Source organism: Populus trichocarpa, chromosome 19, assembly GCF_000002775.5.
Source record: "Populus trichocarpa isolate Nisqually-1 chromosome 19, P.trichocarpa_v4.1, whole genome shotgun sequence".
Classification (NCBI taxonomy): domain Eukaryota; kingdom Viridiplantae; phylum Streptophyta; class Magnoliopsida; order Malpighiales; family Salicaceae; genus Populus; species Populus trichocarpa.
The window spans coordinates 9,455,659-9,527,148 of NC_037303.2; the positions used below are offsets into that span (position 1 = coordinate 9,455,659).

General features: G+C 33.0%; 6 protein-coding genes across 14 annotated transcripts; 1 reads left to right on the forward strand and 5 right to left on the reverse strand.

Moving 5' to 3' along the window:
• Positions 1–15,898: 15,898 nt before the first annotated feature.
• On the reverse strand, positions 15,899–18,583 carry LOC7455220 (uncharacterized). The gene is made up of 4 exons (XM_002325878.4): positions 18,085–18,583; positions 17,622–17,763; positions 16,653–16,716; positions 15,899–16,397 (listed from the first exon to the last, which is right to left on the reverse strand). The coding sequence occupies exons 1-4, from the start codon at positions 18,329–18,331 to the stop codon at positions 16,251–16,253; spliced, it is 600 nt and encodes a 199-aa protein (XP_002325914.4). The 5' UTR covers positions 18,332–18,583; the 3' UTR covers positions 15,899–16,250.
• Positions 18,584–28,043: 9,460 nt separating this feature from the next.
• LOC127904754 (uncharacterized) lies at positions 28,044–28,783 on the forward strand. The gene is made up of 2 exons (XM_052449389.1): positions 28,044–28,340; positions 28,427–28,783. Exons 1-2 carry the CDS (start codon positions 28,044–28,046, stop codon positions 28,781–28,783), a joined length of 654 nt encoding a protein of 217 aa, XP_052305349.1.
• Positions 28,784–31,494: 2,711 nt separating this feature from the next.
• On the reverse strand, positions 31,495–36,598 carry LOC7455226 (mini-chromosome maintenance complex-binding protein). Of its 3 annotated transcripts, XM_024591636.2 has the most exons (15): positions 36,243–36,598; positions 36,009–36,122; positions 35,795–35,905; positions 35,472–35,603; positions 35,064–35,108; positions 34,303–34,413; positions 34,053–34,211; positions 33,658–33,732; positions 33,386–33,499; positions 33,034–33,236; positions 32,783–32,918; positions 32,324–32,551; positions 32,116–32,183; positions 31,876–32,021; positions 31,495–31,770 (listed from the first exon to the last, which is right to left on the reverse strand). In XM_024591636.2, exons 1-14 carry the CDS (start codon positions 36,408–36,410, stop codon positions 31,907–31,909), a joined length of 1,779 nt encoding a protein of 592 aa, XP_024447404.2. In that variant the 5' UTR covers positions 36,411–36,598; the 3' UTR covers positions 31,495–31,770; positions 31,876–31,906. The 3 variants fall into 3 exon arrangements, with proteins under 3 accessions (XP_024447404.2, XP_002325919.4, XP_024447405.2); XM_002325883.4 differs by having other exon boundaries at positions 31,495–32,021; XM_024591637.2 differs by having other exon boundaries at positions 31,495–32,021; positions 35,795–35,933; positions 36,243–36,391.
• A 2,496-nt stretch (positions 36,599–39,094) lies between these two features.
• Positions 39,095–45,162, reverse strand: LOC7455223 (putative tRNA (cytidine(32)/guanosine(34)-2'-O)-methyltransferase). Its single transcript, XM_002325880.4, has 11 exons — positions 44,915–45,162; positions 44,725–44,818; positions 44,590–44,639; positions 44,320–44,369; positions 43,496–43,604; positions 42,854–42,914; positions 42,679–42,731; positions 41,489–41,581; positions 40,935–40,998; positions 40,371–40,478; positions 39,095–39,779 (listed from the first exon to the last, which is right to left on the reverse strand). Exons 1-11 carry the CDS (start codon positions 44,939–44,941, stop codon positions 39,538–39,540), a joined length of 951 nt encoding a protein of 316 aa, XP_002325916.2. The 5' UTR covers positions 44,942–45,162; the 3' UTR covers positions 39,095–39,537.
• An 8,078-nt stretch (positions 45,163–53,240) lies between these two features.
• LOC7455224 (uncharacterized) lies at positions 53,241–54,525 on the reverse strand. Its single transcript, XM_024591638.2, has 3 exons — positions 54,191–54,525; positions 53,975–54,038; positions 53,241–53,508 (listed from the first exon to the last, which is right to left on the reverse strand). Exons 1-3 carry the CDS (start codon positions 54,476–54,478, stop codon positions 53,339–53,341), a joined length of 522 nt encoding a protein of 173 aa, XP_024447406.2. The 5' UTR covers positions 54,479–54,525; the 3' UTR covers positions 53,241–53,338.
• Positions 54,526–63,522: 8,997 nt separating this feature from the next.
• LOC7455225 (potassium transporter 2) lies at positions 63,523–70,709 on the reverse strand. Of its 7 annotated transcripts, XM_024591632.2 has the most exons (11): positions 70,354–70,709; positions 69,334–69,534; positions 68,687–68,788; positions 68,253–68,487; positions 67,913–68,158; positions 67,769–67,822; positions 66,209–66,469; positions 65,928–65,980; positions 65,714–65,831; positions 65,187–65,441; positions 63,523–64,859 (listed from the first exon to the last, which is right to left on the reverse strand). In XM_024591632.2, the coding sequence occupies exons 3-11, from the start codon at positions 68,723–68,725 to the stop codon at positions 63,739–63,741; spliced, it is 2,382 nt and encodes a 793-aa protein (XP_024447400.1). In that variant the 5' UTR covers positions 68,726–68,788; positions 69,334–69,534; positions 70,354–70,709; the 3' UTR covers positions 63,523–63,738. The 7 variants fall into 7 exon arrangements, with proteins under 7 accessions (XP_024447400.1, XP_024447399.1, XP_024447402.1 ...); XM_024591631.2 differs by lacking the exon at positions 69,334–69,534; XM_024591634.2 differs by lacking the exons at positions 69,334–69,534; positions 70,354–70,709 and adding an exon at positions 69,878–70,065.
• Between the last annotated feature and the right edge of the window lie 781 nt (positions 70,710–71,490).

The following is a 71,490-nucleotide window of genomic DNA, read 5'->3' on the forward strand; positions in this document are numbered from 1 at the left end:
CAGGACTCACATATTTGACAGGTTTGGAATCCCTAAAGCTATCATTAGTGATCGTGGCACTCATTTTTGCAATCGTTCAATAGAAGCATTACTCCGTAAATACCATGTGACTCATCAGACTTCCACAACCTACCACCCTCAAATGAATGGCCAAGCTAAAATTTCAAATCAATAAATCAAGTCCATTTTGGAGAAGACAGTACAACCTAACTGGCGAGATTGGAGTCTATGACTTGGTGATGCACTTTGGGCTTATCGGACTGCTTACAAATCACCTATAGGATTGTCACCTTATAGGATGATTTATGAAAAAACATGTCATCTACCGGTGGAGCTTAAACATAAAGTTTTTTGGGCCATTAAACAATGTAACATGGAGTATGATGTTGTTGGGATTGCAAGGAAGTAGCAATTATAAGAGTTGAAAGAGATACAGAATGATGCCAATGAGAATGCAAGGATTTACAAAGAAAAGACCAAGAGTCTTCATGATCGAATGATTACAAGAAAGGAGTTTCATATTGGAGACAAAGTCCTTTATCATTCGCGTTTGAAACTTTTTCATGGAAAGTTGAGCTCTTATTGGATTGGACCCTTTGTTGTTTCTAATGTTTTTCCTTATGGTGCAGTTGAAATTACAAGTTTAGAAACAAACAAAGTGCTCAAGGTCAATGGGCATCGCTTGAAACCTTTCTATGAAGGTTGGACAGCAGAACTCACCGCTTCTGTGGAATTAGTTGAACCAATCTATAAAGCATGAGCATGCGATGTGTAGAGCTAGTGACATAAAACAAAAGCGCTTACTGGGAGGTAACCCAGCACAAAAAGAAAAAATATCAGATTTGCTTTCTTTTTCCCTTATCTTTTATTTTTCGCATTTTATTTTATTTTTGTCATTCTCTTATATTTCTTTTCTTTTATTTCAACATTGAGGAAAATGTCATGTTTAAAGTGTGGGGGTATTGAGAGAATTTTGGTTTTCTTTGTTGTTTTTCAAAAAAAAATGTCTAAGTTTTATCTTTTGAACTCCCATTGGTTTATGAGAATATGAATATTGTGTATGAGAATTAGTTGAGATAAATGAAAATATAAATCGAATGAATGAATCTGCATACAAGTTTTAAAGTTTAATTAATCTAGGAATTGACTTTGGAAATATGTCATGTTGACTTTATAGTGTTATACCAATGCAAGCTTTTGAGCCTTCAATATTATATTCTTTGATTGTGCATTATTTCAATGATATGTATCTCTAGAACTTGCTTCATATCTTGTTGAGATTACATTCACATTACATGCATACATGAAGATGATAAAGGCAGTAGGAATTTTAACCACTTGAGCCAAAAAGCCAACCTAAACATATTATCCTTAGTAAGCCATTTTGAGCTTGTTTATCTTTTTTTTTGCTTTACCTATGTGTAAGCCTTAACTTTTTATATGTTTTCCTTTTCCCTTGGCCAAGGATTAGTATAGCATATAGTTCTTGATATCTCATGGATTATGGTTGGAAATTATGTGAGAAGAAAAAAAAAGTGATGCTTGATGAAAAGATGGGCAAAGTTGCCAAAGGTGAAAGAAAAAAAAAACAAAAGAAAAAAAAGAAGAAAAGTGTTCCTTTGTGTTCTTAAAATTTTATGTTGATGGAGCTTGAAATCAAATGAAGTTAAGTATTGGTGCTTAAAAATAAAAAATTTATGTGTTTTGATGGGATATCTTATTTCAAAAATCAATTTTTTTAGAATGCTCTACTTCCTTTGGTTTTAGCCTTTTCTTTTCCTTTCTTTTACCTCACCTTAGCCTTAGCCTTAGCCCCATTACAACAAAAAAAAGTAATACATTTTAATTCATGCATTGCTTGTAATATTTTAGTAATGGAGATGAGATTGAAGAGCAAGCTTATGGTAGAACATATTCATTGATTGAATTTGAGAGATTTAAATACATAAGTGTTGGAGTGTATATCAATGAGAGGACCTATCACTTTAGCATGGCATAGATTTCATTTAAATCCCAATGATTAATTGAGTTTTGAAGTTCGCATGTAAATAAATTCATGAAAATTTATGTTCTTTATCCTTTTTGATTGTATTCTTGTTTACAATGCTTGTACTCTTGGACATTGATGAGAGATTAAGAAATTAGTCATAGTTATTTTACTTATTTAATTTAAGTTTAATTTCATCTCTCATTTCTCGAGGACGAGCAACAGTTAAGTGTGGAGGTATTTGATGCAACCATATTATTTGATAGTTTTACCCACATTTACCTAGTAGTTTGCCTATGTTTTATATATAAAATGTCTTGGTATTCTTTGTTTTATGTTTTGAAGGCACTTTTGGATGTAAGATTCAAAAAGAAGTAAATTGAAAATAATTGACAGATTTGACCTCCGATCGATGTTTTGTGCAGAACTTAAGATCTAGAGGTCGAAACGAAGTGATTCTATTGAAATTAGAAAGCTAACATCCATACCTTTCTGTACATATATGGCAAGAAAAATAAAAAGAGAAAGAGCATGGAGATCGCAGCCTTCAAAGACAAATCTTGCATTCTGCCAGTGTTGACCTCTGACCATTCCGACTTGAATATCTTGAGCTATAGAAGTCCATTTGATGCAAACGTAATTTTATTGGATTCCTGACTTGAAGACCTATCAGAGCACCAAATGTCAGCAGAAAAGGAGCTAATATTAGAGATATATGATTTTTCTAAGATGACATATGAATTCTACCAGCAGACAGGTTTTGTGAAGAAACAAGTCCAAATTACGTCCCAAAACATCCAAACCGACATCCAAGTCTTTATTTTGGCAATTTAGCTCCTCTAAGTCAAAAGTCAAAGCTTGAAGATTTTATGCAAGGCTATATCACCTTTTTTAAGAAAATTATTATTGAACCACTTAAATGTAAATTGTCTACTTAGAAAAGGACTATTTTTGTAGAAAAGGGATTAGGGTTTCCTATGATATAAAAAGAAATAAAGAAAGGAAAAGGGCAACAGCCAACCAAAAGAGAAAAAACACCATTTTCCTCCACAAACCCGAATTCATGCATTCTTCTTTCTTTTTGATTAGTTGTTCAACAGACATTCAAGGCTAAATTTTTTTCTTAGTTGCAAGGACACGAAAACCTTTGGATTTCAAGAATTGTGAGATTTATTTTACCTCTTCTTTTCAGTTTATATAATGAATGAATATGTTTGTTTTTATATGCTTATTTCTTAGGATTTTTTATTTTAATTGCTAGAGCGAACGTTAAGCTATTATTATAAACAATCTATTGTTAAGTTTGCTATCGAAACCAGAGTTGTGATATATAAACTTGTAAAGCAACTAAGTTTAATAATTGTGACGGATCTACGTTATTAATCTTAGGCAGAACATTCGATCAAATCAAACATGGATTGCGGACAGTTATGTTTTCTTTATTAATCAACTTATCTAGTTCTTAAGGCTGCCATTGAATTAAATTACTAGTGCATACACTGTGGTTGTTTGATGGTTGGGATTAGTTATACAGCGGATCTATTAACTAATAAACGTAAGAAAAGATAAATATTCAGAGTATAAATTGACGTTTCGTTTCCATGATCAGTTCTGATTTTTGTAACTGGACATTTACTTGTGATCAAGGTTTGTTTTCTTGATAAATTTCGGTTTTCTTTGATTTAGCATTGATTGTTTCTTTCTGTTTATTATAATCATAGATAACTTCACAATCCCCCCTCCAATTGCACATCGTATAGCATAAAAATATGAACTAAAACTTCCTCGTGGGATCGACCCTTTGCTTGCTCTATACTATCTTGTTTATTTAAGTTAGGGTAATTAATTTGTGCGACTGCGATATCGCAACAACTTTCTTTTTTGTAATCAATTTAAACTAAATTAACTTAGTTTTTTTTAATTTTATTATTATAGATTATCTCAATTTTATATTTTATATCACATGTTAGTTAAATATTTATCATAGTATCACTATTAAATGTGAGCCGATAGTTGTTACATCGTAGAAACTTTTGGCGTATGGGGTCGACACGTGGAAACTTTGATAGAGATGTCATTTCACATCAAAGGACGCAAGACCAAGGTGTAACTAACGATTCAATATGTTCTGAAAATGAAGCTTGAGAACACCAATAACAATGGACTGACAGTATTTTCTAGGTGTAGAAAAATAGAAGCCAACAAAACCCTGAAATGAGGAAAAAGAAATTAAAACATCAAAACAACTATATAAGACTCATATATTATATAGTATCAAACTTAGAATTACAAGGAAAATAAATATAATTAGTCATAAAAACCATGATCACCTATGATTAATTATAATACAAGATTACAATATTAAATATAAAAATAGTTACCCATAATGATACGAGATTATAATAAAAATATAAAAACTAAATATAATCTAATATAATGAGAATATTTTATTAAAATATCTTTATCTTTATATATTCTCATGTTATCATGAGTAGAAGTTGTGACTGCACCTTTCTTTAACATCAACCCACTAAAAAATGACACCCAGCCAATCAAAATTAAAAAGATGTTTTAAATTGTAGAAGAAAGATACAAATCATCACAAAGTTTTTTTTTTTATTTTATTTTCAATTTAATCATTCTATATTAAGTTAATTTAAAATTAGATTTGATATTTTATTTTGGTTAGTATTATATGGGACTCTCGTAATGTTAAAAATAATTTTTGATATTGAGTTGATAGTAGATTTGACAAAATACAATTTAATTATATTAATTCAAACTAATAATTAAAACTACTGAGACAAATACTCTACTGTTTTTTCTTCTTCTGAAAAATAGCATGTTTATTTTAATTTCCTACTTAATCATTAATTTGAACGAACAAATTTATTATTATTTATTATTACATATAATTCTATATTTATTTTACTAAACTAAGGTATAAACTTTTCAGCCTACTGTTAAATTGTTTTTCTTTAATGGTAAAATAAAGTTAACAACACACCCACGAGAAAAAAAAATGCTTCATCCCAATCATAGCATGAAAGAATCAAACAAGTATAATAAACACCTAATAGGTTTGTCCAATTGTGCTATGCTCTTCATGAACTGAAAGAACAAACACTAATGCGCCATTTTGCAGGGAAACTACTCTTCAAGATAATCAAGAGCAGTGGTCCATTCCTTTATGCTGTCCAATCTTTATTACAAATAATGATGGTCTTTTGGAAAATTTTAATGCCGCCAATGATACATCATGCTAACGATTTTGATTAAAAACCTTAACCTTATTATCAAGAACAGCAATTTGAATGTGAAATAGGATTTGGAGTAGCACGTAATTGAGGGCAAACGGCATCAGCCAAAGAACGAGCCCCAGAACCTAGCCTAGCCGTAGGTATGCTGGGGTGCCCTCTTCATCGTGCCACAAAAGAAAGGGACTGAAAACAATGAAGGTGTCTAATTTGCCATGCGAGTGTGAGACAAGCTTTTTGACAGTAATCATCGAAAGCCCCACCAGCAGAGGTTGCGGTAAGGCTTTCTGTCAAGTCGGTGTCCAATGAGCGTCGGATTATCATTAAGAGAGCTTATTGGTTGCTAGCGATTGGCTTCACAAATTCTTGCAAGTAGGCTACTGCTTAGTTGTCTTGCTCGCTCCTGTATTGTTGAATTCGAAATCTTGGCTAGTACATCCAGAAAGGGATCGCCATGGCCTGAAGTTCATCTTTCATATGTGTAGACCCTACAAAAACTATGGCTGAGAACATAGCTCAAAACTCATGAAAAATTAACTACGGCTCTTCTTTGAGCCCACAATTTGATGCGTGGTTGACTGAACTTTCTCATGCGACATGGATCACGTCGTTCCTTTTACGACAAGAACGGTGAGAAAGGCCAGATGTTTCCTCGAGTTGATGATTCTTCAAGGAAAGAGGACACTTACGCTTTGATTTTCCCTAGAATTTTGTTCTTATCAAAAACAAATATGTATCTTGCTTGTTAAAGAACGAGTTCATTGGACGTCATGGTTAATTTGGATGAGAACCCATCTGGTATTTACCTTCTATCTATGGAAATCTCATGAGTGTAACTAGTTCTTTGACTTCATGCTATCAAATTATCTTACATTAGAGACCTTATCAAATTATCAAATTACATGCAGAGCCATATGAAGATTTGTGAAAATCTAAGATAGGATTTGTCTCTTCTGGTAAAGAAAGTTAATGTCATTGGCCACTCATTAAGTGGATGGCTGCAAAATCTATACACATAGTGGGAATTGATTTTAGAAGGGTTCTCAAATCATAGGATAGTTACATTCCAAGCTCTATATATGTCATGGCAGTTATGATGAAGGGACCGAATAGCATGGTAAACCATATTTGGGAAAGGTTGTAGGGAATCTTGATTGATTTTTCCTAGACAATTTGAATACCATTGATGTGCTTATTTTTATATGATTTTTATCTATAATAACTTTTGATTTTATGATAGTTTATCTTTGTTATCTCCATTTTATTAGTATTTGTTTTTATTTATATGTAGAAAGAAATAAATTCATGAAATCATGAGCTTTAAAGTGAAATTAAAGCATTCATTCCTAGAATTCTACTTATACAATATCCCTAATTGGATTGAGACTTAAGGTATTGAAAAAACCCATTTAAAAGTTAATTAAATGAGAAAATCTATTTGAAGATATCTGGTTGACTTGTGTACATGTTTTGGAAAAGAAAATTTGGATGATTTTTTCTCATTGGCCATCGATCTGGAGGTGAAACACAATGCTCATATCTAACCTTGACCCTAGAGCATGTTGTATGTTCGGCCAAAGGCAAGAGGTGAACCTAGGATCCCGATTCGAGACAATTGATACCAGAATTCTATGGAGCCATCCCACCTCATTTATGTAAATCCTGGCAAGTTTATTTACCAAGTCTGTCATCTTTATCGGTAGAAATAGGGCGAACTTTGTTAAGCGATCTACAATGACTCATATTGCATCAATACCTTTCTTTCCCCTAGGTAGCCCCGACGCAAAATTCATGGTGATCATTCCCACTACCATTCAGGGATTTGTAGTGGTTGCAATGGTCCCGTTGGTCTTTGGTGCTCTTCTTTAACTTGTTAACAGATGTCGCACTTGGACACATAATCATCAATCTCTCTTTTCATGTTGGGCCACCAGTAGTGTTGTTTTAGCAAATTTGGATTCATATGCTTCTTGCAAAACCTTTTGCTTGACCATCTTGTTGTTGGGAACATACAAACGTTGTCCCATCATTAATATCCCATCATTTGTTACTCGGAATAGGGTTTCGATCCCGGCATCCATTTTACTTCTTATCTAAGACCCCTCAATATTACCGAGTTAGGCTTATAATATCTGTTCTTGATATGTTGGTCGTACTATTAACTGAGCCATTAACACCCATCTAGAATCGATGCCCAATCGGGTCCCCGTTTCCCCCCAGCTCTGTTAGTGGTCATTCCTCCATATAGATGGCTTATTTAGGGTTGCTTTATTTTTACGACTAAGGGCATCCGCTATAACGTTTGCCGTTTCGAGATGGGGGTACTCTATGGTGCAATCATAGTCTTTGATGAGTTTTATCCATCTTCTTTGTTGCATATTTAACTCTTTTTGTGACATCAAATATTTCAGACTTTTATCATCGGTGAATATTTGAACTTGGGACCTGTACAGGTAATGTCTCTATATTCTCCAAGCATATACCAGATCGGCCAACTCTAGGTCGTGTACTGGATAATTCTCCTTATATGTCTTCAACTGTCTTGATGCATAGGCGATTACCTTCCCATGTTGCATTAAGACACACCCAAGCCCTTTTCTTGAGGCATCACTATAAACCACAAAGCCTTCGGTTCCTAAGGGGAGTGTTAGAAAGTAGTGATGATTAATAGGTTGTCCTTAATAATATTGATGAATGCAAGATATCGTCATTGAATAAGAACATTACATGTCACCTTTACTTCGTAAACTTTGGATGTGATTTGGTTGTTGTCTATATCCAAACTAGGTTGAAGTATGTTTGTAGACGGAAAAGCTTGGCATAGACCTTATGCGTAACCTAGGGAAAAGTAGTGTCAGAAATGACTTAGTTTTCGTTGATGATTTTCAGCGCTTGAAATGACTTAGTTTTTGTTGATAATATTCAGCGTTAGAAATGACTTAGTTTTCGTTGATGATTTTTAGTGTCAGAAATGACTTGTTTTAGTTGATGATTTTCAGTGTCAGACTGACTTAGTCCCATCGATGACTTTTAGAGTCAAACGATAAAAATTTTATGGATAGCCTTCATTAAATTTTAAGATAAATGTCTTGTTATGATATTATCATTATACAATTATACAAATATAAGAGATGTTTGAATGTATACATGTGTGTTTTAGAATACGTGTGGAAATAGTCTTTGAAATTATATGAATGCAAGTGTATTGAATAATGATCACTTGATGTATCAGGAGGTACAACCGGGATTGAATCTTTGACCGGACGAGGACACCCTACAGGAGGAGCAGATAGATGGTTTCCACCTTTATCTATTTTATATTAAATCTCTATAGTAGTTTTATATAATGTTGCCACTCGGTTATGATTGATTAAAGTTACTCATGGAACAAGTTGATTGAATGATGTGATTAGCTTCGGCTAATGGTATCCATATCGGATAATCAGGATTGAATGATGTGATTAGCATTGGCTAATAGTATCCACATCGGATGACCAGGTTTGAATTGCATGATTAAATTCAATTTGTAGTATCTTAGGTTGATAACCCGAAAGAGACCAGGGAGCTAGTCTCGGTCTTTAAGATCCGAGTTGGGTGATCAGGATGAATGAATAAGATTAACATTGGTCGACAAGATCAATGATAATTGTGCTTGTATAAAGTAAATGATATGCCAAGTAAAACTAGTAACGTATCAGTTAAACCTATGATTAAATCATGAGAACCATAGGTTTGATGTATATGGTTTGAATGGCATAATCACTCGTGGAAGAATACTTAACGTACTAAGAACTTTTAAATAGTAATGTATGATAATAACAGGTACATTTATGGCCCCATGAATAATACAATGTAGAATCGTAAGATGATGTGAGGTGAAATCTTGAAATTTATAAATAGGAATACAATGACAAGAATTTATCTACTTAAGTTGATAGTGTAATTTCAAACATATATTTATGTTGCTCAATTATTTTATGAGATTGTTTTTTTTTATGCTTACATTGAACTTGATTTGTAAAAAGGACATCACATAGCCATGGCGCTTAGAAACTTCATCCTACATGTTTTGGGATAAATTATGTAATAGCATGATTAGGCGTTATGCATTTTATATAACTATGGCTATGAACTGTCGATCGATACTTTTGTAAAAACTTATAATGATGACTTTTAGAAAACAGGAATGTGGATTTTGTATGCATGAAGACATAATGCTATAAATGTAATGACTATGTATTATCTCTCATGATGCTATCGGGTATTATGATTATATGAGCGATGTGCTACACCAACTAGTGATGCCTATTTGCTTAATTTTATAAACAATGGTGTGCAATGCATCGATGGGATGTGACGATACTATATATATATATATATATATATATATATATATATATATATATATATATATATATAACCCCATTTTCTATTCGTTATGAATAAACACCATGTCATGAATTGATAAGAAATGCGAGTTTTTACAATTCTAGCCTTAGTTACCAGCATGGGTGGCCATATTTTTCCCCTTCGATCACTGTGTTTTATACCTAATTTAAGAGAACACTCACACCATTTTGCACCCTAACACTTTCCCTCTCTTAACAAGCCAAAAACAAACATTAATCATCCTTGAAATTGCTGCAAAACAAATCTAAAAACCATTGTCCTAGTTGGCCAAAATTACAAATAATTAGGACACTACCCTCAGCCAACTTGCAAGCCAAGCAAAAGAGGAGCATAAGATGCAAAGAATGATTGTGATTGTTCCCTAAAAATCAAGGGTATCCATCTTGCCAGCTCAAATGCCTAAAAACTCCCGTCTTTTCCTATAAATAAAACCCAAAACTCACCTAAAGGGCTATGAGGGGAAGAGGAAGAAAGAATAGATATAGATAAAGGGGGGGGAAGGCAACAAGAGCAAGAAAAAAAAGAGGAGGAAAAAAGACTCGATATAGACAAAGGGAAAAAAAGGCATCAAGAACAAGAAAAAAAAAGGAAGAGGAGGAAAAACACAGTGTGGAAGAACAACATCGCAATGGAAAATAAATATAAAGAAGAGAGAAGAGAAGATAAATATATTGAGGGGGGGAATACAGTGTGGTTTAGGTAGAAACAAAAGGAAAAGGAGAGAAGAGGAAAAAAACGAGAGGGGGAAAAAAAAGTGAGTGTGTGTGTAAGTTTAAATCTGGTCCTCTTCATGTTATTATATGTTTTTATAGCTCGTGTTAACATGTAGTGAATGAATGGGGTTTAAAAGAAATCATAAGTTATAGTCATACAAAACTTAGTAAATGGAACTCTACTTGAGTGGGGTGAATTTGATGATAGTGAACATGATTTTTCTACTTTGTATTTATATATTCATAAGGCAGGAGGAGCATGTTAGTATGTTTTTCCTTTTTATTGGCACCATGTGCTTGCTTTTTTTAGTATGTAAGTCTGTTTTAGGAATTCCTCGGGGATCTGTAATTGAAAAAAAAAAAAAGGCTTTCCTTTTCCTTTAGTTATATTTGAAACCCATTGCATAAGGTGTGCACATAAGAGTAGGGTTTTAGGAATATTTCTTTTCTTTAAAACATTGTCATTGCAATTAAAGTTAAGAGTTTTTGAAATGTCTTGAGACAATGTATAGGTGTATTTTTAGGTCAATTGTGGACTAGCTTTTTCATGAGATAAGTTATGTTTTGTGATGGAGAGAAAAGGAAAGTATTTATTGGTTTTGTTTTGGATTGCACGTTAATAACACCTTCACTTCCTTGTTTTGAAATATGTCTCCACTTTAAAAAAGAAAAATTATTCTGACATTCATTAATGGAACCTGAGTGTCAATCTGGAGTATTAATTTCCCTTTCATCTAATATTCATCGATGACACATAGTGTCAATCATGAGTATTAAGTCTTCATTCTACCTAATAACAACCACCCAATTATTCTCTCATGTGACTTGATAAACTATTAATAGTCACAAATCATGATTTGGAGTAAATGGGCATAGACACGCCAATTCACTAAACAAATTGGTAGTGGCAAAAAAACAGGATTTTGGAATGGATAGGCATAAAACCTACCTCGAGTTTAACTCATCGCAGTGCACCCATATAGATAGACCATCGGTAGATTAGGCACAATAGACTATTTAGAATAGAATACAAGAGTAGCAATGTAGCTTACCTCAGGTAGGTTGTTTTAGGGTGATAATATCTTCCCTTTAGAATAATCAGACCCTTACATTAAATCTTTGAAGATCAATTAGGGTTCCTAGTAACTATAATACTATATGATGACTCTTTTTTTTTCATTTTTACCCTATTATACCCATACATAATGCTCTCTTTTTTTAGATTTGATATGATTTTGGATGTGACAATTAGTGAATAGCATTATGAGCCTATATGGGGTCATAATGACACAACTCTAAATTTAAAGATAATAAGAATGTTAGAACAATGACCTATGATGGTTAATTTACCTAATGAGAATTCACTCGTAAACTTTTGTTGAATGATTTTTGTACCTCCATCCCCTATGTCCAAGTAGGAACTACTAAGGATTCATCTACTCGAGGGCTGGATCTAGAGATGCCTAAAATGACATAAGTTGTTCCACTAGGCATGCCAATATTGATCGATTAAATGTTAAGTTGTTGATTGATCATTGACTTCTCTATCCATATATTATTTGTTATTTATTTCATCCTTCTAATGAGGACAAACTATAATTAGAAATTAAAAAATTTCAAGCAAAGGTAAATAGTAGTCTAACAAATCAAATAGAGTGTAGAAGTTTGCTTGTAAGCCTCAATAGGATAAAAAACAATGGGTAACATGAAAAATAAAATGAATGTGAAAAAATGAATGAAGTACTAAAAGGTGAAGAGAAACTGTAAAGAGCAGTAATAAAGGATAAAGATAAATTATAGAAAATCTTATTAATAAAATTGCATGTATAGAATTAGCCATCATTTCTATTAAAAAGATTATCTTTTTATATTTTTATAAAAATTGAGTTTGATATAAACTTCTAATACTAATCCTATATATATTGTTTACAACAAATAAAGAGTTTGCATTATGAATTCTAATACAATTTAAACTCTAATCTATGAGGCATGTCCTTCTTGGTAGTCATATATATATGAACCCTAACTATTGTGTAATAATTGCTAATTTAATCTATTGAGAACTCTTGTTCATAATAGGACTTTATGTTCTAGTTAATCACACAAACTTGTATCTCTGTGATTGATTGTATTTTCTTGATCGATCATGACTTCTAACTATCCTAATCGATCATAACTTCTAATTTCTTTGATTGACCACTTCCTATCTTTCTTGGTCAATTTGAAACTTTCCTAAATTTAGTTAATTTTATCCCTTTCCTATTTGGTAATTACAACTATTATTCTTATTTACTTCAGCGACAATGTTTGTTTTTAGTGTAAACAAGATCAAATTATTAAAACTAATCTACAAATTTGTACGAATAATGTACATTGAAGATATGAACTCAATTTTTCAAAAGTTTATGAACTCAATTATTCAAGGTTTGCTTCATTTGAAATGCTAATTAATCCTTGAAAGCAACTCTAATGTCTTTTAAGGAATAGCAGTATAGCTTTGGAAAACCATACATTTCCCATCTTACTTGATCAAATTTAAAAAAAAAAATTACATGTATGAATTAGTTGGCAATTAATAGTACTAGTGACATGCATATAGCCAAACGTTAATATCACTCTGATTTTGATGACTTAGAAAGATCAAGGTAATTAAAGGTTCCATAAGAGGTGTCCACCTTTGTCCCTTTCAAAGTGACATTTTAATTAAGATTCAGCCCATCATTAACTCGAAAAACAATTACAATGGGGTTGGGGTTGGGGTTGGTTTAGTAACATGTCTTGAGAATGTTTAAACTTAATAAGAAACAGTAAGTGTGATATTAAGTTGCTTTATCAAAAAAGCTAATTAAAGAGGGAAAAACATTATTCATCCTCTCACTATTTATTGAAACAGTGTAATTATTATTTTACCATTCTAAAAAAAATGAACTAGTTATTAGAGGTAATATGGTCTTTTCTTAATGCTCATTAGTCATTATCATATTGAACCTGGTCGACTGGATCTTTTCACATTTTCAAAACAATGAAATGAATAAATTACTCTTAAAAGTAAAAACTTATTTAACTGGTGTCTATGAGATTTTTTGTATTTTCATCCTGATTTTTTTAGTTATAATCAAGTTGACTTAGGAATAATTTGGTGTTTTAATAAATATAAAATATTATAGTTTAAAAACCAAAGTTAGTTGGCGCGTGCAACGCACGCACCACTATGTGGGAGGCATCGATGGTCTTCTAGCGGCGTGTGCGACTTCTTTCAGCATCCAAACGACAACTTCCATAATGGCTTTAGAAGCGTCAAGGCATCTCCTTTTACATGGGGTGGTGCATGTCGTCGTTTATACGATGGTGTGTTAACAACAACCTATTCTTTCTTTTTTTTCTCTTCTCTCTCTCTCCTCCCCTCAAAGCCCACACTAGCCATTCAAAATTTCAGAGTTGCCCTGTCATTAACAATATTTCAACTATGGTCCTTATTTTTTAATTTCTAATATTTGTTCTTAGCCCTATTGTTAAATTTCAATTTATTTTCAATTTCATCCTTGAATCCATAATCGTGATTTGTTATTTTTTTAAATATGGTCCTCATTCTTTTGAATTTTATTTTTTTGTTTTGGATCCTTTTGTCAATTTGATTCTTTTTTTCAAGTCCCCCCTTTAATTCAAAATACTATGTCTTCTCATTTATTTTTATTTTAAAGTTGGTCTCCATTCTTTTAATTGCTATTTTTTTATTTTGGATTTTTTTGTATAATTGATTTTTTTCTCAATTTCACTCTTCGACATTTGATTTGTTAGGAAATAAGCTTCGTGGTTTTTCTAAATGGGGTGCTTCCAATTTAGTGACTCAGGTCATGGGTTTGAAAAGTTAACATAGATTGACATCGTTTTTATCTCATTTATTTTATTTTATCATTCAACGTTGTTTATTTTGAAAAATGAGCTTCATGATTTTCTTTAATTTTCTTTTAATCGTGTTATCTCGATCTCATTACTTGGACAACAGGTTTGGCTAGTTAATTCGGGTATTTTTTGGGGTTGCTTTTTTTATTTCCTTTTTAGGTTGTCTTTTCCTTTTTTTTTTCCATTTTTCCTTCTATTATGTTATCTCTTTTTTCCTTCTATTATGTTATCTCTTTAACATGATCTAGCTTGTGAGATTTGGTGGTCTTATCTGGGTTTGCAAGTATTTTATTTTTTTGGAATTCTTTTTGTTGACTGATTTTTTTTAGATTTCATCCTTCTACACTTAGATTGTTGGGATTGGCATTTGTTATTTAAAAAAAAAAATGTTTCCTATGAGGTTTTCCCAGCCTCACAACCTTGGTTGGGAGTTTGTCATGCTAGCTCAGGTTGACTCGAGATGCTTTATTTTTTTTTCTTCCAATAACGTCCTTTACACTGAGTTATCTTGGAATTCAGCTTTCTAATTTTTTCCTTTTTGACTGGCGTTCTTTTTCTTCTAAAAAAAAATTGATCCATTTACTATCATTATTTTTTCTATTTTATAATTAAACAAAATCATCTTATTGGATCCATTAAGTCTATGACTCAAGTCATTGATCTTTTTTCCCTTCTTTAAAACACGTTAGTAACACTTGAATATTTTTTTTTTTACACTACAAAAAATCAGTCCGGGCAAAGTAAATCACGTTCAAGTAGATACTAATTGAATAAATAAATATCCATTAAGTCTATGACTCGAGTCGTTGATCTTTTTTCCCTTCTTTAAAACACGTTAATAACACTTAAATATATTTTTTTTTACATTATAAAAAATCAGTCCGGGCAAAGTAAATCACGTTCAAGTTGATACTGATTGAATAAATAAATAAAATATTTTCTTTAATCTTAATTGTAGCTTGGATTATGGGCACATGATTGTTATGACAAATATAAGATAAACACATGTTATATAGTTTTCTCTTTTCTTTTCTTTTGTCTCTCCCATATATTAAAATTATTGAGCTATATATACCTATACTTGACTCAACAGCTGCTTAGTTCATCATCAGTGTGTGTAAGATAGAACGAACAAATTAATGAAATGTTATGGCTCCTTGCAAGTTTCTCATAAGTAGCTTGTGTTCTCTTGTACCTGATTGCAGGCTATCACCAAATTACTACTCAACAACGTGCCAAAAGCGTTACCTATAGCTGAGCAAGGGGTTTCTGAAGCTATAAAATCCATATGTTGGCAATAGAATGACTTGTATCGAGCGTCTAAGACCATTAGCATGCTTTGATAAGAAACACCAGTCAACCTATTCCAGTATCAAAATTCATATGCAGGAAGCTGTCCATCTTTAGGCTTAACAGGAATGGCTGTCAGCAGTAAATATGCCATAGCAGCTCTCGTTTCTTTTGAAGGAACTGAAGTAGCAGAGAAAAATCATTACCATCCCATGACATAGATGGAGAAAGGAAAAGGAGCAAGGGAATTGTGAAAGCTTTCAAGATGTTTTGCCAGTCTCAGAAGCTGGAGCTGCAACATAGTTCCACTAGAAATTTGAGTGTAGGAACAAAGAATAAGAAACTCAAATGACCAGCAAAATGAAATACATCTGAATCTTTACACATCTTGTAAGCAGAAAAATCACGCCCATCAATTCAACTCACTGCAAAGTAGAGCATGGGAAATTGCAGAAAAATCAATCCAATTTCGTTTCCTCAAACATTTCCCTGTGCAAAGGATAAAGACACTCTATTGCCTAAGAAATCTCCCCTTTGTACAACCCGACATTGTCAAGCATTTATCAGTAGAGGCATTTACAACAGAGCACGTGAATTAACTATTATTCTATCTGCACATATAAAATCCTTGGTAAGCTGTGACTTGATTGCTCATCCTATACTCTAGTATATACTTCCCCTGAGATCCAATCAGTCCAACTCATTGCTTGAATCAACCTCCACCTCTGACAGTTCAAATGCATCGATCTCAGCAAAGTAAGCTCTCTGCTGCTCAATAAAATCTTGTGGCAGCGCATGTTTCTTCTCATCTTCATCAGACAGTTTCCTACGTTGTTTCTGTGATAACATCGCCAGGAGTAAAGAGTTGAGCCAAATTTTTCAGCTTGAAATCAATTGGAAACAGTAGTAATGACAAAATAAATCATTCTTCATATTTTCATATAAGAACGTAAATCAAAAAGGTCCATCAACCATGAGATGAAAGCCTTCTTACAAGATTTCAGGTTGCAGAACTAACGATGATTTACTTAAGAATGGTGAAAACAATGCCTAAGCCAATGAGAAGAAGTACAGACTACAATGATTCCCAACCTTTTTGTGATGAAATGTACACGACTTGGATGGATGAGTAACTCCACCTTCATTCATTTTATCCCTACAATGAAGGCTTTTGTTAATGAAGATTTCAAACAAGGTTAAGAAAGGATGAAGTTATAACAGAGCATTTGGTTCTCATCAATCTGAAAGATCTCTAATATGCATAGGTGTACATACGAAAAATCACAATAGAGGAATACCACAAGCAAATAAACTAACTAGCAATATTTTTATGCAACAACGAAAAGATTTTCTTAGTTTAAGCAGCAATTGCTATTACATTTGCTAAGATTTTAGTTCATGGGAAGCCATGAATTCTGACTTCAAGGCTTGCCACACTGTAGCCGACCAATATCAAAGTCAAAGGAAAACAGAGCTAAGTTATACCATGTATTAGCATATGTTGTTTACTACACCTTCAACATCTGCCTGAATACAAGTAGGAGAGAGGAATTCCTCTCTCATCATCAACCCGTGTTAAAAAAAAAAAACATTTTCAGCCTTTTTGACCCATTTTACCCCTCCACTTTTTTCAGTGTTTCAAATTACTGGAAACCATATTGCCAGAAGACCACATAGCTCTAGGAAACAAGCAGCTAGCCAGTTTAAAAGATGTCAGTTCACATTAAATACTAAATCCCACGAAGCCACCACCCATCAACATTCTCAGAAGTGAATCAGTAGTAACAATTCCATCACTCATTTCATTTGAGAGGGGAGTAGTTGCGTTTCCTAATAATGAAAGTCTGGTTAGACGCTGCCAAACAAATACTACACTTTGCCAGCTCTTCTAAATACAAGCCTCGCTAAATTGCTGACTCGTTCGTCATAGGAATGGTGTAATTAGCTGGTTGTTAGTATCCCTAACATAACAATCTCTTTCTGTGTCTTCATCATTGTTATTCTACTTCATGTTAACGACTCAGTCTTGAAGGGGTAAAAAAAATAGTGAAAGAAATTTACCAGGCGAATTCAGTGTTAGGTGCAGGAGCGAAACTTATAGGCACAGCAATTGCCTTCCCTTTACTCTTGTTCCTTTTATCTGTTGCAGATTGTCTCCGAGTGTAAACTGAATGCGGCTCAAAAATCCCATCACCACCAACACCTAATTATCTCGGATCACAAAAACATAGGTTCATTACCTCTCAGGGTCCAATAAATAAATAAATAAATCCAAAAAAACCCATCAAATTTAGCAAACGAAACATGCTCCACTATGTTACTGCATCCAGAAAATGACAGAGAGAAGTGGCAAAAACCCAGGCAAACTAGAATTCAATATAAAAAAAAAAAAAACTAGAAGTAATTCCAACAAAATAGCAACTAAAATGACAAAACTAATAGAGACTTGTCATTATTTATAGACCTAGGTAATTAATTTAGAAAGAATTGGAAAACCCAGATTCCCAAATGAAAGAAGAATTACCAGGAAGAGAAGACGATTGAGGTGGGGTAGTGGAAGAGAAAGGGAGCAGAAGGGCTGTGGATTTTGAAGCAGCGGCGTTGTGGGTGGACCCAGCATTGCTTTTGCGAAGGGAAGAGGAGAGAATGGGTGTTTTCTTAGAAGAAGAAATGTTGCTATTAGTAGATGAAGTTTGTGAAAGGTTTGTGCAATCTGCAAGTGGCTTTCTGCCTCTTTTACCATTATTATTACTCATAACTGCTGCTTCCATTGTTTTCGAAGGTTAGCTTGCTGCTGCTTCTAGTAGTATCAGCGGAGGAGCATGTTGACTGTTGAGAATAGAGATGGCTAATTAATATTTAAAAATAATACAACTGCCAGGGCTATTTATGCAAATTGGAGGAGAATGGAGATGTGTAGACTCAAGCTCCACGATCGATGGATGGAACCAGAACCACAGTCCATATGAGTGGGTTGGCTCAGATCCTACAATACTCGGGCTGGCCTACTCATTTTCACAGAGATGGCAAGGCGACTTTAATAACAACCGTCTGCATAATATTTGTGAAAGTGCAAATTATTTCAGTGAAAGAAAAAATCATATATAAACTCATAAATCTTTAAGGATAAACATATTTTATTCTCTACATGTTTGAGAAATGTTATGATTTTCTCTTATGATTTATTTTTTTTGTTTTTTCTTTTTTTTACCAGATTCGTGAAAAAGAAAGGAAGAAACGCTGGAAGGGAAATTATGTAACAAAATATAAAATATTATACATTGTAAAAATATAATGATAAAATTGTGCTTTATTCATAAGATTTTTAAAATAGGTATTTTTAAAATATAATGATACAATTATCTCTTATAAATTATGAACTGTTAAATTAGTTATTTTAATTTTTTTCAAAATAAAATTATTATTTTAACCTTGAAATAAATAAAAAAATGTGTTGATCTTTGTTTTTTTAATAATTATTTTTTTATTTGAGATTATTTTTTAAAATGGTTTTCTTATAATTTTATCCTCCTTAAGTTTATTTTTCCTATCAAAATTGATTTCTATTGTTTTAATTGTTATTTTTTACTTTGAATTTTTTTTTTCAATTTCATTTCTCTTTCATTATTTTACCTTTCAAATTTTATTCTCATTCTTTTGATTGCTATTTTTTTTATTTGGGATCATTTTTAAAAACATTTCTTACAATTCCATCCTCCTTAAATTTATTTTTCCTATTAAATTTGATCCTCAGTTTTTTATTATTTTTTTTTTTACTTTGACAAAAATTTTAAATTGATATTTTTTTTTTTTGATTCCATCTTTTAACATTAAATTAGATAGGAATTAATTTTCTTGAAAATGACAGGTCTAGGATTGCATGAGTTGCAAGTTTTAGAGATTAGGCTATATTTAGGAGGTTTGCCCTAGTTTGCTCGGTTTTTATTTCTTTCTTTAAGTTCATGTTTTTTCAATTTTATCATTAGCATTTATTCAATTGGAGACTAGGCTCCGTCATTTTTATTTTTTTGTTTTCTAAAGAATTTTCATTAATTTTTTTAATGATCGAGTTATTTCAAATCCTTTTATTTATCATTTTTAAAAACATTCTTTGGCTAATTTTTTAAATTGATGTTTTTTTTTTCGATTTCATCCTTCAACATTTGGAATGATTTTTTTTTAATAATTTATAAAATTAAATTGTTTTCTTAATTTCATCCTCCTTAAATTTTCTAATCTTTCAAGTTTGGTCCTTATTCTTTTGAATGCTATTTATTTTTTTAAAATAAATTTTTAAATTGATTTTTTTTATAATTTCATCCTCCTTAACTTCTTTTTTCTATCAAACTTGATTCTCATTCTTTTGATTACTACTTCTTACTTTGAAAAAAAAATATAAACTATTATTGTTTTTTTCTGATTTCATCATTTCAACATTAAATTGGTTAATAATTGAGCTTTTCTTTTGAGCACGGGTCTAGAATTTCAAGATTTGCAAGTTTTAGAGGTTAACCCAAGTTTACGGGGTTCACCTAGGTTTACTTGATATTTTTTTTTTTCCTTTTTTTAAGTTTATATTTTTTCAGTTTTATCTTTCAATATTTATTCAATTAGAGACGGGGCACTATTATTTTTTTCTTTCTTTCAATTGAGTTTTTCATTGATTGTAAGAATGACCTAGGTTATTTTTTGTCTTTTAATTTGTCTTTTTTGTTAAACTTTCTTTGGCTAGTTGTCTAAATTGATTTTTTTTTATTCCATTCTTCAATATTAAACTTGATGGAAATTGAGCTTTTTTAATCAACTCATGTCTAAAATTGCATGGGTTGCGAGTTTGAGACATTAGCCTAGGTTTAGGAGGTTTACCTGAGTTTGCTTATTTTTTACACTAGTTTTCAAAGCTTGTACTTTTTTTAGTTTCATCTTTTAGCATTTATGTTATTAGCAATTAGGCTTTGTTCTTTTTTATCTGCTTTCTATAGGTTTTTTTGTGAATTTTCAAATTAACTCGTGTTATCTCAAGTCTTTTTATTTGTGGTTTTTTTTTAGTTTACTTTGGAAAAAAATTTAAATTGATATGTTTTTTTTCAATTTCTTCCTCCAATATTATATTGATAGTGAATTAATATATTTTTTTTAGTTTCATCATTCAAAGTTGAGGTTTTTTATATTGGGTTTTTTTATTTATTTTTTATATTTTCTTTGTATTTGTTTATCTTGATCATATCATTTAGACCATGAGTATGGTGGATTGGCTCAGGTTTTTTTACAGTCATTTAAAAAAAATATTTTTTACATTTCTTACTTTGACATCAGGTTATTTTAAAATTGAGTTTCATAATGTTTCTTGTTTTTCTCTCTATTTGGATTGTCTCATTCACATGATCCGGGTCGTGAAGTTTGGTTAGCTTCTTATGTTTGTTTTGTATTTTTTTTGTTCCTTTTTTATAAACCTTCTTTTAAATTTAATCCTTTTATGCTGGATTTGTTTGAAATTAGACTTTGTATTTTTTTTTTTTGTGTTTATTTTTTATTGGATTATCTTAGTCTCATGATGACTTAGTTTTTATATTTGGCATGCTTGCTCAAGTTGACTCAAGTCGGGTTTTTCTTCTTTATGTTCTTCCATGCTTATTGGTTGGAATTTTAGCTCCATCATCTTTTTCATTTCTTTAACCATTCTTTTTTTTACAGGTTTCATGATTCTTTTTTATTTGAGTTCATTTACTGTCATTGTTTGTTTTTTTATTATATAATTAATTATACCAGTATATATTTTTCTTTTTAGTTTAACGTGGGTGTCCGGGCCAGTTGCGCGCACCTCGACTAATCCCACGGGCCCTGAAGTTAACGACCATGTAAGCCTCCAGTGGCCATCATATGAGCAACCACAGGGCTCGAACCTGAGACCACAGAGGGAGCAAACCTCTTGGTCCCAAGCTCTTACCACTGGGCCACCACCTAGATGGTTTATACCAGTATATTTTTGCTCAGTTGTGTTTATGCCCTAAGTCCCTTTTTTTTTTCCTTTTTTAAAACATGTTTGCATCACTCTAACGCCTTTTATTACTGATAAAAAAAAATCTTTTTGGCGCGCACTCCACAAATTTAGTATTCTATTATAAAATTAAAATCACAAACAAAGGGGTTACAATCAAACATATAATCACTATAGATATTAGGGTTTAAAGAAGTTTATATATTGGAAGATATCAAAGCCCTTTCCTTCAAAGTGCGTGCTACATAAGTGTGAGCATGTTTTTTTATAATATTTAATATATATTAATTATAATAATATCCATATGTAACTTTTAAATTTATAATAAAACCAATAAAAAAAATAAATAAAAAAACAACCTTGTGAAAAAGTTATGTTGATTTTTCTTTTAAAAACAACAAAGTAATTATATTATTTAAAAAAAAATAGAAAGACCAGAAGGTTGATAAGTAGTAGACATTATATTTTTTATAGGGTTAAATTGGTAATGTTACTATGTAATAAAAAACAAAATGATTAATCTAATCCCATACAAAAAGTCTAGTCTAAAAGTTTTTTAGGTCAAGGGTAATTTCATTAAATAACCATTCCAATCAAACAGTGATATTTTACTAGAGCTACAGTAATTTTCTTTTATCTTTAGGTTTTTGTTAATAAATAAAAAAATAAAAAACAATAACTAGAGGCAATATTTGTGACAACTTAATGAACTAAAGTGGAAGAAAAAACTTCCCACGTTGACATGAACTATCACTTGTAAGCATAGTTTTTAAACTTGGCCCGGTCCAAAGCCTCGGTTCAGGGTTTTGACCGGGTTATCGGGTCGCCCGAGTCAATTCTAATTTTTTTAAAATATCAAAACGACATCGTTTTAGTAAAAAAAATCAACGGGTTACAACCGGGTCGCCGGGTCACCCCGGGTTTTGACTTTTTCTATTTGTTCTTAAACCCGACTCGGTTCCAACCCCGGATCAGCCGGGTCTCAGGCTGAGTTTTAAAACTATGCTTGTAAGAGAGCACGCAATAGATGAATAGTAAATGCAAGTTTTCTAACTATGATTCTAAGTTACGGAAATTTGATTGGGATATTTAGTGTAATAGTTGTTTTTTAAAGTGTTTTTTACTTTGAAATATATTGAAATAATATTTTATTTATTTATTTATTAAAATTTACTTTTATATTAGTCTATCAAAATGATTTAATAACACTAAAAAAATTAATTTAAAATAATTTTTTTAAAAAAAAACATGATATGACAGGAAAGACAAACAAGATTTTAATGTAATTTGATAGGCCACCACATAACACCCCTTTAATCACTTGCTTTCTTTTTAGTCAAAATAAATAAAAATAGAAAAACAATGATCAAAGGAAACACCTACGACCACTTGATGGGTCAAAGTGGATGAAAACATTTCGGACGTTAACATGAACAATCTTGTGAAAGAGCGCATAATACATGAACAATAAACATGACAAATGTTTCAGTGGTTTAGCTGGTTTATATTTATATTTATATTTTATAATTTTAAATTTAATGAAACTAAATGGCATAGAATAATTAATAAACTAAAAGAGAATAGTATTTTACTATTTCCTTTCTTGTATCTCAGGACTCAATTGCACTTTGATTGCAACTAGTTTTTTTTTTATTGGTCCTCGTAAAATTATACATTACAATTACTGAATTTTTTTTTAATTTCATCCTTTTTTTTATATTATGCTCACACTTTTTAGACTTAGAATTTGTTTTTATTTCATGTGCTACATTGTATTTTCAATTTTAAAAAATATTCAAGCATGATAATGGATGCTAGATTTTGCAAAATGGGGTTTAGTTTTATCAACTAAAAAAAATTAAAATAATAGGGATCAAATTTAATATTTAAACAAAAAAAATTTGTTATACTCTTTTATGTTCATGGGGTGCGTAAAAATATAATTTGATCCCTAAAGTGTTTGCTTTTTTATTTTTAGTCTCCATATTTTGAGAGCCTGATGTTTAAGTTCTAAACTTTATTTGTTTTACAATTTAATTTTTAAAATTTAAAAAAAGATAAAAAGTTGTTAGAAAAAAGCATGAGAGAGATAAAGTGATTAGTTGATTATTTTCTAGCTACCAAAAAAAATTAATCTTATTATCAATAAATTCGTTTTAAAAAGAGAGATTCAATAGAGATGATAATTTTCTTTGAACATGTCATAAAAAGTAGATAAAGATTCATAAAAAAAAATTGGTTTAATTTTTTTAAATGATTATAAGCAATTTTTTAATGGGTTTATTAAGATTTATATGAAGGTTTTTGTTTTTAGATATTTTAAAGAGAAAATAAATTGAAAATTAAGTTTTTAAAATTCAAAAACTTGAACCAACTTTTTGCCTATCTGCATTGTCCTGTATATATATAAAATGGTTGTTTGCCCATTGAAAAAAAAATAAAAAAAAATAAAAAAACCTTGCATGTGGGCACGGCTTTTTTAGCCTAAATTGTTTTTTTCATATATTTTTTTTTACAAAAAAAAATCTTTAAATTAATTTATAAAAATAAATTATATGATATGTAAAATTGTTTAATTATGATATGTAAAACATCTTAAATTGTAAAAACATCTTACCATTTAAGTGATTGTTTAATTATATCATTAGAGTTTTTTTTATGGTGGTATTATTAATAATTATGTATTGGTATAATATGTAAAATTCTTAAATAACTTCCTCGTTAATATTAAATGAGAATAAAATATTTATTTTTTATTATAAAATGTTTACTCCTTAAATATATTGTTCTAATTTTTTTTTCTTATAGATTAGTAAAAACAGTTGATATATAATTTTTAAATTTTTAAAAAAACTTTATTTCACTATTATAATAAATTTGTACTTAAAAATGAATACTTCTCGTAGACAAAAAATAATGGTTTCGAGGTGATCAGTACAAAAAGACCTTCCTCTAAGTGACTTTTTTTTTTTGTTAAAATAAAAAATAAATTCATAAATAAAAAAATTATATTTTTGATTAAAAATATGTTTTTTAAATCATTATAGTTTTTTAAAATATTTTTTTTATTAAATAAACTATGCTGTGTTAAAACCGAAAAATTACACGAATCAAGAAATAATAATTTTTAAAAATATATATATATCTCCTTCTCCTTCGTAGTTTTATTCATTTGTTTATTTATTTATAAGAATGTTTGTTTTTATTAACATAAAAATGAAATTAAAAAAATAAACTCTAAAAAGTTTTTAACGCCATGTGTCGGTAAAAACTGAAAACAAAAGCTCAAACCTTTTCGCTTTGAGGTCAATGCGGTGCACCCACCCATGAAGAGTAGTACGATGATTGTCTTTACCATGTGCCATATCTCTGAGCTCGTAGATTTATGGAAATCCAGTGGCACCAGGGCGTACAGACATCACGTGCGCACATGTTACTAAAGAAAATAACCTCCATTAACAAAACCAGGTAGGGGAGGGAGCCTCTTGTTTATAGTTTCAGTGTTCCAAGAAAAGTGTAAGCAGTTCCTTTCCATTACGATCAAAACCGGGGGGCCGCAGCAAGAACAGTAAAAGCTCGCGCATATTTCAACATCACCTTTCTTGTCTTTAAATACAAACCGCCATTTAACCTTAGTTACCTCGGCGCCACTCCCACACAGTCTATCCACTCTAGTTTTCTCGATCCAGTATATCGATAAAAGAGGTGCAGATAAGCATGAAGATGGAGGCAATTCAGTCATGGGTTTCAGAGCACAAGCTTGCTAGCATTGGTTAGTAATTCCGGTTTGATCATACTAGCCATGTCCTGCTTTCCCATTTCGTTTGGTTGTGTTTGCTTTCTTTCCTAAGCAACTTGTGTGATGCAGGAACGCTATGGGCAACTGCAATTGGAGGTTCACTGGCTTATACGCGAGCAAGAACACCTCTGGTCAAGCCGAGTCTTAGGCTTATACATGCTAGGTGCGTTGTGTACCGATATCTCTCTACACAGTTGTCGTATTTTTCTACCATGTCTGTGTGAAATTAATACTAGCGCAGTTACTGCTTGTTTTACTAGCTAGTAATATTCATGGTTCTTTTCTGGAGGCCTGCAGGATGCATGCCCAAGCCATAACACTTGCAGTCCTATCGGGTGCGGCAGTCTACCATTACTATGAAAAGCAAGGAGAGAGTGCTGCTCCTAGAGTCTCCAACGTGCCTAAGTAGTCAAGAAATGTCCATGCCTGTAGCAGCCTTCTACTGCATGAGTTTTCCTTCAAGAGCTGCGGGATATTTATATTTACTACTGGTCGTATGTAACAAAATTTGTAATTTTCGTCTATATTAATCGAATGAGGGAATTACGGTCGTAATCGTTTTGATGTAAATCATTAATGACCTCAATAATAAACTTTATTTAGGAGTATCAAGTAACTGTGGTGTTTTCACGGCACAAACTCTTTCAGTGAGCAGGTCCACAAATGTCCTCCTAGAGAATCTGGAGGCAATCAGGGGGAGAATTATCAACATAGACAAGATCTATAGGGAAGGAATAAGCATGGGAAGCCAACCGATCAACACTATGATTAGTATCCCTAAACACATGAAGTAACTGAACTTGCCATTGGCGTTGCAGAAGCTCTGTAATGGCTGCCATTACTTGACTGTAATTACCGTGATCAGGGTCTCCTCTAAGTAACAGCCCTAAGAACATGGATGATTGATTCTGGTGTACGGCCACAGCAATGGCAAGTAACATCATCACAGAGATGGCATTTCAACCTTACATTAGTCAATAATTTCCCATTTGCATCCTAACACTTCCAGATTAGGTTACAAAGTACACTTTCTTCATCTGTTAGTACCTAACAAGAAATTATATGCAGACTTGGTCGTAAGACAATCATTATTAGGAAGACCCCATACAATCCGGTCTTCACCGGAATTTGGATTGGGTGGATGAATGCCGGCGATTTTTAAACGAACTGCATTTGATGATAAATCCTTAAGCATATCCCGACAACAATTGCCAGAAAGAGCCATATAAGCAGAGACCTTCCAGGACTGCTGCTCTCATGGAAATGGAGATGAGACAAGGCAAGATTAGTCAGCGGTTCTACTCCCTGAATCCAAACATCAAACCAACCGAAGAGAATGTCCATCACCCAGATTCTATTTCATAGCTCAGCATGAGGAGTTCCACACCCGGGGAAAGTGTTCTCGATCACACCTGACATTTGTGCGATCATTAAGATATGGTTTGTTAAAAAATTAAGAAAATGTCTAGCATTAGTTTTTAGTTCTGATTAAGAGAATTGCTTACATGGCTAAGGAAAACCATGTCACCCAAGTATTCGCTTATAAGAGGATTTCTAATGAAAAATGCTATATTAAAGAGTAAAATTAATAAAATAATTTTTTAAATAATATAAATATAATTTTTTTTATTATATGTATTTTAATGGTAAAAAGCTATTTAGAAAAGTCAATTATATTTTAATATATTTCATGTTAAATTAATTTAAATATAATTATATAACTAATTTAAATATTTTATATATAATATAATTATGATGTTATTAATTATATAATTAATATGAGTAATTTATAAAAGTAATATAAAATTAATGAAGCAATATGAAAGTTAAAAGATATAATTTAAAATTAAAATTTTAATTTATTTATATGAATATTTTTAATTTTTAGTTTTATATGTTATTGTTAAAAATTTAATTTTTTAAAAGTAAATTCAAATTCAAACTTTGAAAAAAAACGCCAACATTTTAAATTTTGATTTTCAATTTTTTTAAAAAAAATTCAAGTTTTAAAAAAATGACCGCCAACATTTTAAATTTTAATAAAATAACCGCCAACATTCTAAAATTTCAAAATTTGAAAAAATAATCCATCTATAAATATTCTCATATACCTTAACATTTTTTCTCATCATTTTCTTCTCTCCAATCTTTATTATATTTCATTAAAATTCATCATGAATCATTCTAATTTTAATTTTTATGATGCTTTTGATTTTGATGATGACACTCTTGTGTTCGCTTTTTAAGTTGCTACCGTTGTGGTTGTTGAAGAAGAATCGAATAATCAAGGGCGGAGAACAGGGTATCGTGGCTCTATTCTTGGTCACAATATTGTCAATCGTAATAGAAAGGAAGGTGAGTTAAGGATATATAATGATTATTTTGCTAAAAATCCTAAATTTACTAAAAGTCAATTTCGAAGAAGATTTAGGATGAGTCATCATCTTTTTCTTCGGATCGCAAATGTAGTGGAAGCTCATAATCCATATTTCAAACAAAGGACAGATGCTCTGGTGTTCTTGGTTTATCTTGCCTTCAAAAGGTAACTGCAGCTCACAAAATACTTGCATATGGTATTCCTGCAGATCTTACTGATGAATATCTTTGAATTGGAAAAACCACTGCGATAGAAAGTCTTAGAGCTTTCGTCAAAGCAATCGTAGAAGTTTTTAGTGATTGGTATCTAATGGCACCAAATGAGGCCGATATTTGTCGATTATTATCAATTGGAGAGCAACGTGGATTTCCAGGGATGTTAAGGAGCATTGATTGTATGCATTGGAAATGGAAGAAATGCCCAATTGCATGGCATGAGATATATACTGATCATTGTCGTGAACCAACTATAATTCTAGAGGCGATGGCTTCACAAGATCTTTGGATATGGCATGCCTTTTTTGGAATGCCTGGATCATTAAATGATATTAATGTTCTTGATCGGTCACCTATTTTCGCTGCACTTGCTGAAGGTCGTACTGCTCCTGTTAATTATACAATTAATGGGCATAATATACAATGGGATACTATTTAGTAGATGTGATTTATCCTAATTGGTCAACATTTGTTAAGACAATCCCAAGGCCGTTAGAAGCAAAGAGAAAATATTTTACAAGTAAGCAAGAGTCTGCAAGAAAGGATGTGGAGCGGGCATTTGGGGTGCTCCAATCTCGTTTTGCAATTGTACGTGGACCTGTTCGATACTGGGATGAAGAAACGCTTCCAAATATTATGAAAGCTTGCATAATAATGCATAATATGATTATTAAGGATGAAGGAGCAATGAACCTTGGATTTGACCATGAACATGAAGTCAATTCCTTTATATCAGTGTCACATGGTGAAATACCAGAACTACATGATTTTCTTCAAACTTATAATCGAATCAGGGATAGGACAACTAGCTCTCAACTACAAGAAGAACATTAGATTTGAACTTTTTATGTCATCATAAGTTTCAAGTTTTTTATGTTTTTTTTTATTATGGTTGTTATCTTTTAAATTAATTAATCCTACTTATTGTTGTTAAGTGTTAGAAGAACTTCAAAATAGTATTATGAATTGATACCGCTTTTATAACAATATATTTAAAATAACCAAGAAATTTCTACATATTTAATTAAAAATACATTACATTAAACAATTGATTAGTTAATTAAAATTAAAACCCCTCTTTTGCATAATTTCTAACTTTCTATTTTGAAAATACGCTGCAGAAATTGGATCCAAATTAGAAATATCCATTTTCATAATTTGTTCTTCTTTCTCAATCCTGACCAATTCTTGTTTCTCTTGACTTTGTTGAATCATCATAGCTTGTTGCTCTAATATAATTTTCCTGTCTTGTTTCTTCTGATCCTCAATTTCAACTAGAGTATCCCTGAATTGTTGTAAGAGATTTGTTACAGTTGCCTCCCCAACTTTATCTTTTCCATGTTTACGTTTAAGTCGTTCCTTTGCAGCCTTCTGACCAATTGGTATATCTTGATAAATCAACGGTTCACTGTCTTCTCCTAAACTAACAGAATCAGGAGTAGATGGAGCTGATGAAGCCGGACTTGCATTGACATGACTTTTTTATTTCTTATTTGACCTTTGATGTTGACTTGCACGCTCAAATTGCCATTTGAGTTCTTTTCTTAAGATAAACCAACAATGTTCTAGTTGAAATCGTTTGCCAACGCAAGAAGCATACATTTGTCGAGCATCATTAATCTGGTAAAAAAGTAGAGAAATTAAATAATGTTAAAATATGTGTTAAACAATTTAACATGAAAATAAATATTAAAATTACCCTTGATTCTTTGGTCATTCCATTTTACTGATGATTTTTAATTTGAGTAACAAATCCAACAAATTTACCAACTTCTCTATTTATTTCTTGTCATCTACTTGAGATGCTTATTTAGGAACGATTATTCAAGTTTCCTCCATTCTCTACAAAGTAAGCATGTACTCAAGCCTAGAACTGTTTTGTTTGTTGTTCAACTCCTGTATTTGGATCCTTGCTTGTATTTAGCCATGCAGAGACAAGTAAACAATCTTCCTCTGGTGTGAAGTTTTTACTTCTTTGTGATTTTTTTATTGTATGGACATTTAAATTCGAGTATGTTAAGTCATCAATTAATTGATTAAAATCACTTAGTTGAGAGAGAATATCTTCTGACTCACTCATAAGAAAGTTGATAAAAGAGCTTAGGAAATTTAAATCCATCTACATTAAAAAAAAAACTCAAGTTAAAACCTTATAAGAGAGTGTAAAAGAAGCTCACATTCAATGTCTAGCAATTTTGTAGTTTCCATACATGTGAATTAATAATAAGCATTGGCTTCTACTTGTTCTAACATTACAATTTGACCATTTTTTGGAACTAAAAGAAGATTGATATACTGGTTTAATTGTATTTTCAACAAGACAAAATATAATTGACCTCAAATTAAAACAGACAATCAAAAATTTTAAATATGTCACTCTATATTTTTATCAATGTCAGCTACCATTATTACTTCCTCTCAATTTTGTCAAAGATAACAACATAAATAAAAATTGTCTTCCTTAACCCATATCAAAATCATAAAATAACAAAGAAATAAAAATCATCACAAATATCAAATTAACAACAAAAAGTCTAAAAAATCAAGAGATATAAAAGAAAAAATAGAAAAAGCTTTTAAACAAGCATACCTTTTAATTTCAACTAATTAACATAACCAATGTTATTAATTAACTGGAGAATAATTGATTCTTATTTTTCTAAATTTGAGAAAAAGGTGAGGCACAATACAAGATTTTAAAATTTAAAAGTTTCTTTCCTTCATTGAAAGTTATGTATATGGATTTGCCATCATTCTAAGCGACCTATTTATATTCATATTGTTTTAGAAATAAAATTTCACAAAAATATAAAATACTAATCCTATACAAATTGGTAGATAAAGACTATATAATCATCATCCTAATATAATTTATGCTTTTTATACTCGCACGCATTCTTCATTTATTCTACTAGTATTATATGTTTGTATCAATTTGTAATATCCATTAATTATCTTGTTAATGGCTCCTTTTTTATAGGACTCGATATTTTTTAATTTTGAAATCTTAGCTATTTTCATTGATTGATAGTTGATTTTATTAATAAATAGTTAATTTATAAAATGAATAACCGGTGTTCTTAATCAAATAAAGTGTATAAATAATGTTTCTATATTTTTTGTTATTTAAAGTAAATAAAGAAATATCGATATACCTTTATGCAATCAAATCAATCAAAAAATGATCATGGATGACATGAAAAATTCAAAACTATTACCCTAAAAGATTGACCTTATTCAACTATTTGACATTTCATTCAGTTAAACCATTTCAAAATAAAATGTTTTCTAGCATTTAGGTACAACAATTAGGATTATAAGAATTGCAATTTTTAATTTGTAATTAATTCACCAATTGTCTTATCAATACTTAATTCTTCTTCTTGTTTATCAAATCCATAATTCTTCTTAACAAACATAAAAGATTTCTAGAAAAAGAAAAGAGCCAAGAAACCTTAAACCTCCCTCCCTCCCTTTTCAAACACAATTTGGCATCACCAAGCTCTGCTCCTTGAAGACCTTCCCTTGTCACTCTTTTTTAGAACTATGTTAATTGTGTCTCTCTGATATAAATCGGTCATTATCCATGATGCACTTGCAAATGGGACTGGAGAATATCTTGGATTCGTGAAAACTGGTCTATATAAATTCTCTACAATCAATTAACGTGAGACATCCAAATAACACCCTTTCGTTACTCCTAAGTTGATAAATACCTCCAATAAAATATAAGGTACTCCCAATGCAGTGCCTCCTTAATCACATAAATTTTGATGGATTCCTCTTTTATGTAATCAAGGAAATGCCCGATAATCCAAGCTCTGCAAGAGGAGGGTCAGGTTAAAATTCGGTGATATCATGTGACGTCATTGTTTTGCAACCACAAGCAGGCGAAGTATTTACTACTAGAATGCCTTTAGTTTTACTTGTTTGAGTGCCGGCATCGAAAGGCATATTTCACTTGAGTCTATCCATCCTTAGCCTCTCCAGCTCCTTTACCATTTGCCAGTGCTCCAATGAGAGTGAGGTCTCGCCAAAACTGGCAGAAATGAGGCGGCCCATTGTCAGCCATCTGCAAGGAGAAGAAAGACTACAGGTTTAACAAAACCAGGATAAGGGTGCGGAGAGCTAATATCATGCAAAGGGACAACTCTAGAGCTCATGACCTGCTGAAGTCTTGGCTGCCTAAGCTTCGATCCGTTTGCCTAGCAGTAACCAAGTCATTTTCTACCACCTGTGAACCAATAGCAAAAGTATCAATGCTGAACGATGATGCTCTTCCTCTTATGCTTCTTTTTTTCACATTTGAGAAGGCCCATAAAACAAACACCCTCATGCTAGAAATGCAAGTTACAAAATGAATCTAGCACATACCTTCTGCATTTCTGCCTCGATCAAATGAGGCATTGATCTAACAGTAGCCAAGTACCATCTCCAAACTTCCAGGACTTCTGCAGGCACAACATCTGAGGAACCTGCCGAAGAAGGCTGGAATGGCATAATTATATCAGCTGGCATGATGTTTGATTTCCCCTCTGACAATATTAGCATTTGGACATCAGCCATCATCTCCATCTTGTAATACTTAAAATCATACTCAACCTGAGACAAACAATTTCTTGATAGTGAGTAACCTCATTACTCCCAATGAAGTGCAAGTGATTCGAGACTAAACCTGCGTCAAACTATAATATTAAGAGTAGGCCTTTTTAATTAAAAGAAATGATTACAACAGGAAGTCACCCTCCTAGGAGAAGGACACAAATAATCAAACAGAACATTCCAATCCAATTAACTATCTACTAAAGAGGACACTTCACGAATGATCATCACCTTTTGCAACTCTGTCAGGGCTTTTAGCAGCCTTGCGTTCTCAACCCCAGCAGAATTGAGGGTTCCTGTTTCCAAACATGTCTCATCAAAAATTAAGTGTGAGCCCTCAGCTAGCTGTAGAACTCCAGGTATCAGTCTGAAACATCAAGCATGTTAGACTGTCAAGCACTATCCAGAGATTGGTGGTCCCAATATAACATGCTGTGTAAAGGACAACTGATTTGCAGTAGCAAAATTTACAAATTCACTACCTATTTATTTGATAATCCTTTTTGGGAGCAAGAGAAGCCGTGTTGAGATATTCCACAGTCAGGGGTATGCATTTTGTGAAGGGAAGAAGATTCTTGATGACAATACTTAGTTTAGTGCCAAATACAGATGCGATCTCTTTGCTAATACAAGTAAGGTTCAAAGAAAGCTTCCCAACAGCAACATTATCAGCTCTGGCATGTACCTGCTTAAGAAAACTCATTACTTTACAGGCCAGAATTACCAGACGTGGGAAGAGAACAGGTCCACAAAAGATATGGAATATACTAAAGAAGTAGAGTCAACATGGATGAACTATAACTGAAACCGTGAGAATGAAAGAAAATCATTTACCCTAGACAGAAGATGCAACAACATGAAATGAGCTGCTACCCCATCATTGCCAAGAATAGATGTGAGATGCCTTAACAGTGCTTCCCTTGCCTCTTTGACTAAATGGGGTTTTGGCTGTAGGATCAAAGACAAGCATGGTTCAGAACATGTCTACAATAGGTATGATATGGTATGATTAGAGATACACAAGAATCCCATGAAGTACAACAGAGAAAAAGCATATAGACAATTATATCAATCAATCAAATGAGAGCAAGTTCTATATAAATCACCTCTGTTGGAGGGGAGTTCTGCAGAAAGTCATAGACTGTGAGTTTCCTATGAATAACGCAATGGAGGCGTGGCACCTGCACCAAAAAAAGAAGGGAACTAATGTAACTACATGTTGCAAATCAGACATCATGTGGAGACAACAAACAGAGCAGTTTCGACAAGAAATTTGGCAAGGAAATGATAAATTACTTAAGCACCACACATGGTATCTCATGGAAGTGTCTGTAACATGTGAAGTAGTCAGAATCAATAACTATTCTATGAGATTGGATAAAACAAACATCAGTTTGTTAATGAGAATTTATTGCAGCATCATCAAATTCTAATGTCCGCTAGTATTAGAATGTTGGTAGATACAGAAAAGCAAGCTAGTCAGATCAACAGGAGTCAATACCTTGTTGGGTGGCAAATTGACAGACACGTCATCACAAAGACCATTAGAGAACTCATCCTGATCAACCTTCTCTGATGGAAGCTCAGAATCAAAAGTGAGGACCCCGACAAATTCAAAAACATCATTTAGCTTCAACTCAGACTCTGGAGAATCATATATCTGCACACAAAAAAATAAAAAATAAAAAAATAGCACCTTTCAACATACTTTATAGATACACCAGAGTTTGAAAAGAATAGGGCAACTATACCTTTACTAGACAAGGAAGAGAATCTCTATCAACGTCTGGGAGAATAACATGGCTTGAACAAGGCCCTTCATTTTTAGGATCCAGGTACTGTGAAGATGAGGGATCCTCTCTCTAGCAAAGGGAAAAAAATGTCAGTAACTCTTAACTCTGAATTCAGTAGTACATAGCAAAGTGCGTATTATTTAATGATTTGGATCTATCCATCAGAAAGAGTGATCTTTTGCAAACAAACTCAATGGATTGGAAATGCAAGACTATAATCTACTGAATTACAGAAAACTGAGTTTAGAATCTTGTTAAGCCTGAGAGGCCCCATACTGAAAATCTAGAGCAAAACTCATGCTTATTTTTTTGCATTTTATCCTTCAGAACACAAGGCTTTAGATCTCATCAAAATTTAATATTAGCCAGTAATTAATTGATTACCATGTTCATTTGACAGTGATGCAAAGCAATGGGCAAACCATGACGTAACAGCATAATGCTTTGGAGAGAATGATGGCGAACAAAATCGGATGAACAAGCCACACTCTAAAACTCAATAAATTCAAATCAATATAGAAATACATTTTTTTCTGAGCAATCATATAATTCTGAAAGTCTGTTTTGTTGCACTAAAATTTGAAACTAAAACAAACTAAACTAGATTATTAAACATTGAATTCAAAATCATCATTTTTCCTTTCTCACTCATGAAATGCAAACAATCATATTTCTTATCTACAAAGATAAAACAAAGAGGCAGAAAGTGTTACACTAACCATCCTTTTCGCACTAGGAGAATCTTCAGATTCATCACCTGAGACCTGTCATTCAACAAGGATGTTCAAGATAACATAATAAGGACACACCTCCAAAACACAGGTTTCACTTTCAGAATTCTTACACAAAGGACTACTACGATCAATCAAGTAGTGACTATCACATTGTGGCTCAAAAATCTAATCCAGCGTCAATGGTAGAGTTAATCATCATAATAAGAATGCTACAGCTGAGATGAAAATAATCTACATTGAACACACTGGTGTAAAGTTAATGGAAGTAGCTGAACAAACAGGAAACTATCGAAACTACCTTTCACTAAATACCAATTGTGAGATTTTCTACCACTTGGACAAAACTTTGTCTAAGTAAAAAAAAAGGACAGGAATTAGAGAGATAGGAATTACAGGAAAATCATTGTGATCCACAGCTTCAATGTCCATTCTCCTACGCTTATCTCTTTGTTCAGAAGTCGAATCCATGCACATATTTACCGCTACCTCAGAAGTAGATTCAGCCCACGAATTTAATCCCGGAACCTAGAGAAAGCCAGCAAAAGAAGACCTCAGAACAGTCCAATCATCAAGTAAGCTTACAATTCCACGCAGAAGCACTGTTGAGTTCTCGTTAAAAATATATGTATATAACTAATCAACACATCCATGTGCTACTCTAACAAAATGAAGCTCGGGACAGAAAATGCAGGGAAAATGATGTGTAGGAAACTTACCGGAACACAGTACAATAAACGACGCTCCCAGAGACGCATATCAGGCGAATTAAGTTCCACGGGGCATTGAGAGATATCCATGAATTTGTTAGTCCTCCAAACTGAGCCATCCTTCAAAAACACGACGCGCACACACAAACTACTTCACCAATTAAAAAAAAGGACAGTACGACATGATCACATCATAGAGATTAAAAAGAAAAACAATTTATACCTTATAAGCACCAACATATAATTCATTTCCCAACATGTCTTGTATCATTCCCCGAAACCGAACAAGAGTGTTCGGTTTAATCCAATTTATTGTTGCACCATTAAGAATTGGAACCTACATTATCGAATTACTACTGGTTAACACGTATTAATTAAGCATTTAATTACCAACTATGTAATTATAATTTAAACACGAATTTTAGGGATTTGAAAAGTTGTGGCTGTGTTTATTTACCTGGGAAAGGCGGGCTTGGTCGAAGAGGAAGTGGCGGAAGAGGTCGACGGCGCCCCAATCTTTGCCGTCGAAGGAGGACGGGTCCGTTGCGGACCCGATTGTCTTGTCAAATGTTAATCGGACGGCTCCGAGAGGGTTTGCGACGAAATCGTACATCGGTCCCACCATTTTCTGATCTGAATTTTGTGTTTTAGTTTCAGATCTGTGTAGAGTGAAACTGGCTTCGCGCGCTAAATGATGATAATAAGGAGATTTTCCCGCCAATTCTTGAGGGGTGCGTTTTTTCCCGCCATTATGTTAGGTACAGACACGGTAGCCCTAGCTCCCCCCGCGCTTTCTTCTTTCCTTTCTCTGTTTCATTTTTTTTTTTTTTTTTTTTTTTTTGTAGTTTAATTTTGTCTTCGCTAGGGAAAGCAATCTCGAGCCCACTATTTTCACCTTTATTTATTTATATATATATATATATTATTAACTATAATGTTTGGTGAGAAAAACTATTTTAGGCCACAAGGAGATATACGTAGATTAGGCCTTGGACAAAATTAGAGAGGCAGAACCTTTGAATTTTTTTTTTTTAGGTTAATTTCTTGTTAAAGTAAAGGAATTAAGAGGGTTTTGTGGGTTTCTTGGTAGGGATTTTAAAATAAATAATAGTACATTGGATCATACACTTCATAGTGATTTTTGACTGATCATAAGAAGTTAAAATTACAGGACTTGGAGGAGTAGTCTTATTAAAGTTTTATAATAATTATCTAGGTGGTGGTCCAGTAGTAAGAACTTGAGATCAAGAGGTTTGCTCTCTCTATAGTCTCAGGTTCGAGCCCTGTGGCTGCTCATATGATGGCTACTGGAGATTTACATGATCGTTAACTTCAGGGTCCGTGTGATTAGTCGAGGTGCGCGCAAGCTAGCCCGGACACCCACGTTAAACTAAAAAAAAAAAGTTTCATAATGATGTGTCATTTAAAGGACTGCCATTTAAATTTTGTATAGCCCAGCTGTCTATCTTTTTCATATTAATAATTTTATTTTTTCTTTTTAGTTTAAAAATCTCTAAATAGATTCATAATACTTGGTATAAATAAAGATATTTTGCTTGTATTTCGGCAGTATATATTAAATTTATATTCTCACAAATAAAATTATAAATTAAAGTTGCGTATTACAATTCTATTCGACTTTAATTTTAGCTTTTTATATTATTATTTTTTTATTGGTGTTTTCATCAACAAATTATGTGTTAGAATAACTATGTCTGAGATACCAAAACATAATGTACTTGTGTCATATGAGATGAGGATGTACTTCTTGAGAAAGAGATGTCCAATAACTGGCAGTAGAAGACAACTAATAATATAACTAGGATTCATTATTTTTGGTTCAGTTTGGTTTTTATCAAAAAAAAGTAACCAAATCGGTTTTTTTTTTAAATCAAAACCGGTTCAAACCAAACCGTTTCGATTTGGCTCGTTTTTTCTGGTTTGACTCGGTTTTTTCAAGATATTTTCGGTTTTTTTTCAGTTTGGGATCGGTTCGGTTTGGTTTTTTTGGTTTTAGGCTTATGAAACCGAACCGATTGATTTTTTAAAAAATTTAATCGGTTTAATTGATTTTTTTTCACGATTTAGTTTTTTTAGTTATTTTTTTCGGTTTTCTCGGTTTAATCAATTTTTTTTTTGTTTTTTTGCTCACCCCTAAATATAACATAATGTTTATCAAAATAAACTTCATAATTTTTTTTGGTTTGCTTTCTACGAAGTTATCTTAGTCTCATAACTTGAGTCATGAATTTTATTGGTTAACACCGTTGACTAAAGTATTTTTTATCTTGTTTTGTAATTGATATTTTTTTTTCAATTTCATCTTTCATCATTTGGGTTGATTGAGAATATTAAGTTTCATAATTTATTTTAGTTTGCTTTCATGAGGTTATCTCAATCTCATGACCCAAGTCAAGGGTTTAGCAGGTTAAACCAGATTGACTCGAGTATTTTTTTTATCCTTCTTTTAATTATTTTTTTTTCAATTTCATCATTGTCTTTTTTTCAATCTCTTGACCCAAGTCATGAGTTATGATGGTTAACCTAGTTGACTCAGAGTTTTTTTTAATCTTTTTTTTTATTGATTTTTTCCCTTTCAATTTCATCATTCATCATCTGGGTTGATTGAAAATTAATTTTTATAATTAATTTTGGTTTGCTTTCTATGAGGTTATTCAATCTTATGACTTGAATCTAGGGTTTGGTAGTTTAAACTGGTTGTCTAGAGTCTTATTTGTATTTTTTTTAATTTACTATTTTTTTCAATTTTATCTTTCAATGTTATATTGATTGTGAATTGAGTTTCATAATTTATATTGATTTGCTTTCTATTGGGTTATTTCGGTCTCATGATCCAGGTTTGATAGATTAAACTGAGTTGACTCGGGTTTTTTCTTGTCTCTTTTTAATTGTTTTTTATTCAATTTTATTTTTAAATATTGGGTTGATTGAGAATTGATCTTCAATATGTTTTTTGATTTATTTTATATCAGGTTATCATTGTCTCATGATTTAGGTTGTAGATTTTACATGTGAACTTGGATTAACTCGGGTGGATTCAAAACATTGTGAAAGCAAAATATGAAATTCTCTTATAACAATATGAAAAATATTGTTTCAATTTCTAACCATGCTCGTAAAAATATTATGAAATTTTTTGTAACAATAAGCATTTTAGAAATTCTAAATTTGTGACGCGTGAGCTTTATATCTCTTTGATATTAATAATCATATATTGAATTACACCTATCTTCTATTTTACTGAAATTATAATTATTTTACATAATTTAAAATAGAAATAATGAAGTATTTTAATAGGAAGGAAACGAGTGCTATAAAATATAGTTAAATAATAAATACATCAGTTCCAAAGTGCATTCATTGCTCAGCGATAAAAAAGCCCCTCCAATATAGGCCTGCTCGCCCAGTAAACTCTCCTTACAATGTGCACTACTCGAATAGTAGATCACACGACAGATTTCCATCAGCAAGCTAGCAGCAATGGCTCCACAGCCAAAAAGGGTCTTAAAAACCATCATTGTTCTTGACGCTGGCTCGTATGCATTCTCCAGATAAGGATGTATACATACATGTAAGCCAAGATGGGCTTAACAATTTGAAAGAAAAATTGACCAGAATGTCGAAGACAAGTGATTGTACTTATGCCATCTAGTGACAGGTCCGTATAACAAAGCTAACCATTCCTAGTTTGTTAGCTGATGCTTTGGAAAAAAGGAAAAAGTTTCGCACAATCAAGAATCCAAAGAGGGCTTTTCAAGCTCTTTTACACCATGACTAGAAGCTTTCTTCATTTCAAGGGCTCTTTTATAAGGAGGGGCAATTGGGGGTTGTACAGGATCCAAGCTCTGATATGTGCCATCGGCATCTTTTGGTAGTGGATATGATCGGTCAGAGTCATACCCACTAAGGTCCCCGCAAGCTAGAAATGGAATATACACCTTACTTGCCCCTTCTAACCACCCGCTACTGCAATCTGCCATCTCAAAAATACAAAACACGAGTGAAGAAATAACACCATGTAAACAAGAAATCTTAGCACAAGTCCCACTGCCACAATTTTGAAACTTCCATTAAGCAACACTACAGCCATTCTATTCAATATTATCATATTATCAGATACCAAACTGGTTTCATGCAAAGCCATTATATGAATAATTTTTCGTTCATTCTCTGCCCATAATCTACTTCCCCCAACGATTGCAATTAAATGTCAATGTTTAATCTAAAAATTTTGGTTGGCTAATCATCTAGTCTGTGGTCAAGAAGATTTAGAATGACAAGAACAAGTTTTGATTTCAATAGTTGTGTGCAGCTTGTGTCATCGCAGAAGGAAACAAAATAACAATATATATATAAGGCTGGGGGATTGTGGTTGGTTATCAATCTCAAAAGTTAAGAGTGATCAACAGAGAGATGATTCTTTAGTGGGAAAAAAAAGAGAAAAATGACGTGCCAGGAGTTGATGCACCAAAACCTGTGCCCAATAATGTACTCTAGCATGTCAATAACAGAATCTAAACATACATACACGCATGTATCTGAAAAACAAAAAATATTACATTACCTAGGTCATCTGCACCAGAGGGGCTTCCCACCTTTTCCAAAAGGCGATGCAAGTCTTTCGGATCAAATCCCTCAGGAGGAGAGTAATTCTCACAAACTGCAAATGCCTCTGCAAGGAAAGGGAAGGGAAACAATTTAATACTATCTTAAGGTATAATACATAAACTAGTCATGCAGCCTGGTGGATGGCACTTACGATCATCCACTAGTTTTCATGCCCATCATGGGTCAAATCTGTGGCAGGATTCACCTCTACCCAGACGAGGTTGATGTTCCACTTGCGTGGGGTTGCTATTCCATTAAGGCATTCTCAGCACATTTTGTTTATGTTTTATCTGTTTTTTTCTCCCTAAGAAAGAAAATCCACTCTAACAGTAGCAGGAATTCCTCGGTTATTAGAGTTACAGTACTGATCAATGCCAGGAAATGGATTTTTTAAGGTACTGGGTGTGGTAAAATTGATATTCTGACAAGATATGCTCTTGAATTACTTCAGCTAAGACATTTAAAAGATACAGAAAAAAACAAACTAGCGAGTGACACAACAGTCAACAAAGGTACTTACCTATGCTGGAATTGCGGCTACTTTTTGGTTTGGCAAAAGTCACCACAGGAAAAAATAATTTGAGCTGAAACAGGGAAGAAAATACAAAAATTCCAAGTAAGCAAACAATAACGACATTCTTGGACATTTATAAGGAACAAGCATATAAACCAAATGATTAAAGTGAAAAATGTCTACATCTTTATACGACTACAAGCACTTTATTTTGACTCAGGGGATATGTGACCCGATTTTAAAGAGCCTACTTGCATTTTATCTCAAATTAATCCAGGAGACTTAGTTCTAGGTTTGGTTTGACAGGTCTACCATCATTGCTTTTGTTTATTTATCATCTAAATCAAGCAATGTATTTCTATCTTAATGGAAAACTCATCTTGTCAACTGCAACCTTATTCTCACATAATGAGAATTTCAGTACAGTATGAGAAAATAAAAGTACTAGCAGAAACAAACTTTTAACTTGAGTGTTGAGGGTTCATTTTTTCGTAACTTTATCAGATCTCATGAGCTTATTCTTAAAAATTTGGTACATTTAAGAACAGCATTTTATTCACCTGGCAATACAGAAGACTTGTATCTTTTCCACGAAATATCTTCGCAATAAATTTTCCACCTTCTTTGAGTACATGTGTGACAATTGTTAAACCCTGCAGAAAGGTAATCCAGCCACAATCATTCTAATACAAACTTCACCAAGATTCAGAAACATCTACAGATGCAAAAGCCAGCAAGCAATCACGTAAAGGACCTGGTTTCACATGCAGGAATAGTGACAGTGCAAACAGACCAAACATTAGCAAAAGAATGAGATAAAAAAGCAGAGGAATGATAGTAGTTGAGTTAGAATAACTGTTATGATGAGGATTTGAAACACTTGAATGAACTCTATTGTCCTACGATTTTAAGCACCTGCCAAGTCAAGACAGTTTAATTTTCCATTATTTTCTCCACAGACTTTTAGCTGAAGAAAGCAAAGAGGATTTTAATTGCAGAGGTGCAAATTGGTTGGGTTTTGACTGATTTCTATGATAATTAAGAACTCAGAGGGTTCCCTTAGTAGCAACTATCAAGAAAAACTGAATCAAACAAAATATAGTCCTCAGTTCTGTTCAGACTGGTTAAGGTTCAAATAACATATAGGCTTTCAGTGTCAGTACAAGGAAAAAAAGGTTTAGGATACTTGTGAACTTAAAAATTACAAAACCAGATAACATTTCTTATACCAAAGCTGACTGGCCTGACAATAGGCCAATGATTTTGAGTGTTCAATCATTATAAAGCACATTCTTTCAAAGTAAATTTAAAAGACACCATGCTAGCCATGTCATGCTTTATGAACACTGACATATCTTCATGATTAAGCTTTATCATGTTTTTGCTTAATTGCATGGCAAATTCTTCACAGTTTCCAACTTTTAGCTCCTTGTCATCTGATTTCTCATTGACTTTCAAGAGTTGAGTGAAATCACCTCTTGAATCAAGTAGGGTTAAGATGGCTCACTAATATATTCAGATCCCAAAACCCAATGGCCAATTTATACAAGTTAGTTCATGTAAAAGATCTAGTACTTGACACTAAAATCAGATATGGACTAAAAGATATGAGATTTCCCAAAATGATTTGGAATATTTATAAAGGGTTGCCACTTTACTGTAAAAGATCATATGTAAATCAAGGTTTGATTTTGTAGGGTTCTTGACATCCTTAATAACTACAAATGAGCATAACAAGAACAGCTCTTACCGCTAGTATGAGTTGAGACTGAACAAATTCATCCATGTCATGGAGTCCGGTAACTACAAATTAGCACAAAATAAAACTAATTTGAAAAACTATAAGAAGTTTATCACCAATAATTTGGCGACTAAGGGGATTATAATACAATACAAAGTTAGTGCAGGGCCAGAAGGTTATTTACCATCAGGGGCACCATCACACACAACCAAGTCAGCCTTGCTGCCATCAAAATGTCTAATGACCTGTAAAAGAGTCAGTAAAGATCCTTTGAAGAATTAGCTATCTGGTGTGAAACAAAAATAAACATTAAGTACAGTGATGTACATAGAAAGCCAGATACATCCATGGTTATGTACACGCACATTTACATGCACAATCATTCCTGCACTCACCTGAAGGGGACCGAAACAATAGATGGAAGTTGAAAAGAAATGTATGGATCCATCTACTTAAGGATGGCTTGCAAAATAAATATGAAAAGAATGGCCATTCTACTCCATTTGTAGTGGATATGCCCAACTTCTTTTAGCATTTACAATGCCCATCTAAGCATTCATTCAGAAAATTCTCTTCAATGGAGAAACATGGTAGTAGCTCCACATGCTAATTACAAGATTAGTAAATGGAGTTTGCCACCAACTTTTGCTAACAATCAGAAATACGAATTCCAAGATAATTTCTAATGCTTAATTAGAAAAAAAAAACTTCTGGACATGCTTTTCTTTATAATGAGAATGAATTATTCTGAGGAAGCCACGAACACCATCACTCTACCACATAAGATAAACATGATGGAGAATTTGAGGTTAAAAACCATCCTCACCACTTCAGCAGTTCGGGCATTGGTAATATCACCCTGGACTTGGATAACACCTTCAATGGGAGCCATAGGTTGCAAATCAATGGCCACAATAAGGGGAAGATCATTATCCCTACAAATCATGATGCAGAAAGTTATTGTTTCAATAGGAATGCAGAAAGCAGGAAGAATTAATTTCAATTTTGATTTTCTGTTTCTTTATTTCTTTCTTTTAACAAGAATTATTTCTGCTTCAATATTTATTATATATGATGAGATTGTGCACACAAGAGACGTTGATAACCCAAGAATACAGGCTTAGAATGAATAAAACTTCAAAGTATATAAAAGCCACAAACAAATTTTTTGTTTCTAACAAGGTTTTTCCACTGGAGGGTGTCTACTGAGCATATTCCATCACAAGCATTCGTGAGCAGGGAATAAATGGAAGTCAAAGTCAGTACTCTGTAACTTAAGAAACATGCCTCAGTAGTTGTATCTAGACAAGTTATCAAAGAAAAAACATACGGTAATCAAAACTACAATACAGTTGTAACACATCCAATTGGAAGTGGGTTTTACATGCCATACTGAATCAAAACAGATTGAGGGCGACACACACATAATGAACTTCTGGCCCCAGTAGGATCATTACTTCCATCCACATATAATAAGAACTTAATAGAATCTTTAGTACACGAAGGCTACCATCATGTTAATGCATGTATGGGAAAATGAAGTTCTTATAAACAAAGACAACTTACTGCTATAATTTTAATTTTAACTTAATAAAAAAAGATTAAAAAATAATGAATGCAAGAAAACACATAAATTAAAAGATCACCTACCTTGAATCAGGTGAAAGTTTTGCTGGTAAATATAGTTTACGGCTCAAAACCTGCAGATGGGGAGGGTGTACATCACAAGCTAGCCAGGAAATTCAAAGAAGAACAACATATAAGGTAAATGTAAGGCCTGCTGTTAAGGCATATCAACAGCTAACAGCCCTAACAAGCTAATGATGAACATCTTTAGCACCTAAAATTAAGTAGAATTTAGCGCACAACCAGAAGGTTAATGGTATTATCATAACTATTATTCAAATCAAATATACATACCTGACTCCAGCTACCAGGTGCAGCACATAAATCCACCACACGCTTCACTCCTACAAACAAAAAAAGAACCAACAAAATAAAAAATGGTTTAAAACTGTTTCCCGTAAACAAGTATTGAAAAAACAATGAACACACCTTCAAAAATATTGAATTCCTCATCTATCTGAATGAGCTTAAAGGCACTTCGAGCACGCCAACCTTCTTCCTTTGCTTTTCTATAGTATATATCCTACAAATTTTATTCACTTGTTAGTTTTCTCCAATAACAAATGTATATAACTAGCAAAACAAAATCAACTTGTAACTAAACTCAAGTATACCATACCCTTTTATCCCTTGAAGCTCTCCCCATAATCTCACAATCCAATATCTGTAGACAGACCACTAAAAAAGGGGAAACGGTGCCGACCAGCAGAGATGGTTTTTGGTGGCGGAGCCTCCACTTCTGGTTGGGGTGAATCGGGTCAGGCGGGGCACTGATATTTTTTTATTACTTAATTAAGTATCGTCTTCGTTGATGACCTAAGTTATTCCTTATCGTTTGCAACTTCTGATAGACAAAACACCCCTTAATTTTTATGCCTGTCACAAACAAGTCCATGTATTTATGAACATGGAGCACCAAAAATTCCTTTTATCTAACGTGTTTAAATTTTAATGAACTTTTGCCCCCGGAGGTTGGCAGAAGCACCCGGTTGGTTGGTACTGCGCTACAGAATAATGGATAAAATTTAATTTTTTTATTTAATTTTTTTGAATTGTTTTGATATGTTAATATTAAAAATATTTTTTAAAAGTAAAAAAATATTATCTTGATATTTTTCCAAGTGAAAAACTCTCTGAAATGCAACCGTTACCACACTCTCAAATATCCCTCCAGACTTGTTTGAAAGTATGGTAAAAGTTGTTTTTTCAAAGTGCATTTTACTTAGAAATGTATTGAAATAATATTTTTTTATTTTTAAAATTAAAATTTGACCTCAACACATCAACATGATCTAAAAATATCAAAAAATAATTAATTTAAAGCTACAAAAAAAATAAAAAAATTCAAAGGCGTAATTGAGTTGCAATGCCAAATGAGGCTTAAGACACATATTACCACTTTGTTAAATTATATCCTTGAATTTTTGTTTTTAGGAAATTGTTTCTTCATTTTGTGAGTGTTTGTGATGATTAACCAAACCTTATAACAATTCAAAATAAAAAATGGCATAGTCAGCTTAAACGCAGTTAAACAAGTTTATTTTAAGATTTTTACATGAAGCCAGTGGGATAAATGAGAGACTTATCTGGATAAAACATACTTCATTGTTGCTCTTACCTTCCTATTATCATTAAACATAGTTTAATATAATGCATCAAGTATGACATCAAACAAGTTGAAGTAATTCAAGTTGCCTTCATGTACGATAATAGTGTTGGGAGTGAACAACACACATTTTAATGTAATGTCACTCGAGGTTGTAAACGTAGCTAAAGTATGACAAGATATTGGTGTTATTTACTTGTCAAAGAACCATCTCATCTAAAAAAAACACCATTATATTGTACTTAATTTTATTAGTTAAATGATGTGGTGAGATTAAGATTCTCAACTACTCGATTTTTAGATTATTTCAACTCAAAAACTTAAATTATTAGATAAAATATTAAGATATGATTTATATTTTTTTAAAGATATGATTTATATTTTTTTTAACACTACTTAAGTAACATACATTGGGTACCATATTTTTCACAGTTTCTAATGAAAAGGAAGTAACCAAGGGTGGGTAGGACACATCATTGACTGGTGAGGTAAAGACCTTAATATGGTGCCAAAAGACTCCTGATGTGTAGTGCATTGTGTTAGGATAATGGAGAGAAAAGAAGCTCATCTCTAACAACTCACCTAACACACTAATTCAGTGGAAGAATTAGTGCCACCGAAAGAGGAAAATGAGCTAGATTGCTTTTCCACTTCCTAGCCAATCTTGCCTATAAATAGGCATTAATAAAGAGTAACAATATAAGCAGAAAACAAGAGAGAAGTGCGAGCAGGGAAAGAGAGAGAGGGGCTGCCACTGGTAGCAGCCCCTACTGCCCTGTGTTGCTGCCCTGTGCAGCAATATGCATGAGAGAGCATGTGAGTTGAGTTGAGTGAATGTGATCCTTCTTTTTCCATGGATGTGTATTTTTATTTTTCTCTAATCTCTAATAATATTAACTACTTAGTGGATGTAGGTGATTTGTTGAACCACATTAAACATTGTATATGTCTGCTTTGCCTCTAACAAACATTGATCAGAACATCCACGATCCTACCAACAATTGGTATTAGAGCATGGTGAATAACGATGTTTGATCTATGCCTAGAAATGAAAGTGGTTTAAATATGTTTTTGGGCATAACATTGTGAATAAGAGATCGAGAGCAGTACGTTGGTGAAAACAATGTAAAAACCTGACATCGAACATACCCACATGCGCCAAATAGAAGGCTGCCCATGCACATTGACGCGACTCATATGCACTTATGCATCTTTTTCACCTGACTTATACGACTCAACGTAAGACCAATTGACCTAGCCTATATAGTTGACACAAAACAAAGGATGATGTCATCACTACATAATCATGACATCAACATGCATAATAGACATGCATGTCAGAGACCAATCAACTAACATGTTAATAAAGTAGGTCCCACCAACCATATCAACAAGCCAGGAGACGATTCATGAGCCGAGGGATAGAATCTAGTGTGAGTGATCCTATATACAACTAGATTTATGATTGAATTTGGGCCATCCATCAGGATATAATTGTTTTAATCAAATCTTAGTTGTCTGGAATGTGATTTCGATGATTTCAGACTTGTTTCCAACTAATTTGATTGTTTCGTATGCAATGGTATGGTTTGATTGTTGAGACTTAGACCAGAGTGGCAATAATGATTTAATAAGAGAGGTTTCTTGATAAGAAGGCATTTAATGGTTACCATAATGGTCGAAGGAGATAAAGAAGAAATAGTTGTACATGTTAGCCCAATTATATATGTTGAATTGCTAAGTGAGGAATTTTATTTGCCTTAAAGTAAGGTAAAATCGGGATACTCTGGACACCCGATCATGTGAAATGTGGAAGATCAGGGGTATAGACTGGAAAATAATAAAGACCAATCTTGACGAATATAAAGCACTGGTAGTCTCACCAGATGTTGAGAAATAAGATAGATAACTAAAATATTCCAGATCACTTATAAAGGAAAGTTGCAACAGAGCTAACAAATAGTTATATATATAGAAAGATAGTACGATGGATAAATATGGTTTAAGAAGTTCTATCTAGGAGATTAGGTTTTAAACATGACTAGTGTGACCCCTTTGATATTTCTTAGGAACTTGCCTAGTTGAAGGATTATCCACACAATACTATTTTCATCTATGTAATAGTTTGTAATGAAATACTTGAAGACTATCAAGATGACAACACAAAAGAACAATTGGGTTCCACATGTTCAAGGATCTGATGGAGTAAGAGATTTCTCTAAAAAAGCATGATTTAATGATTGTGATTTCTTAAGGGTAAAACAAAGAAGAGTCCCTTATAATGGAAGAGAAATACAATAAGATAAAGATAAGGATTGACACCCTATTTTAACTCGGACAGGTGTTGTGACAGGATGAGTTGATGCCAAATATAAACGAGGAATATAGAAATCCCTAGTGAATAGAAATTACATAAGGGCATACGAAGATTATGTAGGAGTACCTACATAATCCAACGTGGTAATGTAATGAGACAAAAAGTGCACTAGGTTGAAGTGGTCCCAATAAAGCTAAAAAATAGAGACTATATTAAGGCTGTACAACAACACGTCAACAAAAAGTCTCCATATTATTGATGAAGACAATAACAAAGACCTTTATGATGATGCAATGATAGGAAGAAGAGTTATTGCATATACACTTAATTGAGAGGGTGCGAACACCTGTGCTAAAGACAAAGACACCAAAGAGAAAATTAATGTAAATAAATTTGTCAAGCATTCCGAGTGAGCGGCTGCAAGCGTGATGATGAAAAACACATAAGCTTTAAACATAAAAATCGAGATAAAGGATTACAATAAGCATACCACAACTATATCTTTCTATGTAAATAGTGACATCAATCTCTTCCATAAGTGCATATAGTCGTAGATAATCTTAGAGCCACTTTGAGACATCCTAGATAAAAAAAGATGCAACCACCCTATGACGAGTGAAGACACCTTGAGAGAAGGTGTGAGGGCCATAATATGAGCCCAAGTTTAGATCACCCGATAGCCGATGTTATGGTAGAATATGAGTGGATAAATGTATGGATATCCAATGGAGTGACTATGATGAGTATGAAGACAAATGTTGAATTGATTTTCATGGATATTGCCCTCATACTAATGATCAATGAGTTAGAAAAACATTTGCTCTTGACAATAAGTGGATGACTTGTGGAGCACTAAGACACGATTGCTAGGTATGAGTAGAGGGCATATGCAGGTTCTGGAAACAAATTGACTTTTGTTAGAGTAGTATGCTCGATAATAGCACTATAATACTTAGAGTATAAAGATAAATGTAGATAAACCTTTAATGGGATACCCTAATGGTTAAAGGTGGAGAGCTAGTTATACTTTTACGACTAAGAGAGAGAGACTTAAGAAGTAATAAGACATGGTTCCCAGGGTATAGAGGGTAGATGCAAACTCTTAGATAAGTAAACTCTTGGAAGAGTGGGAGCTCATGCTCACATTGTGATACTCAAATGATAATTGTCGCCCTTAAAAATAGAGATTAAACTTAATGGTGATGGAGAGATCCCACTATGATGTCAAGAAAAAAACAACCAAAATGATGCTCAAGAATACACAATAAGCATAGGCTAGATGGAACACTGAAATCAAGTGAGAGTTAGCCAAGTGATGGTAATTTAAATCAAGTGGGAGTTAGTTGAGTGATGATACTCAGATCAAATAGGAGTTAGCCATGATGATGAGAACTAAAGTCACGTGGAGCTTTGAAAGGTCTTCAAGGATAGAAAATAGGTGTAATGCCTTTTTGCCTCCAAGTGGTAAATTATTTGGATAATAGAGAGAAAAGAGGCCCACCACTAACATCTCACCTAACACATTAATTCAGTGGAAGAATTAATGCCATTAAAATAGGGAAATGAGCTAGAATGCTCTTCCATTTGTTGGCCAATCTTGCTTATAAATAAGCACCAATGAAAAGCAACAATATGATTAGAAAATAAGAGACAAACATGAGGATATTTGCCAAGGGCAGCAGCCTCTACTGCCTTGTGCAACAATGTGTGTGAGAGAGAATGAGAGTTGAGTTGAGTGGATGTGATCCTTCTCCTCCATGAATGTGTATCTATATCTTGTCTCTAATCTCTAATAATATTGATTGCTTTATGGATGCATGTGATTTTCCAAAGCACATTAAACATTATGTGTTTCTACTCCACCTCTAACAAGCATTAATCAGAACACCTATGGTCCTACTAATACACTGTGCAAGTTCTGTATTGTTGGGATAATATATTGTGTATAATTTCCTGGGATAATTTGATTTCCAACTGTAATGTATCGAAAATGGATATCAGGCTAGTAAGGTTTAATAAACCTTTAAGCCTAATAATCTGTTACAGTATAGGAGTTGCGTTGTTCATCATTTTTCTCATTTTTAACTCCATCTAAAACTTGGATTCTAGAAGAATATAGAGCTTCCAATGTTAAGAAATTTTGTTCATAAGTCTCATCTATCCAATTCCATGAGATTGTACATTGAAATTATATGTTTTTGGTGATGGTATGTTGTTGTTTAACTTTCTATAACATTCTCTTGTTGGGTCTATGAAACTGCCTAATTAAGAAAAATACAAGTATGTTAGCATTAAAGAAAAAACTAAAAGGCTTGGTCATTCATTATAGATAAAGACATGGATCTATAGATTGTAATAGTGAAATGATTATTTTGTTATTCTCAAACACAATAAAATAACTTGCTAATAGGAGGGTAATACGATCTTTTCTATATGATTCATTGGTTATTATTAGATTGACTGAGACAAATTGATTTTTTTTCACATTTGTTCATAATTGTAAAATGACTTAATTATACTTAAAAGCAAAAAATAAAAATATTAAATTAGAATTCAGGGCTTTTCAATCCTTTTCTTTTCTTTTCTTTTCTTTTCTTTTTTCAACATAATGAAATGATTTAATTATCATTCAAATAAAAAAAATATTATGTTGACATCCGAGGGATTTTTTGTATTTTCAACCTAGTTTTTTGGTTATAATAAAGTTGATTAAGGGTCAATTTGGTATTTTAATAAATATAAAGTATTATTTAAAAAGAAAAAATGGTTGAGTTGGAGGCGCCTGCGCCATGGTCATTCGACAACCAAACAATGGCTTATAGGGTGACACTAAGATCGTCTAGTTGACCCCACCATTCTTGGGCGACAATATGTCCAACAGATCTTTGGTTTGACATTAACAATCTTTTTTTTCTTCCCCTCCTCGATTTCCATATCTAACCCTTCAATTTCTCAAAGCAACCCTTGAATTTATTTATTTTATTCAAATTTGGTTCATATTCTTTTGTTTACTATTTGTTTTATTTGAAAAAATTTATAAAATTGAATTTTTTTTTCAATTTCATCCTCAAATATTTTTTTATCTATTATATTTGGTCTTCATTTTTTTATGGATATTTATTTTATTTGAGATAATTTTTAAAATTATTTTTTTATGATTTCAACCTCCTTCAGTTTTTTTCCTATCAATTTTTTTCTTATTTGTTTATTACTATTTTTTTTACTTTGACAAATTTCTTAAACTTATACTTTTTTTTTCAATTTTATCATTCAACATTAAAATTGGTTAGGAACTGAGCTTCTTGATTAAGTCCAGATCTAGGATTTCATGGGTTACAAGTTTGGGAGATTAATTTAGGTCTACGAGATTTACTGAGGTTTGCTTGCTTTTTTCTTTTTGTATTCTCATGTTCTTTCAGTTTCATCTTTCAATATTTATTTAATTGATTAGACTTCTTTTTTTATTTGTTTTCTATAGAATTTTCACTAATTTTGAAAATGATGCGGGTTATTTCGGATTTTTTTTGTTTGTCATTCGTTGTTAAATTGATATTAAAAAAAACAATTTTATTTTTGAATAAAACTAAATTAATTGATTAAATATAAGTATGTGATGCTCATTTTATGATAATTTGTTTTGGTTTGCTCTTCGGGTCACTTCTCTGACAGCGTATGCAATTTCTTTCGGTGTTGACATGTAATCTTTTGCAATGGAGTTAGAATCATCTCAATAAATTCTTCATGGTGGTGGGGTGGTGTCCAAATAAGAGCGATGATGAGTTCTCAACTGGCTTTTTTTCATTCTCCTCCTAAGTATTATTTTCTATAGTTAATTATTGTTATTTTTTGTTTGCTTTATTTACTATTGATGCATATTTTTTAATTATATTATTAAATTAATCGACTTTATTAAACTAATTCGAGTCAATAACTTGAATTTTAGATTTTTTTTTATTTTTTAAAAATTCTAATATCATCTAAATATAATTTTTTTTTTTTTTAGTTTAACCTACCCTTAAGATAGCGCGGGCTATCTATTATACAGTACTAAAAGTATAGCTGTTGAGTGTGGACCAGTGCCCTCTGGTACAGGTTTCTAATCAATACCAAAACTTGGTGGGGCTCATTTAGCTCTGAGAGCCAGGCAAGGCTTTCAACAGGCAGCTTGGAGTAATAAATTTGTAAAGGTTAGACTAATCAGAGCTCAATCGTATTTAGTTCATTGTGAAATAACTCATAATTAGAAGCTCATTTCATGCATTTTATCAGCAGAGAGTGGAATATGAGAAGGCAGAGGCCTCTACCAGGATAGCATAACAGCACATGCTGCATAATCATACAGAACTCAATATTTCACAGGATCAAGTTACTGGAGTTCTACTAACCTGCAAAGATTGTTCCAATCGTGAAAAAGAGTGAGAAGCGACAGATTGATGCAAAGATGAGCCAAATTGATGCAAGAGACAATGAGCAACATAATGTAATCAAGCCTCCTACAGTTGTCATGCCAGACAGGTTTTCTAAGTAAGATGGAATCTGAAAGAGAATGGGGATATCTCAAATGCAATATTATTGCTCAAGCAATTCATATGTTCTTCACAGGTTGCATTCTGCGCTTGCAGGTATTTGTATACTCCACAATTCTGACAGCGGAAACAAATCAAAGTTTCGTAATATTTAACTTTATTTGATGATTCAGGTAGGAGTAGGCAAACACATCGACATACTCGCGTAGCAGTGAGATCAAGTTTTTCCTTTCACTAGCAGTGCTTAGAGCCCCTGCATCACTGACCCAAATTCTACTTCCATAGAAACAAGTGATAGGCCGAAACGCCAGAAACTTAGCACGGCAAGAACCCGTCGTGCCTTAACCATTATCATATACAGCAAACAAAAATTGTTTGAATGCTCCCTTCTCTGTTGCATTTGAATGAAAGCTCAGCTGCTATAGAAATAATGACATTTAGGCTTTAATTGGGGATATGTGAAAATTTGATTCTCACTTCACAGCCAAGAGGAAGATGGTTCAGACATATAAATAAATTGCTTCATTATGAGTCTATAGTACAAGGCAATATCCATAACTATTGAAAGAAAAATTCACTCAGTACCATCCCCTCTCATCCTGAGAAAAGTCTGGTGAAAAAGTTTCCAGAGTTGGCCTTCTCCATGCATTCTACATGAACATATCTTCCCAGCTTGTCCACCTGCCTTGGGTCACCGCTAGTATCTTTCTTACAGACCTTGCACGTTTTGTCGACCCAGCCTTCTTCAACATATTGCCCGTCCACTGATTTCATGATATAATAAAATTAGTGATTTAGTGTAATTTATCATACGAGGTGTTTGGAGTTGTGATTTAAGATACAAGAGCCGTTTTCATTTAAGATGCAAGAAGATGAAAGGATATTATATATATATATATATATAGCACACACAGCAACATAGCTATAATTTAACATAGTTATCTGCAGAAAAAAGAAAGAAGTCCCCATTGCTGATAATCTGTCCGATTTAATTATAAATTGGTCTTTAATCTTGAGTGGCAGGTACTTCATGCATTAGTTCTGATGATGAAAATGGGAATTGTTGGCGTGCAGGTAAGAAATTGAAGCGTGGAAGAAAGTGAACCAAGAAGTGATGCAAAACCGTGACCTTCTTGCATTCTTTTACTCAGTTTGGTTCAATTCTCCTTGAAGAAATTTGATGATAAAATCTGAACAAAAAAATGAAGTCCAAAATGAAAAGAAACATACCATCAACGTAGGATTTAAAGAAATCCTTGTATGTCCCTCCGATTTTTCTTCTAAGAGCACCATACTGCAGATAATTAGAAACCAGTCACCATACACTACACAACATAGACTATTCATTAAATCCAAACTATCTATGATGAACCAATACTAAATCTCTTGTATCAACTAGAAGCTGCGTATCGTGCAACGCATTTTGAGTGAGAAATGTTAGAATACCTGCTCCCTTGTCATTCTGCCACCAGAACTGGTGTTTTCTCTAGCCTCCTCTAGAAGTTCGGCATCCTTGGCAGACCGAACTTGAGAGAAATCTAGAGCTTCAGCTACACTGCTAAACAAAGATTGCTTGCTCTTCTTGGGCTCTTCCTCGTTACCACTCTCTGTTTTAGCTGAGATTTTGAAGTTGAAGCTCTTGTTAGGCCTATAGTTAGACAAGTTCTGAGCTATACCAACATGTGGAGGGAAACAGTTTCGTGAAGGTGACAAGGGAAGAGTTCTTAGTCCCATTTTTCTTTTCTGAATTGTATCCCATTCCACTGCTATGAAGGTTGCTTTTATATCCTAGTGTCGCTTTGTTTGGTCTGCTAAGCAGAGCCACTTATTTACAGCAAAGTGCAAATTGCGCATAGAATGGCTGCCACTCAAAAGACTTGGTGGTCAGAGTAAAACTACGTGGCCCTTTGCCAAACGAACAAAAATGAGAGGAGTTTTGCACTTTGCTCAAACATGTGAATTATTAAGTATCTACTAACTAAATTGTTTCCTCTCTTCTCTGAAAATGAAAGCAGAATCTCTCTCTACGCACATGTGTTTGTGTGTACGTGAAAATATCATTATAAAATCAAATATTAGTGGTTAGCAAGGATTAGGATTTTGCATGTGTCTTGTTATCTTTTCGATGATTCAAAGAACACCAAATTCCTGGTAATAATTCATTCCTTATCGAATAGCAACCACACAACAAGATTTAATACAGAGGTTGGCATTTGAAAAGTAGTTTTTCTTCTACGATTTAATCCTCACCCTTTTCTCCTCTCTAGAATCCGGCCATCCAAACCCAACAAACCAAAACTTTACCCCAAGAAACACTAACTGTCATCCTTTCAAGACTTCCCATCAAATCTTTAACCTATTTCGAAGTTGTTTTTAAATCCTTTTCTATTCTGATCACTTCAGTGATTTCAGTACCATTTAAAAACACGTGCAAACCGTGTTTTCTTAAATTTTAGTTTTTTCGTTTAAAATATTTTTTTTCATGTTTTCAGAATATTTTGATGTACTGATGTTAAAAATAATTTTTTTAAAATAAATTTTTTTTATTTTGATGCATTTCTAAGCGAAAAACACTTTAAACTGCTACCACTACCACAATCTCAAACACACCCGAATATCCGCCCATTTCACCTTTTTATTCCCCATTTTCATAGCTCATCCTATGTCTAACTTCTCTTTTTCATTGACCAATAATAAACCCATTGATGTTGAGATTCTCTTTTGGGTTCCTTAATTAGATTGATAGGTGAGTGTTACAAGTATCACCGTTGTTAATTAACAATGAATCTAATGGAATACTAGAATTTAAATGAAGATTTCACACCCATACCATTTAATTCAGGAAAAATCAATAGTAAAATTTTAAATAGAAAATATTGGGAAATAGTTAGAGAGATTCAACTAAATCCAACTCTTTTGTTTACTCATCTTTTGGGTTTATTTTTCCATACTTTTCCATTATGTTACAACTGTTTTATATAACAGCTCATATTGTTTCCAAGAAAAGAGAAAATAAATACTGTATATTGTCTTCTTATTCTAGTTTTAGAGAAAATTAAACGATGCGCAATATCAACTACCAAACAATGCATAAAAGGCTGAGTGAAATGGTGAGTTGTAGGTTTAGTGAAACGGTGCGCATGAGATAATGAGCTTAGCAAAATGGTGTGCAACATAGGCTTGATTTGTAACGGTCATGATATTTAAATTCATATTGCCAACGTATTCTTCTTCTTTTTCTCTAGTCACTTGTGACAATTCTCTACCAAGAAAAATTCATTGTCCTTAAGGTTGAACTATGGAAAATATAATGCCAATTCATATGTGAACTCTCAAGTGGCATCAAATGGTGGTAGTCCTTTCAAGTGAACTAGAACTTTGGTCATAACTTTTTTCTTTTTCCGTGCAATTTGTCTATCTAATATAGTTTGTGGTTGTAGGTCAGGTACTTAGAAAAAGACTGGGAAGGTAATTTGCATTGTGTGATTACCCATGTGGTTCTTAAGCTAACACACATGGAAGATGAGATGAGTTGTAGCTGAGGATGACAATTCCAGCTTATAGGCCATATTGCTAATCTTGTCACTCACATGGTAAGGCCCAAAGAACTTAGCAGCCAACTTTTTATATTGATCTCTGAATTGCTGATTGTTGCTTATAAGGTTGTAGCTTCAGATATACATAATCTTTTATTGAAAAACATCTTTCATTTTTCTATCGGTTTGCTAATTATGTCATTTTTTGGATGCATGTTGAAGATAAACCCTAACCCTTTTAATCATGTCTTCTCTCATAGTTAATGCTTTATCAACTAATTCTACTATAGAATTCTTAGGAAAATAAAGAACATATATTGGATGAGGAAAGCCATACAATACTTCATAGGGTGTTAGTTTAGTAGTAGAGTGAACATTGGTGTTGTGCCACCATTATGCTAAAGGCAACCATCTCATCTACTGTTTTGGGCAATTCCCAGTCATGCATCTCAAGTAATTTTCAATGCATTTGTTAACTATCCCAGTCTGTCCATTAGTTCGTGGATGGTAAACAGATAAGTAGAATAAGTTGATCTCTTGAATGCTGAACATCTCTTTCTAAAATCTTCTATAAAACACTTGATCTTTTTCACTCACTATAGATGTTGACCCTTCCATAAAGTCCAAACTGGTATCAATGAATGGAGCACATGGAATAGGCAGGGGTTGTAAGAGTCTAGGAGTAACATTCTTATACTTATTCTTTTGACAAATGGTGTATTCACGCACAAATTATTGAATGTGCTTTTGTTGCTCATTCCAATAGAATAAACCTCCCACCTTTTTAGAAGTGTCATTCTAAAATACCCCAATTACTGAACAATGATTCAATGATATCAGTTTATTTTGCAATTCAGAGTCATTACCTACCACCACCTTTCCTTTCTTATTAAGGTGACCACTGACCCAAATATAGCTGGGATGTGAGTCTGTAGATGTTCCCAGATCTTGAATGATTTATTGTATAAAATAATCTTTTTCCTATGATCTTCTGATTTCTTTCATAATACTAGTGGAGATGGTAGACACATTTAAAGCATAAAGTTCTTTGCTAGAGATCCTGGAAAAGGTGTCTACTACCATATTTCCTTTTCCTTTTCTACACTCTATCTCATAGTCATATCCTAGAAGTTTGACAAGCCATAGATGTTGAGTGAGGGTGGCCATTTTCTAGTGTAGAAAATACTTAAGACTCACGTGGTATGTGCAAAATTTAAAGTGCCTTCCCCACAAATAATGCTTTCACTTAATAACTACATATAGAATATCCATCATCTTCCTCTTATTTACTGACATAGCTTGTTGTTTAGGACCCATTGAATTACTGATAAAAGCAATTATATGCCCTTCTTGTGTAAGGATTGTTTCCACTCTAATCAAGGAAGCATATGTTTCTACCATAAATATTTTGTTTAAGTCAGGTAAGGTTAGTATTGAGGGATTTTTCATAAGTTTTTTCAGTTGATTAAATGCCCTTTTAGCTTATTCATTCCATGCAATTGCATCATTATTTAACAATCATGTCAGTGACTTGCGAATGACCTAATAACCTTTAATAAACCTTATGTAGTAACCTGTCATCCTTAAGAAACCTCTAAATTGCTTCAAGTTATTTGGTAATGGCTAGCTAACTATAGCCTGTATTTTATGAGGGTCAGTAGCTACCCCTTTCTTGGAAATAATATGGTCTAAGAACTCAACTTACTTACTGTAAAATTATATTTACTAGCCTTAATAACCAGTTGATGTGCCCTTAGCAACTCAAAAGCAGTCCTTAGATGTTTGTAGTGCTTTGTAAGTGTTTGACAATACACCAGATTATCATCAAAGAACACTAAAATGAATTTCCTGAAATATTCTCTAAAGATCTCATTTATTAAGCTCTAAAATGTAGCTAGGGGATTTGGTAGCCTAAAGGAAATAACTAGGAACTCATAGTGATTACTGTGTGTTCTAAAAGTTATCTTGAATTTTTCTCCTGGTGCCATTCTAATCTGATAGTATCCAGACCCAAGGTCACTTTTAAAGAACATAACTGCACCCGCTAGTTCTTCTAACAATTCTTCCACCATTGGAATATAGTATTTATCTTTTATAATGAGCTTTTTTAAGGCTATATAGTCTATATAAAACCTCTAGGTTGAGTCATTCTTCTTAACAAGAATCATTAGGGAAACAAGGGGACTGCTACTTGGTTTGATAGTGCCACCTTCTAACATCTCCATCACTATATTCTCTAATACATCTTTTTGTAGCCTTAAATATCTATAGGCCTTTAGATTCACTGCTTGACTTCATTCATTCAGAGGAATAACATGATCATGAGCTCTTAGGGGTGGAAGCCCTTTGGGTTCTTGGAACAAATCCTAATAAGTTTCCAGCAATAACTGTAGGATAACATTATTGTTTTGATTTTGAGGAAGTTGAGCTCTCATTGAACTAATAAAATGTTCATCCTTCTTTAGGATCCTCAGACTATATAGGTGATATGCTGCCTTTTATTTATGATTTCTCATTAAGGAGCTTAGTTGTTCAAATTTGATAGTTTGAAATTTGACTTGATTTTCTCCCTTGAGTAGTTCTCTTTGTCTCTCTCAATTAAAAGACATCCACATATGGTTGTAGTTACACAAAATACCCCCCAACATTGACAATAGTTGAACACCTAATATGATGTTACAATTATACAACTCAATAATAAAAACATCTACCATAAAACATACTCCCTGTATTTTCCATTCGAGTCCCTTACAAACTGACTTGTAGACCATTTTCTCCCCATTAGTAATTTGTACTATCATTGACTCGATAATAGTCAACTTAATTGTAGTTTAAAAGCCATGGATGTTTTAAGGAAGTTGTGGGTACTTCTTGAGTTAACTAGAATATACGAGGCTTGTTTCTCAATCTTACGAGTAACCTTCATGATATGAAACCCCACGGTTCTTTCTAAGGTATTCAGAGATATATAAGGTATAACCTGTTAGGTTCGTGAATACCATACACGTAATAGAATAATAAAACAAAATTATTCGGGAGTCCTTAAGATCCCGTTAGACATATCTAAAGATGTTTAGAGATTTATTACTTGAAGATATGTTCTTCTTTGGTTTTGAATAATTCTTTAAAGGTTGGGTTATCGCAAACCACAAGTCATCCAATTATTTAGCCTCTAACTGTAATCCATACGAACCACTAATGAGAAATCTCCTAAATTCCTATTTAGAAGAGAGAGATTGCTATGTATAGAGTACTATCTCTTTATTTTATGACTTACATAGTGTTTTTGTCTAACAGACAACCTCATAAAAATAAGAGACATAACTTTATATTCATAGGGAATCTTAAAAACCTTATAAATGACAAAATATCTATTTTCTCTTTAAATAATATTCATATATTATTTAAGGATAATTTTATAAATTTAATCAATTAAGTCCCTATTTGATTATTCTAGGACTAGAGTTACAATCCATGAATTAAATACATCCCAGTGCTTAATTTCTAAAATTATTTTCAATTAAGTCACACTTAATTAATTATCCCAGTTTAATTTCTAATTAATGGTTCTTAATACGTGTGACCCATTAAGTTCTTAATATGTTGGTCTAAATATAAATTATAATTCTAAATAAATAGAATTAAATAAATTATAATTGAATTTATTATCAATACAATAATTGTTTAATTTATATTTGAAGATTAAATACATTGTCTAACAATGTGTCATGATCCTCAAAATATTAGGAAAGTCATAAGTTGTTTGAATTGACATTTTAGTGACCGGTTTCTCAGTATAATTATTATCCCTTTCATAAAAAATGTTTCAATTTAGACATTTTAGCATGAAGTGTGTATGCCATTTCAAATCATATTTGTTCGCAACATTATAGTCATTGATTATTTGAATAAGATTTGAAACTCTTTTCAAATCTCATTCCACCTTGCGCAATGATTTAACAATCAATACTATTTGAGAATATGTGAAACATTTTTCCTAATTCATCTAAGGTGATGAATCCTCTCTTGATCACCCAAATTCCTTCATATAGTCTATGTTATATCCAATGTCTGTCATTTTTTACCTTTACTAAGATAACATGTAACAAAATCAAAACATAACACTCCCTATATAAGATAACTTAGTGATATCAAATCAAATGATCACTTACACAACCGTCATGTGAGCCTTTTCATAGACATGTGTGATATCTCTATATTGAATTGTCATGTGGGTCAGTTTAGTATACATGTCTTATGATAAGCACCTATATATTACTTCTAGGTATACCTTATTCCTCAACTTATGAGAACAACTACTTCATTTCATAAAGAAAATAACATAATATGTACCGGTCTCTACGGTTTTAATAAATATTCAATATTTAAAAGAGCATCGACCAGAAACATTTTAGAAACAATACTTTGATACAATAAGAATCTCATAATTATAATAACTTTATAATTTCCTTTACAAAACATTTTTATCCCATGAACTTTATCTTTACTCTAGATTCATAAATCAAATATTAGATTCATTAATCTAAAATTATACGGATATTAAAGATAAATTAAGCCTTTATTAATAATAAATATGTATTTATATGATTATAATAATGCCACGTGTAACCAACCGATTGGTTACATGACATGTTAAACTAACATAACCTCCCTTGTGTTAACCTCTTCTCCTTGATCATCCTTTTTAGTAACCTCATTATTTTCTTCCACAACGTTTAAGGAACACAATCTCTTATTCTTACATCTATGATCATGAACAATTTTTTCATCACTCAAAAAACACAGGCCTTTTAATCTCTCCTCTTCAAATTTCTAGTTTTTGATGGACTTGACAAGCTTAACAAGGTTTTTGTTATTTTGGGTTAGATTAGTTGTCTAGTTGGTAGGATTAGGCTTATGTAAGCTAGTTTTTTGGGTGAAAAGATTCTTTGTGGTGTTTTGTGGTAGTGTATTTCTAGTTGGATTAAAGTGATTATTGATAGGGTTTGAAAGTTTGCTAGAATATCTTAAGAACTTTCTGTAAGTTAGGGTGTTAGCTTTTAGTCTTGATAGGTTATAGACATGCTTGAGGGTTTTGGATTCAAACATCTTTATTATGTTTTTAATCTCCTCTTTAAAAACTCCTAGAAAAAACCACAAAGGCTTGTTTCTCGCTAATCTCAGCCTTGTTCTTTAAAATTTCAAAGTCCTGAATATAGCTCATTAATTTCTAAATTTGTTTCAAATCTATTAGTTCTTCTAAATGGTTTTTCTTCCCCCAAACTCATAGCAAATAGCTTCTACAATCTACATACTCCTCTCAACTCAATCTTTTGTCCCTTAAACTCCTCATGAAATTTTGATGTCAGTGAAGAGCAATGCCATCCAATTAATAAAATGTAATTTTTAGTTTCTTAGAAGCTTCAATTCCTTTTATCTTAAAATACTATGCATATTTATATAGCCACTTATGCATATCTTTTCCTTTAAATATTGGAAAGAAATGTTTAGGTATGTTTACCTTGTTGGTATAAATTTTTTCTTCATTAACAGGACTTGCCCTATAATCTAACTCTTATTGAATAAAAGTATGTTTGTCTTTTCCTTAATTGGAACACCAGTTTGAGAAAACTTCTGTAAGATGAACTCCACCTGATGTGTCATGCCCCCAATTAGGTTCCTTATATCTCCAATCTGAGCTCCATAACTTTTTATGGTATAATCCAATTTCTGACTTTGTTCCTTCAGCAGATTAACCAAATGCTCATGCTTCTTACTGGTTTATTTTTCATAGCATCAAAGGAATTCTCCGATCGTTTCGGATCAGTTACTTAGGTGTCAAGTGCCATGCTTAGGGTTTGTGGAAGATCTACTCTAATACCACTTGTTGCAAGTGAAATTGAGATATCACCAATTAACAATGTATCCAGTGGAATACTGAAATTTAGATGAAGATTTCACACTCACACGACACTCAACTCAGGAAAAATCAATAGTAGAAGTTGTAAACAGAAAACATTGGGAAAAAGCTATATAGAGATTCACTTGAATCCAACTCTTTCATTTACTCATATTTTGGGTTGATTTTTCTATGCTTTTCTATTTTGTTACAATTGCTATATATAACAGCTCGTATTGTTTCCAAGAAAAGAAGAAATAACTAGCTTTGTCTTCTCATTCCAATTATAGAGAAAGCTAAATGATGTGCAACACCAACTACTAAATAGTGCACATAAGGCTGAGTGAAACGGTGAGTTGCAAGTTTAATGAAAATGGTAAATATAAGACAATTAGCTTAGCAAAACGATGCATAACATAGGCTTGACTTGCAACGATTATGATATATAAATTCAAATTGCCAACATATTCTTCTTCTACTTCTTTAATCATTTGTGACAGTAAGTGATTGGGGCATGTGTGATTCATGAAGGAAAAAATGGTGTGGTTGTTAATGGAGGATTGCATTGTTAATGAAGTGATTGAAATTGTGGTGGTAACTGTCAGAAAGACAAAAAATATGATTATAGAGAAATAAATCGATTAAAATCCTATAAAAAAACAAATTCTCACAAACCCTATTGGCAAACAACAATAACATCCTTGATTTCAACAAAACTAATAAGAGAAGCCGTCCTAATAGACTTACTCTCATCTCTAATCTGAAAGGTCACACCTTTATAACTTTTTCAGCTAACCCACCAACCATTCCTTTTAAAAAGAGCTTGACAACCATCCAAGATTGAAAAATTGATCTATAAGAATAATCACCAAGTTGTCTTAAACATATCCTATTTGCCTTCAACAAATTGATTAAAAACACTAGGTTAAATTTTTATTTGAGTTTTTAAGGATTTGTGGATATTTATATTATTCATTCCTGAATGAAAATAAATTACCATTTCATTTAAATTGGAAAATTAAGTTGATTTAAAATGTAAATTGTGTTTTTTATAAAATAAAAGTAAAGTACATGGTGATTTTTAGTATAGTGGGACTAATAATGTATTTAAAAGCGCTTCTACTTATGCTTTTGAGTGCTTTTTAAAAGTATTTTTAACTTTAAGAAGTATTAAATTGATATTTTTAAAAGTTTTTTAATAGTTTTAATATGTTGATATCAAAAATAAAAAAAATCTGAAAAAAATATATTATCTCGATGTAATTTTATACGAAAAATTATTTTTAAAAAAATCTTCCAAATAATTTCACACTCAGTAAAAAAAATAAAAAACAGAAAACAAGTACAGAGGGATACACTTTTCATTCTTCTATATCATAATGATTGTACAAATCTCCGAGTAATTTCATTTTTCTATGCCACAATGCATTTGATTGTTAATGACACATCATTACCATTCTAAAGAGTTACTTGTTAGTCAACATGCACACTTTTCCTCTCTCTACTCTTCAGTTTAGCTCTATATAAAAACAAGCAGACAGATTACTTGCACAGGAATCTTACACAATATAAACCATGCCGACCTCTAGAAGAGAGACCGGTGGCACCTTGAGCGCCACATCTGCCCCTCGGCAGTTCCGCCTGAGAAAATTGTAACCAAAATTAAGAGCCAATCTCTTCAGAACGGACGAACCTTGTTTTGCTTGAACATGCGAGTGTCCTAATATAAATGCAGTACCAGCTTGTTGGGCTGATGACAAATCTTCTAGCTCTCCTTGCATCTGCAAATCCATATCAGCTGATGAGAGGGTTACGGACTCATCATCAGTAGCAAACCTCACTCTTCTTTCTACTACCCCAACAGGTTCCATTTCAATAACATCTGTCACACTGTCTACTGTTGGGAAACCAGCAGAGACACTTGCTGGCTGCACACTCTCCTCGACCTCGTAAGCTGGTATGCTGGAGAAAGAGACAGTTCCAATCACTGCCAATCTACACTCAGTTGATGATTCATTGGATAGAGATGCGTTGTCTTCAGGAAATGAGTAAGTCCCATGCGCTCGATGCCAATCATAGTTGATGAAATCAGCCAGTCTAGCAGCAAGCTCTGTTTCAAAAGAATCAACATCCTGGTGCACATCACGATATCCATAACGGACAATGCACCTGTAAGACCGATGTGCTGGAGGACCCACACGACCAACAAGATACCTCTCCGCAGGGGGCACGTAAGGCACAGGAACTGATTTTACGCACACAAAGACAAGGACACGGTGGAAGGCTGGGAGGTTGGTGACAAAGCGTGAGAAGTTAGCAGGGATGCCAGAGGTGAGATCGGTGAAAACTAAGCCAATTCCGGGGACCCTAGCAATTCCCAAGCTTGAACCCAAGGCTAAAAGCCATTCTAGTGATACCTTGTTGTGGAGGTCGAATTCATATTTTTTAATGGTGGCATAATGCCAAATAAACATGATGCTCATCAGAATGAGGGCTAGAAGGATGGGGAGCCATGCACCCTCGGTGAATTTCGTAAGTGATGCTGAGAAGTAAAGCAATTCAACTGAGCCAAAGAAAAGTAGAAAGGACAGCGCTACAACAGGGGGCTTGTGCCAACAAAGTATGATAACCAGGGAAGTAAGGCATGTGGTCACTAGCATCACTGTCATCACTGCTAACCCTGCAATAGATAAGAACAAGACTGTAAAACTCCATGTTCAACAAATCCCTCAATACTAATCTAATTTCAATGTTGAACTTCAATCATAATGCAATATAATAAGGCTAATGCTGAAGTTCGACTGACAGAATGAAAGTGGTAGGCTTGCTGCAGAAGATTTAAGCTTAAAATTGACGTTGTCCTTGTAAAGTATCAACAGAAATGAACTTAAATTTCCAATCTAACAAGTGCATATGTTAAAGGTTAGAAAGCTAAATGGTACAACTTACTTCTCTATAATTAAACATAAAATTATGAACCTTGGTAGGATTAGATGGTGAAACTTGCCTGATGCATTTCCCATGTGCTTTGTGTCTCTAAATCCAATGGTCACAGCAACGCAGAGGATCATGAGCATCCAATTGATCTCAGGGATATAAATCTGTCCGTGTATCTTGTCAGAAGTGTGAACAACCTTCACTCTTGGGAAACAGCCAAGCGACTGGCTCTGGTTTATGATAGAGAATGTTCCACTGATGATTGCTTGGCTTCCCACAACAGAAGCAAGAATAGCTATTATGAGGACTGGTATCCTTAACTTTTCTGTTACAGAAAATTTTGGAATTATTTATTCTCCCCGATAAGTATGTATACTAGTGAAGTACAATCACACATTGTTTGAAGAAATTGATTGAGATCTTGCATTTTCTTTTCCAGATTTTTTCAGTGCTACAACCTCACAATTCATTTTGATCTGAATTAGCTTGCATATCGTAGTAATTCTGCTACCAGAATACTAATTTCAGCCAGCATTTCATTAATTACATGCATGTTGAACATTGCAATTTCCTAGGAAAGGAATAATGAAGACGTACCTGGGACTGAAATATAAAAGCCAATGTGGTTTGTGTTGTCATGATGCTGTGACAAATAGGCAGCTTGCCCCATATATGCTAATATAAGTGCTGGATAAACCAGAAAGGTGAAAGCAATCTGAAACGGGTTGAAGAGTAGCATATTTTATCAGCATTGAGCACTGACTTTATTGACCAGACAAGATTCTGGAAGACTAGAAAGTGTCAGACTTACTTGAATTGCAGCATATGAGAAGTGGCCAAGATCAGCAAACATTGCCTCTGAGCCTGCATACACAGTCACACAGAATATTGGTACTTGGTAACTGAATTATGTAAAGAATGAATCATTCAGAATTTCTTTCCTAGAGTATGATCCATCAATTTTATATGATGGAAAGAAGACTAAGAGATATTCTATTATTGGCTTAGCAAGATACAGTAACCACGGAACAGGGTGAGCTTAAAATTGGTATCCAGTCAAACACACAGGCAGGAAAAAGGCAAACAAAGAACCTGTTATGCACAACAATATTCCACCCAAAGACATCCACCCTCCTTTCTTTGTTTTCTTCAAGAACTTGAACATGTAATATGGAGAAAGAGCTTGATAGACATGTGGGTTCCAGTGGATTATATTGTATAGGCCAAGGGCACTGATGCACAGTAGCCATGCCAAAACAACTGGCGCAAAGAGAAATCCCACCCGATGCGTGCCATAATGTTGAAGTGCAAAAAGGCACACCAAGATGAAGCAAGTGATTGGAACTACTGCATCTGCAAAATGAGTGACAGAATGAGTGCTTGCAATATGAAATAAGACTAACAATAAAATGGCATATAAATAATAATCTTTAAGTTCTACTTAATAGCTTTCATTATGTATATGTCCTAAGCCATCATGTACCATTTTTTTATAATGAAAATTAAACTGGAAATGCTAATACCTGTAGGAAAATAAACAAAACTACTGCCTTTTCTAGTGAAGAAGAAACTCCATTGATGACATCCAAGTTTGTCTTATATATTAAAGAACTTAGCTGTTTCAGAAAGATATTTATTGAAAATTATTACACTGTCTCACTTGGTGTTGAATTGAGCTCCTACATTCCATTTATAAGATGTATCCCTCCATTCTCTGATGCCTGCCTGCCTATGCAGACATAAAGAGAAGGATACCAAAATTATTCATCCAGAAATTTAACAGTGCGATGCTGAAGAAAATAGAGACCAGAAGATTCAATAGTACCATGGATTCTTTTAAGTGAACTGATGGAGTTTTCAAATAAGAAGGAAAAAATCAGTTAGTGTCCCCCCCTCCCCCAAAAAAAGAAAAGAAAAGAAAAAAAGAGGCATAAAATAACAGCAGAAACAATGTGGACAGTGATACATTATTATAGTATTGGTTATTTCCCTTTCTGCTATTGCAACATAATATTGATAGCTACTATCACTTTGAGTTCATCTCAGGAATTTGATTTACTCCTCCAATTCACCCATTTCAACTCTGCAACAATAAGCAGAACATATTACTCTACCAATTTCATATTCTCACTTGCATAGTTGCTTATCTACATGGCCTAGAACAAAATTGTAACAAGGACTAGAAAGGAATAAGATATTGGGGGAGACCATCAATCAAGACCACAAGATGGGCAACTGAATGGTCCCACAACTTCAGACCAACTTGCTCACCAACAGAATCAAAATGACCATCAATCAACTTGTTCTTTATCATTCACAGTGGGCCTACACAGACGCCTTTCTCTGAATAATTAAATCACCTTGGTGACATTTGCAAATGTCCCATGTCCACATAAAACCAAAGCCTCTGTTTGTCTACTCCAGAATGATTATGTAAATAATGGTTCAGAAAACTCGGTTATATACAATCAACTAGCATGAAATAGTCTGCTGTTTTTGCAGACAATTAACCTACTCCCATTACAGCATATGTTTCTCCAATGTATTTGGTTTGGCAACATAAATCTATTTTTATGTTTGAGTATGGTCTGCTATTAATGACTCTGCATAAAAAATTTACATGCTTTGAATCAATTCAGCTAAGAAGCTTACATTGATGATGGTTGTTGGACATGGAAAGCTCAAGACCAGACACTGCAGAGAAGACTGCAAACAAAATATTTTAGAATAAAATGCTAGTCAATGAAATGAAAGTGATGCTAAATCGTAATTAAGTGCTACTGGAATGAATTTTACCAGAAATTGCTGGAGTGAGGACTCCATCTCCAATTACCATGCAAGTGCCAAGAAGAACCAAGATTAGCAAAGCAGTGTGCAAGCACTTGTGCTTCTCAAGGTACATTTTAACTCTTGAGCTGTTTTTCTTCTCCGGCGCGTTCTCTAGTTTGTATGTGGAGAGTGCTTCATCTGCAACCTGTCTATTGGGCAGAAGGCTAACTTTTGCATGCCGGCAGATCAATGAATACAATGCAAAAGTACCACCTATTAGGAAAATCACAAGTTATAATCAAAATAAGAATAAAATGATTTTGATGATTGAGTGATACAAAAAAATGGCATAATTGATCACACACACCCTCTCCATTGTCATCTGCTCGAAGGACCACAAAGACATACTTGAATAAGGGGACAAGAGTGAGAGTCCAGAAAACAAAAGACAAAACACCGAAGATCTCTTCATTAGTATCTGAATGTTGAATGTCTTCTGCAAATGTGCTCTTGTAAACATAGAGAGGGGAAGTGCTCAAGTCCCCATATACTACTCCAAGGCTTTGGTAAGCCAAAAGAAACAATGTCTTCCAGGAATCCTTCTGCAATGCAATTTCAGAAACAATACTCTCAGGTAAGTCAAGTGGCTGAAGCTTATCAAGTGACCAAATTTAATTGAATTTGAGTCTTAAGATCTTATTCCATATTAAATGGTCTAAATTCCAAAATTCCAATTGGCAATGCCTAAATGCAACTGAAAGTAAAGATCCACAAAGTTGAGCTCAAAATGCAACTACACGCCTTTGAAGTATCCCAACACTTGCCATGCCCAAGATCCATGGCTCTATGCCTTAATCTTCACACTGAATGTTTTGCTGCTACTGGAAGAAGTTAACTGTAGATCTGCAGGGAAACATATAATTTGATTGAAAACACAGTACAATAGAAAGAGAAATTTGTAAAGGCAATGGTAAGTTTATCATTAATGAAATTTGAAAGGGCAGCCATGCATATCAAAGCTTTAACACTCGGCAGTCCCATTCAGTACCCTTTCCGGAAAACCCACACGCCATCCATACCCTCCATCACATCCTCACCAAACTCTTTTGAAAATGAGAAAATCTTGATGTGCGATTTTTGTTTACTCATCCAAGCGACACCCGCCTCCTAACTTCTGGTAAAAACTTGGAAACCAGCTAAAAAATTGAAGCTCAACTTGTACACCGGAATTATTGAGAGAGAGAGATTGACGCACAAGGGTCCCTCTTCTAAAGCCCCCACTTGTTTAATCTTACAAACAATTAAAAGGGACAGAAACTGATACCTGACTGTTTCTTGTAATTTAATCAAAGCTAGAAAGCTAGTGCAATGCCTTATATCGAACAGCACAGCCCAATACAGACAAAGATAGAAGGAGATTAAACAACAAAAAGCAATACTTAACTAACCTCCTCAAAGTTAACAATATACTACTCACTACCGCATGCTACAGTATTTATTAACCTCAGAGCTGCTGCTGCTGCTATATTTCCACATGGAAAAGGAAGGGAGCACTAAATGTTTAGAATCTTGAGAGATGGCAACCAAAAGGCACCATCACGTGATTTAACGTCAGTCATGTTTGTAGCCATCACTTCCCCCACCAACAACTGTCCACGGAAATAAAGTCGATATTTAGGGCCGTATAACATGCCCCACACAGTTTCCCTCCCTCTCTCTTCTTTATGTTTTTGTCTGTTGATTACAAGGAAGAAAACCTTTTCTCGAAATCAGACCTGACCTACCATAACAGGCCTTTTAAAAATCTTTTGCTTGCAAAATCTTTGAATTAGGCTTTTGCTAAGAGGGGCAAAAAAAATGAAAGAAGGTGAACTGTTGCTATAATGGCTATTAATTAATTAAATAAAGGGTTTTGCAACTGATTCAAGAAAACAGAAACAAAGCCAATCAGAACAATTTACATGTTCAAAATAAATCATCACCAAAACTAACCTCCACAAATCGGCATCAGAGACAAACAAACCCTTGTGAGCAAGTAAAAAACAAGAGCTGAGGATGGCATTTATCTTCAAATTAATGTACTCATGATCACCAGCAGCTCCTTTCATAACTACTTTTCTAGCAAACATCAGCTCTTAGAAAACGTTGACAAGCTCAGCTTTTATTTGTTTATGTTTTCTTCCTAATTAAACCCCGCTCACCCGCTTTCTTGGTGGTAGGTTTGCCTATTATACGATTAACAGTCATTTGCAGTTTGCTTCATCTCTCTTCAAGCCTTTTTGGGTGTTTCTTGATTTTGCCACTGACTTTACCTCTATTTCTGGCTCTTGCACAGCTCATTCTTCACAAATCTAAAACTACCCCACCCCGTAAATACACGGCACCCATTTTTCTTGGTAAACTTAACATTGGAGAAATTAATATTTGCATGAAGAAACAGAAAATATACATATAACTAATAAATTTACCTCCGTTTTCCACGATATAGCTAGCTAATCCGAACTTCTTAACGGCACTCTATACGTTTTGATTTCTTCTGAACGCTCACATTGCCTTGACAGGCTATGCATTATACGGATATTATCATTGATGAACATGGGGCTCTTCACTAGCTAGCTTTGATATAATAGTAACTGGCCATTTAACAAAATAATTAAGATCTATATATAACGCAAAAGGGAGTTAGAACATGTGAAGCAGATTTGTAAGGGGGGGGTTTTTGGATGGATTTGAAAGGTTAAAATGAAAGGACAAAACCTGCGACCAACCGACAATGGCGAATGTTGCTCAGTGGAGACTGTGTAGTGAAGTGAACGTGAAGACGTGAACATTAAGAAAGTAAAAATAATAATGGCAGAAGCGTACAAAATATAATCTATAAGTGAGTGAACGTGGGCCGGACAATACATCGCAACTTGAAAATCCCAGAGATTCTCAATTAGGAAGCCACCTTAAAAATGCTTCTAATCCAATAATTAATTCTTAATAAATATAATTATTCCATCTTTCTCTAATCACTATGATTGAAGTTAGATCTAACCAATGGATGAGTTTGAGATTGGATGATATCACCTTTTTCACTATTAATTTAGATAAAGGAACTTTATTTATTTATCTATTTTAATGAAAGAAACCTCTTCCCCAGTTCATATCATTTAGGTTGATTTATATAAATTGTTTTTTTAAATATTTTTAATTTAAAAATATATTAAAATAATATTTTTTTATTTTTTTTAAATTATTTTTGATATATATACATCAAAACAATTTAAAAAATATAATTTTCTATTTAAAAAATTCAAATCTTACCAAATTTTATTTAAAATTCAATACCAAACAAGGCATAGGTGTCGGCTATAAAAGTATAGCCACAGCCCTACGAACCCAAATAAAATTGATAAGGCGAACAAATCCTCTTCATTTGGACATTGATGACATCATCACACCCTGAACTCTAGGAAAGACAACAAGGCATAGGAGACAAACAACAAGATATGTCCAAGCAAGACAGGGGCTTTATGTAAGGCTTGAAAATTAAAGAATAAAATTAATCATTGCTCATCATCCTCCATGGGCTTTTTATAGCTTAAAATAAACACACATAT

Coding starts and splice junctions, on each gene's coding strand:
- LOC7455220 (XM_002325878.4), bottom strand. CDS start 18,331: ATGGAAGCAGCAGTTATGAGTAATAATAATGGTAAAAGAGGCAGAAAG. Junction 17,764..18,084: donor TCAATCGTCTTCTCTTCCTG/GTAATTCTTCTT, acceptor CGAGATAATTAG/GTGTTGGTGGTGATGGGATT. Junction 16,717..17,621: donor CCTAACACTGAATTCGCCTG/GTAAATTTCTTT, acceptor CCTTCATTGTAG/GGATAAAATGAATGAAGGTG.
- LOC127904754 (XM_052449389.1), top strand. CDS start 28,044: ATGGCACCAAATGAGGCCGATATTTGTCGATTATTATCAATTGGAGAG. Junction 28,341..28,426: donor CTGAAGGTCGTACTGCTCCT/GTTAATTATACA, acceptor ACATTTGTTAAG/ACAATCCCAAGGCCGTTAGA.
- LOC7455226 (XM_024591636.2), bottom strand. CDS start 36,410: ATGGTGGGACCGATGTACGATTTCGTCGCAAACCCTCTCGGAGCCGTC. Junction 33,237..33,385: donor TGTTGCATCTTCTGTCTAGG/GTAAATGATTTT, acceptor TTTCTTAAGCAG/GTACATGCCAGAGCTGATAA. Junction 32,919..33,033: donor AAGGATTATCAAATAAATAG/GTAGTGAATTTG, acceptor TTGATGTTTCAG/ACTGATACCTGGAGTTCTAC.
- LOC7455223 (XM_002325880.4), bottom strand. CDS start 44,941: ATGGGGAGAGCTTCAAGGGATAAAAGG. Junction 41,582..42,678: donor AGTCTCAACTCATACTAGCG/GTAAGAGCTGTT, acceptor ACCTTTCTGCAG/GGTTTAACAATTGTCACACA. Junction 40,479..40,934: donor TAGCCGCAATTCCAGCATAG/GTAAGTACCTTT, acceptor CTTTCCTTGCAG/AGGCATTTGCAGTTTGTGAG.
- LOC7455224 (XM_024591638.2), bottom strand. CDS start 54,478: ATGGGACTAAGAACTCTTCCCTTGTCACCTTCACGAAACTGTTTCCCT. Junction 54,039..54,190: donor GCAGAATGACAAGGGAGCAG/GTATTCTAACAT, acceptor AATTATCTGCAG/TATGGTGCTCTTAGAAGAAA. Junction 53,509..53,974: donor CTTTAAATCCTACGTTGATG/GTATGTTTCTTT, acceptor TCATGAAATCAG/TGGACGGGCAATATGTTGAA.
- LOC7455225 (XM_024591631.2), bottom strand. CDS start 68,725: ATGGATCTTGGGCATGGCAAGTGTTGGGATACTTCAAAG. Junction 65,832..65,927: donor TCTCATATGCTGCAATTCAA/GTAAGTCTGACA, acceptor AACCCGTTTCAG/ATTGCTTTCACCTTTCTGGT. Junction 64,860..65,186: donor GCACATGGGAAATGCATCAG/GCAAGTTTCACC, acceptor TATCTATTGCAG/GGTTAGCAGTGATGACAGTG.